Source organism: Magnolia sinica, chromosome 14, assembly GCF_029962835.1.
Source record: "Magnolia sinica isolate HGM2019 chromosome 14, MsV1, whole genome shotgun sequence".
Classification (NCBI taxonomy): Eukaryota; Viridiplantae; Streptophyta; class Magnoliopsida; order Magnoliales; family Magnoliaceae; genus Magnolia; species Magnolia sinica.
In genome coordinates this window covers 13,224,214-13,295,440 of record NC_080586.1, presented here as the reverse complement: position 1 = coordinate 13,295,440, position 71,227 = coordinate 13,224,214, and the positions used below count along the sequence as shown (strand labels likewise).

Sequence of the window (71,227 nt, the reverse complement as noted above, 5' to 3'; positions counted from 1 at the left end):
ATCATCTCGTCCAAGGGAATCGAGGTAGATAAGGCAAAAATCGATCTTATCTCTAACCTACCTCCACCCAAGAACATCAGAGACGTGCGATCCTTCTTAGGACACGCAGGATTTTACAGGCGATTCATAAAGGACTTTAGTCTTCTCTCTCGTCCTTTATGTAATCTTCTTCAAAAGGATGCTCCGTACGAGTGGACTGAGCAATGCCAGGAAGCTTTCACCAAGCTTAAGGGCACGTTAACCACTGCACCTATCATGCAGCCACCCGACTGGAGCCTTCCTTTTGAGCTTATGTGCGACGCTTCTGATTATGCTCTTGGAGCGGTCCTAGGCCAGAGAAAAGATAAGCGGCCCTACGTCATTCATTACGCAAGTAGAACTTTAAATTCTGCCCAAGTGAACTACTCGACTACGGAAAAGGAACTCTTAGCTGTAGTGTTCGCCTTGGACAAATTTAGGTCCTACTTGATCGGATCCAAGATCATTATCTACACAGATCATGCGGCACTTAAGTATCTTCTTTCTAAGAATGATTCTAAGCCCCGTTTGATACGATGGATCCTTCTACTCCAAGAATTTGATTTGGAAATTAAAGATAAAAAGGGAGTAGAGAACGTAGTGGCCGATCACCTTTCTCGCCTTAATACCTCTGATTCCCTTGAGGCGACCCATATCAATGATATGTTCCCTGATGAACAACTGTTCAGAGTTTCCCATTCACCTTGGTTCGCTGATATTGCTAATTATCTTGCTACAGGTGCCATACCAACACAGTGGACTGCGCAAGATAAGAAGAAATTTTTCACCGAGGTGCGCAACTTTTTCTGGGATGATCCTTATTTATTTAAATATTGCCCAGACCAAATCCTAAGGAGATGTGTACCAGACGATGAGCATCAGAGCGTCATCTCCTTCTGTCACTCAGAGGCCTGTGGTGGTCACTTTTCTGCTAAAAAGACCACGGCCAAGATTCTACAGTGTGGCTTTTACTGGCCCACTATGTTTAGGGACACTCATGAGTTTTGCAAAGCTTGTGAGCGTTGTCAGAAATTGGGAGCATTGTCCCGACGAAATATGATGCCTTTGAATCCCGTCCTTATCATTGAAGCATTTGATTGCTGGGGCATCGATTTCATGGGACCATTCCCCCAATCGTTTGGAAATCTGTACATTTTGCTCGCCGTGGATTATGTCACTAAATGGGTCGAAGCGATTCCGTGTCGAAAGAATGACCATCGCACGGTCATTAAATTCCTAAAAGAAAACATCCTTTCTCGATTCGGAACACCTCGAGCCATCATTAGTGATGGGGGCTCACACTTCTGTAATAAACCATTTGAGAGTTTAATGAAGAAATACGGTATCTCTCATAAGGTGAGCACCCCATACCATCCTCAGACAAGTGGACAAGCTAAGATTTCCAATAGGGAGATCAAACACATTTTGGAGAAAATGGTTAACCCAGATCGTAAGGATTGGTCAATCCGATTGACCGATGCCTTATGGGCATACCGTACTGCATTAAAACTCCTATTGGAATGTCTCCCTTTAGACTTGTCTATGGGAAGGCTTGTCACTTGCCTGTGGAGCTGGAACATAAAGCGTACTGGGCGATCAAAAATCTTAATTTCAATCTGGACAACGCTGGCTCGCTACGCAAACTTCAATTGAATGAATTGGAGGAAATCCGGAATGATGCGTACGATAATTCGAGAATTTACAAGGACAAGATGAAAGCATTTCATGACCAACACATTTTGCGAAAATCATTCACGCCTGGTCAGAAGGTCCTTTTGTACAATTCTCGATTACATCTCTTTCCGGGTAAGCTTCGATCTCGTTGGACCGGCCCTTACATTGTTGTTACTGTTTTTCCTCATGGGGCCGTTGAGATAAGAGATCCCGACAATGGCAAGGAGTTTAAAGTCAATGGCCATCGATTAAAACCATTTGTCGAGAAATTTGATTCAGAGGACATGTCCATGCCTCTGACTGATCCTGTTTACCAGGATTGATCTCCTAGTCTGATGGAGGTATAGGTAGGTTTCCTGTTTTCTTAGGACTAGGGTAGTTGCTTTATTTGTCTGGCTGAAGACGGTAAACTTAGCGCTCCTGGGAGGCAACCCAGCTCTTCATTTCATTTCATTTTTATCATTAGTTAGTTCAATGTTTGTGGGTAACATTACTGCAAACCCTCACGAGACTACAACTCGTCCACTAGGGGTAACCTAGGGGTTTAAAGGCTTGTTGCATACGCTAAATGCAATCGAGAGCACCTGCGAAAGTGGTATAGGTAGGATTGTATTTTTGTTATTTTATTTGTTGGTTTCTCTCTTGTGCTGATCGCTCTTACGTAGAAATCTTTGAAAAGCCTCTTGATTCTTTCATTCAGGTACTATCTTTCCATCACTCCTATTTTTCCATTGTCTCATGTGCATTGCATGTCTATTTCTTTTTACATTGAGGACAATGTAGATTTTAGGTTGGGGGTGGGAGATTAGGTCACCTAATTAGCATTTTCTTGGTCTTGTACAAAAGTTGTGAAAATTTTAAAAATTTTCTGACATTTTGTTGAATTTGAAGTGATTTTGATAACCATCTTGGATTTAAAATTACAAGATAAGTGAAGTTGGTAATTTATGACTCTTAGATTCAGTTATCTATTATATTAGATTTCACAGTTAAGTTTGAAGTATTAATCTATAATTGGAAGTTTTAAACATTGATTGAGTTATAAGTTCACGTGTCACATCTCGCTTTCACATTAAGATTTTAGTTTGATATTAAAGGGTTAACTTGGTAATCACTAAGCATGTAAGGAACCAGCTTGGAAAATTGGCCCGTCATGAAAAAAAAAAAAAAAAGGAGAAAGAGATACCTTTGGAAAAGGTTAGGCGAATAATTTTCACCATAGGTTTGCTCCCTATAGGTGTGGATTCAATTCTCCTCTCCCCCGATATATATAAAAAAAAAAAAAGAACTGAAAGGCAAATTCTGGTTTAAGTTTTGAGTGTCCCAAATACTGTTTTGATTATCAATGTTATCATAAAAATTATCCATTGGATTTCTTAATGATGATAAGCCGAGATTTTATTATACACTCATGATACTCATTGTTTAGAATTGTTCTAATTAATGCATAAATACTTTAAAGTTGATTATGAAATTTATTGTGCACTTGATTCCAGGAGGAAGTAATATCCAACATTCATGCATCTTAGAATTTTTGAATCTAGACTGTTTTTTTTTTAAATAAAAAATAAAAAAATCACTTGAGTTCATAAAAATTGTCCTGTATTTCTCAACTTATTTTTCGCATACTTTGCTCGGGACTAGCAAAATGCTGGTTGGGGGTTGTGTTGAGGGTCGAATATTGCATATCAGACCCAGTTGTTACCTGGATTTACAAACATAGTATTATTTAAAGACCTGATCTAATCGTGTTTGTAATGCAGGGTGTGTTTAAGAGCCTGGACTGAAAAAGGGTGGTAAATGCATGGATTTGACGCTCCAGAAGCACCAAGGCAAGGAACGGACTCTAGGAGACCAAGAGCGACGGAATTATACACCAGGGGTCCGTGAAAATCGAGAAACTGAAGCTCAAGTGGCCTGAAAAGTGTCCAGAATGCAAGATCATAGGGTTCCCACCATCTGATCAGTTCAAGACTTCATACGTGGCCTGAGGACCATAAAGTAACCGTACACGTCAAATTTCAACCATTGGATCCCTCTGGAAGTGGCCCAACGCTTAGATCAGCCCATAAACCATTGATTTTGGGCCCACCTGAGATCTTGATATGCTTAAAATTTGGTCTCAACCCATTATTTGAGGAGACAAGACGGATGAACGGAGCGGATTTTCGGGATCCATTATCACGGACTCCTGACAAGGTGAACGTGCAATTAGTGCACTCGCACATGAGCCGCACCGGACCAGCCGGTCTGGTCAAACCCGCCGAAGACCGTCTCCCTCTCTCTTCTGCGCAAGAACGGACAGCGTCTTACGCTGTCCGTCCGTTTTTCGCTAATGGGCCCCGCTCGTTATATGGATCGATGATCCGAACCGTTCACCGGACTCAGGACACAGCCAAGACCGACTCCTAGCTGTCTGTCTGGTCCCATGCATAGACATATGCATAGATCTCTGTTGAAACGCAGGATGGACGGCTGGGTTACACTCTCATGAGATACCGCACTTTGGATCGAAAACCGAGCAATCCCAGACAGTTTTTCGTCCTGAAAACAATGGACGGAGTGGATTCGACATTGGAATTCTAGTGTGGCCACAGGCACCACCGACTAAACAACGTCCGCGGCTCTGTTTCTGTCTGCGTAACAGAGGCTGCGGATGATCGTAGTGGGCCATCATCACGGACCAAATCATCAATCCGAGCCATCCATCATGTAAAGGGACTCAATATTGTCAGAACCATGCTGACCGTTTTCAGCCATACACGCATACATGTCCGCTACAACGATCACAAAAGGACCATTCGAATACCGTTACAACAGGAATTCTTCCATGGGCAGCGTCAACGGAGGATCAAAACAGACTATGTTCTGTCGAAATTCTGAGGAGAAGCTGTTGGACGGCATGGATCTCTCAAATGATAGATAAAGTGGGCCCCACCAATCATTCTTACGCAGGAAGCCTCTTTGTTGCGTGATTCAGAGCCCGGTCCTGTTACAAACAGCCTGCGAAAGGCAGGACCGGTTCTAGATACAGGAGTCTCCAGCTTCCGCAGCCGAGTCCTGCCAGGACCCCACAGTAGGGAGGTGAGAAGAAAGATAAAAGGAGGAGTTTTGGAAGGAGGAAAGGGGGCTCGGTCTTGTTTTTTTAAACGAGGAGAGAAGTTGGCTGCTGGACCAGGGAGTTCTGTTTTGAGCGTGGCTGCTGATCATCTTTGGTTGGGAAAAGGGCTGAACGTGAGGATTGAAGGGGGCTTTCTGCTATCCACGGCTGGAGAGAGAGAGCACGGGAGCAGAGGCTTGAATGGGAGGAATTTTCAAGGGCAGCTACGGCTTGGACGGTTGAGTTCTTCCTTCTTCTCTTCTTCATTTTTTTTTTCTATTTGTTTTGGGTTTAGACCAATCATGTGTGGCTAAACCTCTTAGCTAGGGCTAAGAGGTGAAGCTTGTAGCCTGATGGGAGAGATGTTGCTTGTGCCTTTTGATTAGATTGAAGAGATTTTTGATTTAATTTTATGGGAATATTCTTAGTTTTTAATGGCATGTTGTGACTGAAATTACAATGGGCTTGCAATGGCTTTAAGTATTCCTCTTCTCTTATTTTGATTATAATGTCAGGAAGCCCTGATGTTCGCCATCGTCTCCTGGGCATGGTTGGATGTCGGTACCCTTCCTAACCTTCATAATCATCTGATTGGTTGGTGATTAGTTTAATTATGTTATTTGCTCTGTCTCCTGGGCATGGTTTGATGATGGAATCTATTCTGATTCAAATACCTTTCGTCCCTTTAAAGTTATATCAGAGGAAATTCAATTTAATTTTCATGATTCCTGATGCAGGCAAAAGATCTCCCTGATCCCTACAAGTGGATCCTCTGAATCCCTAGTTTCCCTTCTCTGAATTCCTTAAAGTTTTAGATAATTATTCCACAATTATTTCCTAAATTCTATTTGGTTTAGATCACATCTTAGTCTAGTTCTAGTTCTACCTAGTTTCAGGAAACGTACAAGTTTCAGTCCCTGTGGATTCGACCTCGGTCTTACCGAGTTTATTACTACATCACAACCCTATACTTGGGGAGTGAACAGACCTTGAAGGCTGGTGCTGATGCTGCTGATAAGGGCGTCTCGGTGGTGGGATCTGCTGTCGCTGTTGCTGCGGAGGCTGCTGCGGTGCTCTCAACTGCTGCTGGAGAGGCTGCTACAGTGCTCTCGGCTACTGCTGCTGAGGTCGGGAACACTCCCACCTACGGTGTCCTATCCCACTGCATCCATAACAGGTATCAGAAAGCTGCCTCCGAGGTGGTGCCGCTGAAGGTGCTGATGGTGCTGCTGGTGCTCTGGAGGATGGGTGACTCCTGTATCTCTACGATCGTCGATGCTTCTACTGTTGAGAACTACCGGATGAAGCCTGCCTCTTCCGGTTTCTCATCCGATCATGATCGGTCTGCGTGTCGGCACACTTGGTCTCATAAATCTGAGCCCTCCGTATTACCGCCTGAAAGGTCAGGAGCTCATGCCCAATAACACGACCTCGAAGACCGTAATGCAAGCCGTTATCGAAACGACGGGCCTTCCACCCCTCGTCATCGACCAAATACGGCGCAAACCTCGATAGCGCCACAAAACAGGCCGCATACTGCGCCACGGACATGTCTCCCTGCACCAAGGTCTCAAACTCTAACGCTCGCTGCCGACAAATGTGGTCAGAAAAGTACTGCTGCTCGAATCGATCTACAAAATCATCCCATGTCTAGACGAAGTCGGGCCCTACAACACGGGTAACAGAGGTCCACCAATGCTCGGCCTCACCTTGGAGAAGAAATACAGCAAATCGGACTCGCTGCTGGGTCGTATATGCCATAGTATCAAAAATCTTCTTCACATCGGTGCGCCATCTCTCGACTGCAGTTGGATCTGGCTCACCCTGGAAACACGGAGGATCTAGCTTCTGAACTCTCGAAGAAGGGCGCTTGCGCGTTCCTGCTCTGCCTGGGCTGGTGAAACAACAGGTCGCCTGCCCTGTCCCTAAAGAGCAGCTGTCACAGCCTGCAACATCTGCTGAAACTGAGAAGCACTCACAGGTATGATCGGATCTGCACCGATCTCGGGTGAAGGAACGACATCCTCAGGCTGGGGAGAAGGGATCTCTGGGGGTGGAGTGAGAGTCGTAAATAGTAAAGCAGGAGTTTAAGTGGTGGAGCGGGAGTCGCTCTCCTGGGCGGCATGTCTTATAAAAAAGAACAAAGGCGCCTATCAATCCTTGAAAACTCTCGAAGGCACATTAGGGGACTAAATCGGAAGCTTACACACTCGGAACCTGATTGATCTAAATTCATACTAAATATGTGATGTTGTTCTGGGTTGTTCCCAAGTTATGCTCTGATACAAACTTCTGTCACACCCCAAACTCAGAAACCGTACTCACAAAATTCTCGATTGCCGAATTTGGTGCCGACATCCTCTATAGTACCCCAAGGAATAAGTGCACAAGATTTAGGTGTGCGAGCACAATGGTTCGATTTTCAGATCCATTGCTCCAATAACAACCAGATATTAGATCCAATTAGAATTGGACAACAAAGAAGAAACAGGTCTGGACGGAAATGTATTTCAAGCTAGCCAATACTCTTGTTATGTTTTCAATTGATTTCATAAAATTACTATCATCCATATCAGGTTGGCACACACTTTACTATTGATGTAAGATTTTCTAGTTGTACGATTTTTTGGTTTAAAATTGTTCTAAAATAAGAAAAAATACTGTTCCCAGATACTAAAAATTGAAACTTTGGAAAGTTTTCAACCGTTCCTATATTATGTGAGAGGAAAATTTTCAATTTTGAAACGGTTTCCAACCGTTCCTAATTTTTAAGTTTAGGAACGGTTATCAACCGTTCCTAAAGTGGATTTTTCCCTAGCCCATGTTCTATGTTTGATCAGATCGTCATGCGATTTAGATCATGTTACTGGATCCCTATCTAGATTATGCCAATTTTTTTTCAAAATGATCAGAGCGAAGTCAGGTGGGCCATCCAGCCACTGGCTTCCTCAACGGAAGTTAATTGACAGCCGATTATCTGACTCCATGTAAAGGCCCACAGGGGTGCCCTAGCTAATGAGTGGTTCAGTCTATTAAGCACCGTGCCACAGACGCGGTTTGGCCAGTGACGCGGCCACCAGCCAGGTGGCTAGTGATCGGTGTTATGTGGACCCACCATGCTGTATGTGTTTTATCCACGCCGTCCATCCATTTTGAAAGCTAAGTTTAGGGCTTGATACCAAAAATGAGGTATATCTATATCTCAGGTGGACCACACAATGGGAAAACAGTAGTGATTGAATGTCCACCATTAAAAACGTCCTAGGCTCCACTAATGTTTAGTTGACATCTAACCTTAGGTCATAAAGACTTGGATGAAGGGAAAAATATATATATCAGCTTGATCCAAAACTTTTGTAGCCCCAAGAAGTTTTTAATGGTGAGCGTTCAATCAATACTGTGCGGTCCACCTGAGATTTGGATCAACCTCATTTTTGGGCTAATACCATAAAATGATCTGGAAGAATGGGTGGACGGCATGGATGAAACACATACATCATGGTGGGGCCCACTGAGCACCGACCACTAGCCATTGGCTAGTGGCTGGGTCAGTAGCCAATCCGTTTCCCAGTCCGACCTTCATGGTGGAGCCCACGTCTTGTACTAACACACGTATGACCCATTGGCGGGAAAGATGGGGCTGTAGGTCAGAAGAGAGCCTGCATGCGATCATTTCTCACCGTAGGATTGATATCTCAACAATCACTGCCCCACTCCTTGACCTGATAAAACTCGATTCCGTCTGCCACGTCATGTAGTTGAAGCCATGTCAACCATATGAAAGTTGTAAATCCCTTCTCTAAAAGACCGGAATCGGCCTGTGCAACACCTGCTGTAGGAAGGGTGGGCAACAGCCGAGCTCTTTGGGCCCACTATGATTTTTGCATTACATCCACTCCGTTCATCAGTTTCTGCACCTCTTGTTAGGACCTAAACCCAGTGATCAGCCTAATAAAATAAAATAAAAACTCAGGTGAGCCACACCAAAGGAAGCAGTTAGGATGAGGGAGCCCCACATAAAAACCATCCTGGGGACCTTGAGACTTTTTATATGCCATCCAACCCGTTCATCAGCTTAATCCCACAAGGATGAAGATACCAAGAATTAATTTGATTGAAAACTTATATTGGCCGCACCTCGTAAATTTGGACATTTAAGGTGTGATTTTACATTGGTACATCCCAAGGGAGTCGTAGATTGATCTGATTTTTGTTACATACAGTCAACATAAGATGGATCAACGAATTAATGGATTAGATGTTACATACATTTCACGGTGGGCCCCACAGAGCTCATGTGCTGTACGCACTTCCAACAACAGCTTCTTCTTCTTCTTCTTCTTCCTCTCTCTCTCTCTCTCTCTCTCTCTCTCTCTCTCTCTCTCTCTCTCTCGGATTCGGGCGTTCTACGTGCCACCCAAAAACCATTATATTCCATGTCATCGTGCAAACATATAAAAAATAATAATAAATAACTAAAAATGCTCAACAACTATCACTTATAAAAGCAATGGGCAGAGAGAGGAAGCACATTGCCCATTGAAATTGGTGTGGCCCATCACCCAAAAACGTACAAAATGGCCCACAACCAGGTCTTTTTGGTATGGTATCTCGTGTCCCTATCAATTGCATTGGGTGCTCATGCTAGCAGTATTCCTGCCTCTTACGGATATGGCCCAAAACCTGACCTTGGAAAGCCAGAGTCACAGCTAGAAGACCCCTCCGTCACAGCCATTAGCGTTCAAGGCCTTGTTTCATGTCGATCAGCCTCCAAACTCAGTCCTCTTCAAGGTATTTATTTCGATGGTATCATTTTTCTTTTTACCATGGAGAATGTATGGCCGCGATGGTGCCTGACTCGACATTTCATAGGCGGCGGATTAGGTGAGTCCCGGGTAACAATTGGGTACATCCCTAACTGTGGGCCCCACCTTGATGTATGTGTTTTATATCCACCCGTCCATCAGTTTTTTCAGATCATTTTATGGAATGGTTCTAAAAGTAAAGCAGATCTAAGTCTCAAGTGGACCACACCACGGGAAACAGTGGTCATTGACCATTAAAAACTCCATGGGGCTACAAAAGTTTTGGATAAAGCTGAGATTTGTGTTTTCCCTTCATCCATCCAGGTGTGGACTTATGAGCAGGTTGGATGGCAAATAAACATTGCAGTTGCCCTCGGAATTTTAATGGTGGGCATTCAATCATCACTGTTTCTTGTGGTGTGGTCTACATTAGATATGTTTCTGCTTCAATTTTGGGACCATGCCCTAAAATAAATGGGAAAGAACTGATGAACTGAATGTGTATACAACTGAGTATAAACTCTCTTCTTATCACAAATAGAATTTTATTATTTTCCTACATTTTCATTGGTTCACATCATTACTGACCGACCTTGTTAGCACTAAATACGGCCTCTGATGATGTGGCCAATCACATTGCTTCAAACAAGAAAATAATGTTTATCTCAAGCAAAAGATCCGGATTCACAACACATACATCAAGGTGGGCCCAACTGTCAGGGACTCACCCACTAAGCTGTTACCCTGGACTCACCTAATCCACGCCCCACATCATCACACAGATGTGCACGCAAGTTTGCACACGTGCCGATCGAGTAGGAATGAGAGTTTCCTATTTCCCCTTCTCATTTGCGGACCAATATCCACAACACCTGTTTTGTGCCACGTGCGCCAAAAAATCCAGCTCCGTGGGACCACGATGTTAAATATGTAAATCTACTCCGTTGATTCTATCCTCACTTCTAGGTCCTGAAGCTAAAAATCAGCCACATCCACGGTTCAGGTGGGCCATGCCACTAAGAACAATGGTATGGAATTCCAACCATAGGTCTTTGCGGGGCCACCACGATATGTATCTTTGTAACTCCATACAAAAATCAGCATGATCTAAAAAGGGAATTTTTTAATCAGTCAGATCTTTATTATTATTATTATTATTATTATTATTATTATTATTATTATTATTATTATTATTATTATTATTATGTAAGTATCAAATAGGGTTTCTCACCTCATGGAAGAAGTATATATTAGGGCTGACAGTTAGGGGGTTCAACCCAACCTACCTGACATTGAGTTGGGCTTCGGTAGAGTATATCGGTCCGGTCTCGGACTTGGGCTATACAAACACCAATCCAATAAGACTTGGGTTGGGCTTGAGGTTTCGGGTTGCCCAACCCAACAAGAACTCGATCGATATATAAGTTACTTATAAATTATAATTGAGTGCAGAATGTCTGTGTTGAAGGCACGAGAAATTCTAGGGTCGTTGGGTTTCGTTGGGTCACGTCATTTTCGATGACTCTAGATAACAAGATATGCTGGAGTTCTCTCTCCCAAATAGATTGCCTGCTACACAACATGACTTTTAAAGGATTAGTTGTTCTATATTTTAACTTGTTTGTTTAATTAGAAAATATGAAGTTCTTTACGATAAATTATTACATATATAATTAATAAAATAAGACATGTATTGAAAATATAATAGACTAATGTAATAACGAAAATATTAGTATGTATTCATCCGACCAACCAGATTGATACTGCTTGGGTTGAGAATTCCCAACCTGAGTTTGAGTTGGGTTGGGTTAGGGTTGATGTATGTGAACCTTGGGTTGAGCAAGGGTTGAGCAATAACCCGACCCTACTCGAAATATACATATACAAGATGGTGGGCCCCACAAAGCTTGGGTGTTTTATGGGGTGGATAGAGCAAAGGTTCCTCATTTGATCTACGTGCACAGCGGTACTAGTGAGAGTTTTGCAGTCTCTCACTGCCTGTGGAATGGCAGAACAAGATTCGTGTAGCCTACACCCGGCCGATTAGATGGGACAAGGATTAAACGGTGATGATTTGTTACATGTGCCTGCAGGAGCTGTAGTGAGACTAACATGCTTAGCGATTGATGGAGATGGCTACGAATCAGCACCGTTCTCCATCTTGACATGCCCCACCGATGAGAACGGCTACTTCTTCACAACATTGGAGCTTTCGGAGCTGGATGGAATGGGAAAGGTTTCAGAATGCAAAGCATTCCTCAACTCCTCTCCATCTCATACATGCAACATTCCAACCGACGTGAATGATGGCGTTACTGGTTCTCTTCTCGGGTCCTACCGTCTTCTCAATGACAAGAAGGTGAAACTTTACTCTGTCGGGCCTTTCGTTTACACGTCGGGTCCTACATCGATCGACGGTGGTTATTAGAGAGAGAGGGAGAGGAATTGGTAACGAGGTGGGCTGTGACGGTTGCACCGTTGGATTCTTGATTTTTCATTTGGTGGTTAGTGTTGTTATTTATGGAATTATAATAAATTTCTCTTATTTGTTGTTAAGTAATTATAAGTGATTAAACTTTTTAATTTGTTTATTTGTTTATTAAGGATTTTGGTTTTCCATGGAGCATGGATTTGTGTTGGACGTTTTCCTGACCTTATGTTTTTAGGGTTACACCCAATCCATGGTTTGGCTCAGTAGTCAAATGGTCTAGAATGAGCTGTACACTAGCCGAATTGAGTCGAGCTTGGCCCAGCTTGGGTTGGCTTGGCCAGCAGCCTACCCGCCTTGAACTTGACTCGGCTCAGTTCTACTGCCCAATTCAGCTGGGCTTGGTCAACAGCTCGTATCAGCTTGAGCTGAGCTTAAGTTCCATCTTTCGAGTCGAGTTCAAGTACTTTAAGCCTACGAGCTGAGTTCAAGTTTAGGTTTATATATATATATAATTTATTTAAATATTTAAATATTTACAAAATATTTATATTAAGCAAACATAATCGGAGTCAAGTCGAGCAAGTTAATGGAGCTCGGTTCATGTACAGCTCTATATCAGGATCTTGTACGTGTGTACCTCATGCAGCACATTGAACGCTAGATATCTAACTATGGTGAGATACTAATTCCTCTATTCTTCCCTCTTCGATGGGTGGTCAACAAAATCAGAGCCCAGCTTCAACCCAGATCAGGCCAATAGAAACAAGCCTAGCCCAGCCCATAATTAATTACACAAGGCCCGAGCCAGAGCTCAAGCCTAGCCACACAATCTTTTGCAAGATCTGGGCTGTTCATTGAATGTGGCCCACCATGCATGATATATGATGAAACTGCCTTTGAAACCGTTAACTGGGCTGATACTTCGTACCCAATATTCTTTTGCAAGATCCGGGCTGTTCATTGAATGTGGCCTACCAAGTCTTAACATTTCAGTCTAAGGCCGATACGAAGCTGGTCTTGCCTGAAAGGCCAATGGGCCAAAAGTCTCAGGTGGGCCAATAGCACGTGACTTTTTGCACGTGAGTTTTCATCAGTCACGTTACAAATGGGAGATCACAAGGGTTTAGGATTCCACGTGGAGAATTTTTCCTGCATTGGTCCATTTCTGTTGAGGCCCACCTTATCAACCGTTTGGATCACTTAACCATGGGCCGTACAAACTGGAAACCCATGCATAGTGTGAAAGCTATGGGAGGCATTATCACTTGATAATGCCATCCGCTCCGTTCGTTAGCAATATGATATTCTTGATATGGAAGGACTTCAAAGTCCCCATGGTGTTATTACGGGAACACCTCCATATGATTGTCTAAAGAGTACGGACTTGCCTGTGCGACACATGATGGTCGGAAGCTATGTGGGGCCCACATAAATGCTCCTGACAAATCCACTCCGTCCATCAATTTGCGTCCAAAAATCAGACAGATCCAAAACTCAGGTGGGCCACACCACATGAAACAGTTACTACGGAAACGTCTACTGTTGAAACCTTCATGGAGCCGAACATGATTTTTATATGCCATCCAAACTGTTCATGGAGTTACCACTGCTCAGATAAACTGTAGTTACAAATATCATCCTGTTATAGTACTTTTTGTGGCCTTCACAAAGTTTCCATTGATAGGCATTCAATCCCCACTGTTTCTTGAAGTGTGGCCCACCTGAGTTTTGGGTTCTTGTACTATTGTCGCCTTACGAAACTGATGGATAGAGTGGATTCTTCACCAGCATACATGTGGACCCCACATAGATTCCCCAGCAGTTCTCATTCAAATTCCATGTGTCTCCAATCATTTGAATTAGTGTTTTGAAAACTAAGGAAATCTGACCACATTTCCCACAAAATCGGACATGGGGCATCCATCTCGTGATCTGAAACCTCTATGCAGTGGGATCAATGGGATTTTGTACTTGTACAAAAAAAATATAAATAAATAAATAAATAAATACAAGATTAGTATATCACCGGATTTACCACAACTAAATCTAACGGTCAAGATGCCACCACATGTTAGAACCACCAAATGGAAAATGAGGAGAAGACACTCGATAAGCCAGCAGAAGGAGATCATGAGGATCAGGAGGCGGCATTATGTAGACCGAGAAACCATGAGTTCTACTAAGGTACATACAACAGAAATCCTAGAGATAGTCATTCTCCTAGTGACACGTGGCTTAAGAATGTAAGTTATGCATTGCTTTAGAAAAAAGAGTAATGAATATAATTCAAGAATATAAGTTATGAATATAACTTAAGAATATAAGTTATGAATATATGCATTGCTTCTAGAAAAAAGAGTAAACAAGTACTGACATATGGCTAGATATAATTAGTCATAGGCATCCGAAAAGAAAAAGGAAAGCAATCAAGAATTAAAATTATAGCAGGCCAATGCTACTAACTAATTGATCAATTAATTCAGTAAGTATAAGAGGGCAAGAATAAGCCACCAACTATCTAAATCTATAAAAATAGTAAAAAATGAAAAGCTCTAATTCCTCACCAATCTAAATATAGAGAACTTTTATTCAACATAATGCTGCCTACATTTTTCGTCCTACATCGATGCTTATCTTAGTCTAACTTAATTTAGTCTATATATTCTGTCTTGGCACAATGTAGCAGAAACTCCGAACTAATTAGCATAATTTTAGTTTAATTTTTATTCACTTTTGCCTAACGTATTGCTATAATTAGTTTGGATTAGTTTAGCTTTTTATTCATGACTTTGTTGTTGGATCTCGAAACCCTAAGTTCAGATTTAACTTATTCGTTAGGTCGAATTAGTTGCCAAACCACATCCGTCTCACAATTGTCTATCACCCCGCAACCGTTTTGCCCTCTCGGATTGTTGTTGGTAATGTCCTTTCTACTTTATTTATTTACTTACCGATTATACTATATTCCTTATCGATTCAATAAAATTGGCATTTAGCCATATTTCTTGCTTTTGAGTATTGTGTTGTTATTAAACGATACAAACTATCACCGTCATTAAAAAAAGTTCTTGCTTCTAAGGTAAAAAGAACTCATCTAATGTACTAACCATTCCTTTTGTAAATTGCCTGATTCATTATAATCACCAGTTGGGAAGACAAAAAATCTTCTTAAATATAATCTTAATATATTTATTTCGACACCTAAAGTCACAGTGGGTTCTGTTATGGGTAAAAATGGACCAACTAAGATGGCCGGAATAAGAAAGAATGGGAAGCACAAGTAAGAAAGGTTGGATAAGAGCTCGAACCCCGTTGCCCAAACGACCAGCATGATGAGGCATAATGCGCAAAATAGTTACTCCACTCCCTCTGTGAGAAGGAACACGAAGCATAAAAGGGATCGAATCAAACCAAGTTGCCAAGCATGATCTCCACAAATGACTCGGGTTTCGACCATATGCGGATAACCTTTTGAATACCGACTTGATCTCGACTGAAGATCCCAGCCACAGTCAACGATTCTACTTGGGCCACAGGGCCCCAATCGGCTAGACAATAAGGTCAGGCTCAAATGTAGGAGACCGACCATGGACCTCAACCACATTTCTTATAAGGTCGAACTCAGTCGTCAATCCCGATCCTCGAACTTCGAGCACTTGGAGTTGTTGTCATTAAGATGAGATTTTCCCAAGATCCTCGCTGAAGACCTCGGGAGGATAAGGACGACCAATCCAAAAGGAGATCACTTTTATAATATACACCTACCAAGTAGGGAAGTTATCACCTACGTAATTGACTAGCAAACAACTATAAATAGAGACCTACATTAAAATGTATGCACAAAAATCATAACTCGAGTAGACTCAGATCCCCGATTCTAACTTAGGCATTGAATGGTACCCTGCAGCAGTCAGGGTCTCCATTGCTTGTCTTTTGTAGGTATCTGTCAATTTAGCAAGGAAGATCCAGAAAACAACATCAACGGATTTAGCTCCATTGGAGTTGTATTTGGCTCTGACACGCAAGCATAATAGAATATCGACTCTGCAGTAAACATGTGGCGTGTGTCCCAATTGAAACCAACACTGACTTTTGATGTTCAACAACAAGTCCATTACATGATGTTTATGAATTCACTCAATGGCTCATTGTTGCTGACACCTAGTATACTAATGGTCCGAAGCTGAACACAAATCGAGCTAGCTCAGTTAACTCGTAAGGTTTGACTTGGATAAGCTCAACTCAGCTCAACTCGAAGTCAGATTTAAGTCTAGCCGAGTTGATTTATTTTATTTTTTTTAGCTTGAAAGGATTTTGAGCTGAGCTCAACCAGTTTGACTCGGCTTAAAGCTCAGCCTAAACTTGACTGGATTCGGCTCAACTCAAGTTATAACTTGATATTATATATATATATATATATATATATATATATATATATATATGGAAAAGGTACTATGCGCTCAACCTCACGTTAAGCTCCCGTGAGGTTGAGCTGTGTGGGCCCCACCGTGATGCGTGTCGACCATCAACACTGTGCATTTGATGGGTACCCTCTAAATTATGGGATATCTCAAAAATCAGCCATATACGGAACTCAGGTGGGTCATACCATCTAAAATCATGTGAAGACACCGTTAAAATATATAAAAGCACTTCGTGGGGCCCACCTGAGTTTTTAATGCTGCTGAAACTTGGTCTGAACCCTCCTCCAAGTGGGACACACATAATGGATGGGCTAGATTTGCAGACCACATCTCAATGGGCCAAAAAACTGATTATGAATGTTTTAATGGTGCACGGCCCCTCCCCACTTATGTATGTGGTGTGGCGCACAAAACTTATGGATTGACTTGATTTTTGAGACCTAGGCCCACGATGGAATGGTGCATCTGACTGATGGGGTAGATTTTCGAAACGCATCACGGTGGGGCCCACACAGCTGGACCTCATGGGACGGACTCGTGAGGTCGAGCGCGTAGTACCTTTTCCCATATATATATATATAAGTGCTTATATAAAAACTAGGAAGAAAATGCTTGGCTCGAATTGCTGACCAGCCGAGCTGGGTCGAACTGAAAGCTAGAATAGGCGGCTGGCCGAACCGAGCCGCTTTTAGTCTTATTGGTCCGTAACACCAAGTGACACACGTGTACATGGCAAGATAGGTAGTAAGGGTTTGGTGCAGCTCTCGTGGTTGTGAACGTGAGCTCCGCACGTGAAAATTACATTTCACGTGTATGCTTGGGCTTATAATCGAGGCCCGCCTACTCGTCACGTGTGCCACGTTTAATTGGATAGAGACCCTTTGCCGACTCTCTTGACTACCCCATTTTAGTCCTTTGTGCGTGTGAGGCATACGGGCTTGGTATTTTTAGCCATGGCACATGTAGTGTAGGGTCTGTTTGATGAAGGTTCGAGAACTCGCACGGGTATGCCAGGTGGCACGCATGTATTCTCTGTCAGATCGTGACTCAGTCCCGTTTACCAGCACTGTCGGATTTCCTGCCTCTTCAGGCACTCCATTTATCGTGCTTTCAAATCGTGTCCTACACACGTGGCTTTGTATGATGATCCAATCGAATCAGGCTCTCTGTGATCTCAGCCGTCAATTGAACCAACCAAAATTTCTTTTTGGCCGGACTATTAGCTTTTCAATAATACGAGATGAGAGAGTTAATTATCCTCACATTGTGATTTTTTGGACCATTGGAAGCATGTTTCAAATTAGTGGTCCGCATGCCAGCCAACCATTTGCGAGATCCAGCAACTCATGATCAGGTGGGGACCACCATGAAAGTGCCTTTGCCTAAAATCAGGCTGCTCCATTCATTGAAGGGTCCACTCATCTAGATTAATATACATTATCCTAATAATTCTCATAAGAGTGTGGCCCACCTGATGAGTGGACCGCCCTGAATTTTAGGCCAGGGCATGTCAACGGCAGACTGATAGTGGGTCTTACGTTAGGTGGCACACACACATGCGAAACATGATGGTGGGACCCTCCCATTCCTATAAATATAGGATACCTCTAAGGTGAAAGGTACGTAAAAAAAAAAAAAAAAAAAACTTTCCTAAAAACCTCCCATTACATCCATCACACTGACTTAAGCATTAGAGGTTTCCCAGGTCTAGCTAAGGTCTCATTTGTTTCCTACTTGTGCAGGTAAGAGGACGGAAGGAAACGCACCCAGTTTTTTGCATCAACAGATTGGCGCTGTCTGTGGGAAACGATACGAAAAGTCATTTTCCAGGCTCTATCGAAAAGTTTCAAACATGTTCCAATGGCGAGAACTAAAAGAACTGCTCAAAATGAGCCTACTGAGGTCGTTGTCATTGGACCACTGGCAATTGAATGTCCGCCGGGTGCGAATGGAGCTCAAGGGGCCCAGAATCAACCCAATAATCGACAAGGTTCTGCAGCCCATCCAACAACTTCCATTTCGATCAGGCACAATCAACAAAACCGAGGAAACGGTCGGTTAGATAAGGAAGTCCAAGAGCTCAGGACCGATCTGAACTATATGAAGCAGATGCTGGAGTAGATCCATCGCCAGGAAGTTCCGCCTCAACATGATAGTGGCCGGGTGAATGCTCCGCAACAATTTGCCGATCCTCAGCCTGTCGCTCCGCGGTCTATTCCTCAGCAGAATCAACACCAGGGTCCGCCAGAGCCTACACCCGCTCATTTCGTGACTGCCCCGCTGCCTGCCTCTGATCTACGACACGAAATAGATCGGAGAAGGCACAGTAGACATCCGGTTGAGGGTACGGCCGATAGTAACGAACCGTGGAAAGCTGACCTTCAAGATTTCGAGAAGGAAATGCAAGAAGAGATTGCCGATACGAGACAAAATCGGAATTTGAGCCTGGCAAAGCCCGAGGCAAAGGCATCTCCATTTACAGAGGAAGTCATGCGAGCTCGGTTGCCAGAGTGATTCCGTCTACCTCAGATTATGCCCTTCACTGGCAAAACCGACCCGACAGAGCATATCGAATCCTTTCGAACGTATATGGAACTGCACGATGCCTCGGACGTCGTTATGTGCCGAGCTTTCTCTCTCACTTTAGCCGACATAGCTCGACTTTGGTTCAAACAGTTGAAACCAAAGTCTATTAGCTCGTTCACAGAGCTTAGGGATGCCTTTCTCACCAATTTTATTGGAGGGAAGAAGAAACTAAAGTCGTCTGCACATCTGAACAATATAGTTCAAAAGGAAAGAGAGCTACTGAAAGATTATATCAAGCGCTTTAACTTTGAATCGCTCCAGGTCTGAAAGCACTTGGACGAAACAACGCTTAACTTAATTATGCAAGGCATAAGAGACAAGCCGTTTCTGGCCTCCTTGGACAAAAACCCGCCGACCACTTTGGCAGAGTTCATGGCTCAGTCGGATAAATATGCTGATGCCGAAGAAACTCGGATCTTGCGCGAGGCCGCTCAGAACACAAAAAACCCGACCAAAGAGTTAGCAAAAAAGGAAGTTGACTCGGCTGGTGGTAAGAAGCGAAAGGAGGATCGGTCCTGCGACGATCGCAAGATGAATAAGCGGCCTGATAACAAGTTTTCAACATATACTCAGCTCAATAAGTCATGAGAGCAAGTCCTTATGGAGATAAAAAATGAAAGGTTCATGAACTAGCCCAACAAGCTCCACAGCAATCCCAACCGACGGGACAAAGACAAGTACTGTCATTATCATCACGATCACGGGCACAATACGAGTGATTGCTACCATTTGAAGCAAGAAATAAAGAGGCTCATCTGAGAAGGCCATCTCAAAGAGCACGTTGAAAGAACCGGGACAACGAAAGAACATTCGAGCGACAACCGACCTGTGGAGAAAATTTAGACCATTGTCGGAGGTCTTCGTGGCGAAGGCGACTCAAATAATGCTCGAAAAAATCATGTTAGGAGCATCAGTCGACCCAAGTCTGAAATTCTGATACTAGCTCGGCCTTCGAAAGAAAAGAAAATGGAGAAATACTGCATATCGTTCACTAAGGAAGACGCTCGGGGCATTCATCACCCGCACGATGACGCATTGGTCGTCACCCTCATGATCACAAATCGCAGAGTATTTCGCATCCTCATTAACACTGGATCATCTGCAGATGTACTATTCACTCAAGCGTTCGACAAAATGGGGGCCGAACGATCGGCTTTACGGCCGGTTCACACCCCATTGATCGAATTCTCAGGAGGACAGATCCTCCCTGAAGGAGTCATTTCACTGCCCCTCACTACTGGCAACTCTCCGCACCAGGCAACAGTAATGGTCGACTTCCTGATAGTCAACCAACCATCAGTCTACAATGCTATACTCGGCCGACCCTCTCTGTGCCTTCTCCAAGCTGTGGTATCGATGTACCATCTCTCCATGAAATTTTCGACCGAGTCGGGAGTAGGAGTCGTAAAAGGTGACCAACAGGACTCACGGCGCTGCTATGCGACGGTCGTGAAGGCTCTAACCGAGGTAACCACGATTGAATCGTTGGACCCTCGGGCTAAGACACATGAGCGAGGACAACCAGTAGAAGACCTTACCCAGTGCCCTTGGACGAGACAGACGAGTTCAAAACATTACAGATTGGCTCGTCTCTACAATCGCCCCTGAAGGACAAGCTGATATCCCTACTCCGATGATATGCTGATGTATTTGTATGGAGCCATGAAGATATGCCCGGGATCAATCCATCGGTGATGATTTATTGCCTCAACATCGATCCGACCTATCGACCGATCCGACAGAAGCAACGACCGCTCGGCCCCGAAAGGTACACCATCATTAAAGAAGAGGTCAGTAAGCTCCTCAAGGCTAAATTCATCGAGGAGATATATTATCCGGAATGGGTAACTAATGTCATACTCGTTAAGAAAGCCAAGGGGAAGTGGCGAGTCAGTATTGACTATACCGACCTAAATAAAGCCTGCCCAAAAAACAACTTCCCTCTTCTAAGGATCGATCAGCTGATGGATAGCACGACAGGACACGAACTTCTTAGTTTTATGGATGCTTATTCTGGATACAATTAAATTATAATGCATCAATAAGATAAATCTAAGACTACCTTTGTCACTGACAAAGGGCTTTACTGTTATCGTGTGATGTCATTTGGTCTAAAAATGCAAGAGCGACCTACCAACGATTGGTAAACAAAATGTTTGTCCGGTAGATCAGCCGAACCATGAAAGTATACATTTATAACTTGCTCGTCAAAAGTATACACGCGGCCGATCGTATTGCTGACCTAGAAGAGATGTTCCTCATCCTTCGAAAATACCAGATGAAGTTGAACCCGAGCAACTGCACGTTCGTGGTAAGCTCGGGTAAGTTCCTTGAATTTCTGGTCAGTCAGCAAGGGATTGAAGAAAATCCGGAAAAAAATCAAAGTATTACTCGACATGGAATCTCCAAAAATGATCAAGGATATACAAAGGTTGACTAGACAAGTAGCCGCACTCAACCGCTTCCTCTCTCGAGCTACCGATAAATGCCTCCCGTTCTTCAAACAACTCAAGGGTCGGCAGACGGTAGAGTGGACGGAAGAGTGTGAAGCAGAGTTTCAGCAGTTGAAATCTTACCTTGAATCTCCACATGTCTTATCGAAACCTGAGCCTAGGGAAGATTTGCTGTTGTACCTAGCAGCTTCCGATGCAGTAGTAAGCTCGGCTCTGATACGCGAGTATGAAGGAAAACAATTACCGGTGTATTATGTCAGCAAAATGCTATTTCCGGCAGAAACAAGATATCCACCTTTGGAGAAGGTAGCCCTAGTCCTAGTTGTCTCCTCACGACGACTTCGGCCATACTTTCAAGCTCACACTATCGTTGTCATGACCGACCTTCCACTGCGTCAGATCCTTCAGAAACCCGAAGCTTCCGGCCGACTGACAAAGTGGGCAATAGAGCTCAGTGAATTCGACATTCAATACAAGCCGAGAGTGTCAATTAAAGGACAAGCTGTGGCCGACTTCATAGTCGAAGTTACACAGTAAATCGACTCGCCTACTGAGCTTACAGATGAGCTAACCAAACAGCTGACTGCTTCTCCTGAGTCATCACCCGACTCAATCTCCTGGAAGCTTTATGTCGATGGCTCATCCAACTCTAAGGCAAGCGGGGCAGGAGTCATCTTGGAAACTCCCGACCAAACCTATATGCAATATGCTTAAAACTTGGATTTCAAGCCTCGAACAACACAGCAGAATACGAAGCCTTATTGTTCGGTCTCTGACTCGCAGCCAGTCTGAGCATCACTCATCTCAACATATTCAGCGACCCACGGTTGGTCGTCAATCAGGTCACTAGCGTATATCAAACATGTAAAAAGTAACTGAAAGCGTACATGAAGAAAACCAATGAGTTGATCGATGGTTTTCAACTGTGTATGGTCACTCGGATCCCTCGAACAGAAAATGCTAAGGTCGACCTATTGGTAAAACTTGCATCTGCCAACGAAAAAGATATACCTAGGTCTGTTCCGATCGAGTATGTTGCTAAGCCAAGTATAGACGACCCGCTTAGCCCGACCTTACATCCAATCGACTCGGAACCTACTTGGCTCGACTCAATTGTCCAATATCTCGATAGTGAAAAGTTGCCTGAGGATCATGTCGAGGCCCGACGATTGAAGGTCCGAGCCTCCCGTTACACCCATAATCAACGGAGTATTGTATAAGAAAGGATTTTTCACTTCTCTCCTATGCTGCCTAAATCAACATGAAGCTGATTATGCTCTATGGGAGATCTACGAAGGGATTTGCGAGAATCACTCAGGAAGACGATCACTCGCACATAAGGTCTTACGACTAAGGTATTACTGGCCGACCATTCAGCATGATGCTCGCAAGCTCGTCCAAATTTGCGACAAATGCCAATGATTTACAACATTCCCTAGACAGCCACCCGAGGAGTTGACCCTTATGGCCGGTCTTTGGCCCTTTGCATAATGGGGAGTCGACATCATTGGACCACTCCCTTTAAGGAGGGGACAGACCAAGTTCACTGTTGTTGCTGTAGACTACTTCAAAAAGTGAGCCGAATCCGAGCCACTGGTTAGGATAACCGAACAAAAGATCACGGATTTTGTTTGGAAATCATCGTCTGCCGATTTGGGATACCTCAGACCATAGTTACCAATAAGAGGAAACAGTTCGACAACAAACAGTATCGGGAGATATGCGATAATCTCGGAATCAGAAATGTTTACTCATCCCCCCATCATCCTCAGATGAACAGATAGGTTGAGGCAGTTAACAAGATCATTAAACAGTACCTTCGAACCAAACTTGACCGAGCTAAAGGAGCATGAGCCAAAGAGCTTCTTAAAATACTATGGGCATACCGGACCACTGCTCGAACGGCTACGGGAGAAACTCCTTTCTCCCTTGCATATGGATCGGAAGCCATTACTCCAGTCGAGATCGGACTGCCTTCAGCTCGGGTCAGTTCGTTCAATGATCGAGACAATGAAGAACTCCTGGCTTTCGGACTCGACCTCTTGGAAGAATAAAGGGAAAAAGCTCGGTTGCGTATTATGGCTCGGCAACGACAGGTAGCTCAGTTCTATAATACTCGAGTCAAAGTTAGACGCTTCAAAGTGGGAGACATGGTCCTCCAAAAAATATTTCTAAACACAAAGGAGGTTGGCAAGGACACATTAGGTCCTAATTGGGAAGGACCCTATATAGTCTCGAGCACCATCCGACCCGGAACGTATCGGTTGGAAGATCTAACCAGGCAATTGCTCCCCCATCCTTGGAATGTCGAGCATCTAAAAATCTATTATCCCTAGGTCGGCCATTGAGCAATTGGAAAGATTCGATCAAGCAAAGAATGAAAAATATGTAAACTGAGTCAAATGAATAAGAAAACCAAGTATATTCATTCATCAGTATGCGTTTTACATCAGAGTACATTGTTTCTACTTTGAAATTACATTGATGGAATAACAAAGATAAAGGCATAAAAGTCAGCCGCGATATGCTATGTCCCCTCTCGGTTGCAGATGCTCTCGAGCCCGTCTTGAAGCCTGGTGCGGTTGAAGTGCCTGAAGCTTGGTGTGCTTAAAGTGCTTGACATCTTCAAACCAGCTCCAAGGTTCATCAGGAGCTAACATAGGAGGTAGCTCGGACTCAACTACTGTCGCCACTTGTAGTAACCTCTGGCGCTGCCTCTGGAGCAGCATCAGAAGCGACCTCAAGATCAGCCGCGACATCGGTAGGCCTAGCTACCTCAGCCTCTGGACCTTCAGACCTAGAGGCACCTTCATCAAATCCCGAGAGATCGAGGTTGGGGAAGGATTCATTCATCAGTTCGACACACTTGGTGTACCCGTCCTGATACAAGCGATCCCGCTCCTCTAGATACTCTCGGGACCCAAGAAAGTCCTTTAAGGCTTGGGCCTTGGCCTGCTCAATGGCAGTCTTAGTCTCGGTCCTAAGCCAAGACAACTTCTCCTCGGAAGCATTTAGAGCATGGCGACTCAGCCAACTCTCCTCCCAGGCCTCTTGCAATTACGAGGCTAAATGAGCACCCTCAGCTTTGGAGTCGTCGATGGCTTTCTTGGCAAGCCTTAAGTCACCGACCATTATGTTGAGCTGAGTAACTGCAGCTTCGAGCTGTGTTTCCGCCTCCGCTGCCCGTTTTCGAGCTGTTTCCGCCTCCGCTGCCTGACTCTGAGTTTCGGTCAGATCCACGTTAGTCCTGAGCAAACAAGGAGCAAACTGCAAAAGAAAAATGCAAAGTCAGATTAAGCTCGAAGGAATCGGCAAGATAAATGAGAAGTTCAAGTCTTACCTCGAGGAGAATCTTTGTCGCATGAGAGAGAGTCCACCTCTGGGGAGCTTTGAAGAGGGCAGTGAACACTTTCTCACTCCCGTGAGAAATCGCCCAGGGGACCATGTCCGACACGGCCCGCTGGAAGAACGACGTCTTCTGTTGAGTTGTCTCCCCTCTTAAAGGCTCCCCTCTCCTCTCCTCCCCCGTTTGCTTCGAAACCTGCTTAGCGACAGGTCCTAACTCAGGAGCCATCTGAAGCTCGGGAGCTACCTGAGCCTCGGAAGCCACCGCGTCCACCACTTCCGCTCCCTCCAAGTCGGGGATTATCCCGGTCGGGACGGCCGGGGCAGTTTGCCCCTTAGCCTTCGAGACCGTCTTCGGCTTCTTTGGAGGTGAAGGCCGAGCCTCTGACCTTGGAGGGGCCTTCATTTTGGAAGGCGAACAAAGAATGGGCCTTGCCTCAACCATCTCTGTATCAAAAAATACAAGACGAGTTAAACCAAATTTTAAGGGAATGCAATGAGATAACTAGAAAGTACCTATTAAGGCTGAGTCCAAACCCGACTCAAGCAGACTCTCCAGCTGGAAAAGTCTCTTCCAAGACTACTGCTCCGGACTTAGCTCCTTCAGATCCTTAATCCGAGCTAAAGCATCTGATCTGAGCTTCGGCCTTCGCTCGGGGATATCTATCAAACGCATTCGGTCGTACTCAAAGACACTGGTACGAGAAAATAAAGCAAAAAAGTGTGTCCCGAGTCACCTGCTTCAGAGAACACTCGAGGAACACGAGATTCGATGGGCCCTAGCTCGGTAGTCTCCCAGCAGCCGCATGCCCAGAACCATCTGTCTCTCCAATGCTTGTTGGAGGTAGGTGGGTCGGTTATCAAAGGTCCGCCCTTGTTCCGCCTAGCACACAAAAAGTACCAGCCGGGCTGCTGCGCATTCGACCGTACTTGAAACAGATGGAGAAACTCATCGATAGTCAGTGGAGGCAGCTCTGTCTAAGCCCACAACACCAAGCATCTGAATAAGTTCCTACACCCGTTCGGGACTATCTGCCCAAGCGGTATCTGAAGTCGGAAAAACAGATCCTGAGTTATCCCTTCGAGGGGCAGACGCAAGCCGCACTGAAAAGTGACTTGGAAAATGGTGACCATCCCAGCAGGAGGACGGTCGGGTAATTCACTCGACAGAGGGAGACAGATAATGACCGAGTCCGGGACATGATACCCGGCCCTAATTCTGTCCAGATTCGCCTCAGTTAAAACTGAGGGAACCGGACCCTTCTTCTCATCTCCAGCCTCCCCTCCATCGGCTGCCGATTCAACAGCTTTCACCGATCTTCAGGTAGAGACCGACTCACTGGCTCCTTCGGCCTCCTCATCCTCTTCCTCTGATTCCTCCTCAAGAGGATTAGGTCTGCCTGGGGCAGTCGCCAGAGACGCCCTTCCGTGGGAGGGACCAGCAAAAATAGGACGCTCTGCTGAGGATCCAGCTACCCTTTCAGAGTGTTAGAAAGCCTCATTAGCACCTACGGCCATTTCCACCAGCAATGAAGGTGATTCCGAGATGTCCCAGAGACGCCTTGCTTCACCCTCTTCACCGGAAATCCCTCCCGGGGGCTTGAGGAACCGTGCATTGCCATTAAAACCAAAAATGAAAGGGAGGGAGAGAGTGTGAAACTCACCAGAGATAGCGAGGAGGGTTGAAAAGGAAGCGAACGTGGAAGTGAAAGTCGAAAACAAAGGGGGAAAACAGTAAAAAATGGTGGAAAACGGGGGAGCAGTGAAAATCAGAGGGAAAGGAAGACGTGCAAAAATGAGAAATGCGCGTCCTTCTCCTCCTTTTATAGTCATGCCACGTGTCTAGGGCATTTAAGGAGGAGTCAAATCGACGGTCATTTCAACTCCCTCGCCTGACACGTAGCGCATTTCGAATGACGCAACAACTACCATCGCCACGCGTCCAGCACCTATAAGCGGGAAGAAGCGTTCCAACAGCTGCCCGCTCGTGCGACCTCGATCGACGAACCGTCGCGTGCTCTGGACGACGTAAGACTCCTGCAAGCATTAAATAGTCCATCATAGATTCGGTCTCAGCTCAAGCCGACTCAACAATTACTCTACTCCATAGCGTCAACAACGTTAATGCAAGGAGTAGGGGGGCTTACTATTGGAGGAAAAATAGTACAAGTCCGAAGGCTTGGGTATGGAATGGACCAACTCTACTAACACCGCCTGGTGATCCGAGGCAATAAGCCCGACCAAGGCAGGTAAGCAAAGAGCCTAAAGGAGAGACTTAGTTCGGGTTCCGGGGAATAAATCCCGACCGAAACTTACAAGTCATGAGCTACAAGGCTAAGTATATAAGATGCATAAAGTTGACTCGGCAAACGAGGAAGCAACATCTAAAGAGGTCGATCAAGGCTCAAAGCTTAGAAGCCACCCGATCGACTATAAAACCGACCCATGTTTGGGTCAGTTACAGAGTCGGCTATCGGATTAAGAAAGGATATCGATTACGGATCTGTTCCATTTCATCCGACAGATGGCAAATAGTTTTACCCTTGTAGCCAGCCGAGGCCCACTTGTCACCAAAGTTGGTTAAGGACCGAGTCAAGAAAGGAAAAGACGGTGTAAATGGAAATACCGTCCCGAAAATCCAGTAAGAGGATTTTCGATCCCGAAGATCTCGGGATCGGATGGAGTTCAAAAACAAATCAAAATCAAATCTCTGAGAAATTAGGAGAAGAATCCCTGCATGTCGGGACCCTCTCATTCCTATAAATATAGGAGACCTCCAAGGTAAAAGGTACACAAAAAACTCCCCTAAAAACCTCCTATTATATTCATCACACTGACTTAAGCATCGGAGGTTCCCCGACTCTAGCTAGGGTCTCCTTTGTTTCCTCCTTGTGCAGGTGAGAGGATGGAAGGAGACGCACCCAGTTTTTTGCATCAACAAGTTGCATATATATAAAGGTAATCAAAATCAGTTGTGAATTGAGTCTGTTAATAATAATTTCATGGTCTACCGAATATAAGTTCCATTTAATATAGTTTCAACCAATTTTTTTTCCTTTTTTGATCCAAACTAGCAATTAGACAATCAAAATATTATGATATTTCCAAACATATAATTACACTACAAGAAAATAGGCCTTTAGCCACAATTTTTTAGCCTCAATTGAAAAAATGGAGGCAAAATGTGTCTTTTAGCCTCGATTGCTAAGCAACTAAGGCTAATAGTTTATCTTTCGCCTCAGTTGCATAGGAACCGAGGCGAAAAGTCTACCTTTTAGCCTCAGTTGCATAGGAACTGATGCTAAAAATCTACCTTTTAGCCTCAGTTGCATACGAACCGAGGCGAAAAGTCTATTTTTTAGCCTCAATTGCATAGGAACCGAGGCAAAAAGTCTTCCTTTTAGCCTCAGTTGCCAGGAACCGAGGCGAAAAGTCTACCTTTTAGCCTCAATTGCTTAGGAACCGAGGCAAAAAGTCTACCTTTTAGCCTCAGTTGCATAGGAGCCGAGGCAAAAAGTCTACCTTTTAGCCTCAGTTACATATGAACCGAGGTGAAAAGTCTACCTGTTAGCCTCAATTGAACAGGAATCGAGGCAAAAAGTCTACCTTTTAGCTTCACTTGCACAAGAACCGAGGCGAAAAGTCTACCTTTTAGCCTCAGTTGCCAGGAACCGAGGCGAAAAGTCTACCTTTTAGCCTCAGTTGCACAGGAACCGAGGTGAAAAGTCTACCTTTTAGCCTCAGTTGCACAAGAACCAAGGCGAAAAGTCTACCTTTTAGCCTCTCTTGCATAGGAATTGAGGTGAAAAGTCAACTTTTTAGCCTCGCTTGCATAGGAACCGAGGTGAAAAGTCAACTTTTTAGTCTCAATTACATAAACGAGGCTAAAAGTCTACCATCTAAACCATAGTTATCAACCACACCATCTTAGTACACACGTCATACGTGTGTGATATCCAAACCGTTCATCTGTCTAGATTTATCATGGATGGGCCCATTAACGAACTTAATTTAGTGAGGTTGATCCCAACCACCAATTAGAATATTTGGCCATCACCCTCCCCAATGTCCATTATAGTTCCCTTTGATGTGGTCCACCTGAATTATGCATCACTCATTCGGACCAATTAGATTTGATGAATTCACTCCTCATTTGGACCATACATCTCAATAATCACTCCTGTCCACAGCTCAGGTGGACCATATTATAGCTTGAGGTTACAGTAATTACCATACATTGGGTCATGGTCTAAAATCATCTTGGAGATCGTATCCGTACACTAGGGATAGCCTGACGAGCGACTTTGATCTTACACACGTGTGCCTTGATTCCACCTGTAAGGCCAGTCGAAGGAATACACAAGCATTTCTCAGTTAATAAGCTGACCATAGCAACCATACGTCACTTCCTCTTCTCTGCTTAGAACCACGCTCTCTCTCTCTCTCTGTCTCTCTCTCTCTCTCTCTCTCTCTCTATTGGAAGAAGGAGAGCTGCTAGAAGACCAGATCTAGATCCAGATCTAAATCAGTTCAAGGTAAGCTCAGTTCTTTTCATTTCGCTCCTTCCTCTCCTTTTCTCTCGATCTCAGTTTCTCGAAAAAGAGCTGAAACCCTAGTCTCCGCCCCTTTTCTCTCGATCTCTCCTTCCATTTTTCTAGCGATTTCTGATCTTTAATCGAGAGATTCATACCCGGAAAGCTCGTAGATGCGAAAATACGTGTCTTATGAACTCAGAATCTTCGATCGGTTGAAATAGAAACAGATTCAGTTGCGGAAGCTCTTAGTTGTGAAGATTTTTGATTTTCGCAGCCTAGATCTTTGATCGATGATATATATAGAAACTGTGTTTACCTTATCGGAAGGGATATCAATTGATCTGTGCTTCTTTTTTTCCTGATCGAGACATTTTGATTTTAGAAGATCTGCGATTTCTGAGGTTCTGATCGTCGATTTTTTAAGTGGGAGAGATCTCCTACTTTTTACTGTGTTCTTTCAGATCTAGGGATTTTACTGGAAAGAAAGCTTTTGCACGCATCAGCATCTCAGATATCCTCTTTCGAAGTTTAGATCTTTGATCTGATGCTATTGGAGTGATTGCAACTTCTGCCTTGAGTAATTTACATTCTCATCCTGCATTTGGAGGTAATTTGAAGGAATTGTTTGCTTCTGAGTCCTTGCTATCTGCAATAATCTAGAAATATTTAAATTTTTGTGTTATTTTATTCTGCATGTTTACAATAAATGGTTGAGTTGTACTAGTTTTTTGTGAATGGGTTTTCTTTTGTTATTTCCTCCTATAATTGTGCCTTTTCATTTCACAAAATGCTGCATCTAGCATTAAATCATGGTAAGTGAATGCAGCTCATCCGAGTTCTTCATCATCTCATGATTAGAGAAAATTGATATTAGTTGTCATGTAATCCATAAACCTTTAAAATGTAATGATGGCTTTAACTTATTTGCTACTTAACATGAGAGTATACACCGATTTCCATGCAGGCCAGGTAGGTCACAATCTGCTTCCCACACTAGATAAACAAGGGGCATATACACCGATTTCCGTGTAGGCCAGGTAGGTCACAATTTGCTTCCCACGCTAGATGAATCTCAGCCTTTTGTTATCTTTTCTTACTGAGATTTGAGCTTCCCTATCTCTAGATTAGGTTTTCTCTGCTATTTTTGGGAGATTTTGCTAAATCTGATAGATCGAAACGATCTAGGGTTAGGTTTTGGTGCTTGTAGTGGTTTGATTTTATGGTAGATATGTTCGTATATTTCATGTTTAGATTATGGATATCAATTTTGTTCTATTGTCTTTTTACTGAAATGGATTAGAAGAGATGTATTGTTTGGTTAGTATGTAAGGCGATCTAGCATATCAGTAGCTTTTCTGATGATGCAATGGAAAATTATAGATCTATTTTCCTTTCAGATCTCATTGTTTGGAGTTTTGATTTTATTTATTTATTTTCTTTCTTTTTCATTTCAACTATCTCCACTGTATTGAAAGGCAAAGGAAAGGCCCTATTGAGGCACTTTGGCTTGATAAAGTTGTTGAAAACATCTTTTTCTTAATGTCTTTAATCTTTTTCATGTCTCTTTAAATCCTTTGAATAGAAATAATATTAGTTGATAGTTGTTGGTATAGGCAGCTAACATTAATTGGTACTCATACCAGCAGCAAAAGGGTATAAAAACCAAGAAGAAGGTTATTACAAGGATGGTTTTATATAGCATACTTTACCCAGCCAAGGGTTTGTGACAACAAGCAACTCTAATAAGATTTTTGGGCACCTTCAAAGTCCAAATTAAGGCCTTTTAGTGATTTCTACTCTTCAGATTTGCTAGAGAATATAAACTCTAATAAAAATTTTGGGCACCTTCAAAGTCCAAATTAAGGCTTTTCAGTGATTTCTACTCTCCAGATTTGCTAGAGAATATAAACTCTAATAAGATTTTTGGGCACCTTCAAAGTCTAATAAGACTTGGAGCTTGGTCTTGAGTTGAACTAGAATAGTTGGGGGTGTCTGGGTTGAGTCAGATCGAGTTGCCTCCTATTACTAGTTGTAGCTCACCATGATTTCTGTGTGACATCCACTCAGTCCATCTGTTGCAAGAGGTCATGTTAGAATGTGAGCTAAAAAAGTAGGTATATTTAAAACTCAAGTGGGCCACACCACAAGAAGAATTGGGGATTGATCGCCTACCATTGACACCACCTTGGGGTCACTGAAGTTTTAGATTTTACACGTTGGGTCACTTTGTGTTTGGATTAGGCTGATGTTTTTGTTTTCCCTTCATCCTGGTGGGAATCACTTATATGATTGGGTTGGATGGGATATAAACATCACGGTGGGGGCCATCCCTTCCTGTGGTGGGGTTTCCATCCCTTCCTGTGGTGTGGCTCACTTGAGTTTTGCATCTGCCACTTTTTTGAGTTTATTTCCTAATTTGATCCTGCCAACCTGATGGATGGAGTAGATGTCACGCAGACATTGTGGCCTTAAAGGACTTCCTGTGACAAGGATGTGAGTAGGAGGGGTTTTTCTTATTGTTATTTTATCAAATAAATTGGGCCATTTCTCGCAGGTCAGGAAATGCTATCTGTGGGCCCATCCCGACCAGACAAGTTGCAAATCTTGGCTGTATCGACCGAGACGACATGACTTGAATGAGTCAGGATGGGTCGCCTTGAGTCCACCCCTCTTGTTGTCCAACAACAGTAATGAATTAGATGGGAGCCAATCAAGTTCGAGTTGACTCGGATGAGTCACACCTGACTCTTAAAACCATAAGTGCAAATGGGTCAGGTCGACCCATAGGTCATTGGACCTGACCCAACAATGGGTCTGGCTCTAAATTAACTCCAAAATTTAGAGCCATACGTGAATATGGGTTCAACAGTCTGACATAAATTAGTAAATCGGTTAGGTTTAGGTCCTCTCAGAGTCAATACTAACCCTGCCAGGCTTGGACTGGTTTTCTTTTCTTTTTTAGATGAACTGAGTCACAACAATGATTTACTGCCTTTCTCAGACGGTGGTACTAGTCCACTATTTGTGACAGATTGTGCAAATCGCAGCACATTATTGATAGAAAATATACTAAAAATCGTACTAATTGAAGTATTTTTTTTATTTGAATTTACCCATTGAATTTGAATAAATAGTTATTTTATTCTTTACAATCAAAATTGATAAACATCACCAATTAAATGATTTTGAACAGTATTTGCGTGAAAACTTGCTTTTAATTTCTATACCCATTCCAAACTCAACTAAAACCCTTGTAATAGATGATTCAGGTCCAGGTTTTCCAATATCCAGACTTGACCTATTCAATAAATCAGTTAGCTATTTTTGACATGAACTTTCCTGAATTTTAATGAATTGGGTTTGAGTTTAAAATTTTAACTTGATTCTTAAATGGGTTGGGTTTGGCCTACCTGAATTCGACTGAACTCATTTGCACCCCAAATGAATAGCTACTAATACCACTGTTGGGATCCCTCCTCGTGTGGAGATGGGACCCACATGTGTAGGCTTAAGTAGCCTCTTATTGCCACATGTTTAGGCTTTAGTAGCCTCTATCCCCAATTCAGGAGAAGTTCCGGTGTCTTCCACCCTACCAAATTCTTTATTTCTGTTCAGATCTTTAGGAAAACCTTTGGCTTGCTGAAGATTGTACTTGGACTCCTGTCTTCCACCCTACCACTTCCATTGGTTGTACCTGCTTGGGAGTCTCCTCGACTCTCCCATTGCACAACACCAGGCTCTCCCAATCCCAAAGTGAGGGAGTCTTCGGGTTCCACTCCATCACAGAAAAATCCCTCACGAAAAGAATTCAGATTGTTTTCTTCTCCATGGAAGTAGATATACCAGTCTTTGCTATATGGTGCCTGACTTGCATAAACTGAACTGAAAAAGGATGGGACAATAATCACAATCTTGCGGAGAATCAGGGAGAAGGCGTGCAGGCATAAGGCGGGACAGATTAGAGTTAGGGCTTTTATAATTGGCAGGATCTTCTTGTAAGCTCTACCACAGAACCATCAAAAGAAAATGAGAAACAGGCAGGACAAAAGTCTTCGAAAATTCAAAAGACAAGAAACCACAAAATCAATCGCCTACACAGCAGGTAAACCACAGAAAGAAGGAGACCCTGACACTGATATGATCAACGACTAAGCTTACCGCCAAAACCTGGCTTCTTCTTGTTCAGCAGCAGCACAGCACAGTTGGTAGGGGTAGAAGATCCCTTTGGCATTCCTTCCACGGAGCAGGACAGATCCCCTGTTCCCCTAACTCACCACGGTTAACTAAGTAAATAATCATCCAAGTAGAGAAGAGCTGGCCCTAGAAAACATCGATTTCAATCCATCTTCCCTCTTCCGTCTGTTAAAGCCATACATTACGTCTAAAACACACCTGAGCAGAAAGCAACATCCAAACCCCAAAACACCCAATCAAGCCTTTCCTCCCTTCCATTAAACACTAAGCCTGCGAATCCGAAACGCCTGCGCCTCACCCATCATCAAGGGGTTGCAATTTCCACCCATGGCATTCTCCATCCATGTACATGAGATATTGGCCCAAAAAGCTCATTGGTACCAGAAACGACAGTGCTCAGAAGCAGCAGCGAAAAAGCTTAAGCTCTCCCACAGATCATATCTTTCCAACTTTTACTGAAAGACCATCGCTGACCTTACCCATCTGAATTCACCTCTCTTGTCTGATTTCACCTTTAATCCACTGTCTTGAATTATTAGACAGTGAAACTGAACTTATGAAACCCATCAATTCGTCAAATGAGATGTTAGACAAGTCTTTGGACTACTCAATTGCAACTACAACATGATCAACCTTAGGAGTTAAACTCCTCAAATTTTTTGCAACAACAGTTTGATCAGTTATTTGGTCTCCATATGATCTCATTTGACTGATTATTGCCATTGCTCTCGACAAAAAATCTTGCACCGATTCATTGCTTTTCATGATTAAAGTGATGGATTGTTGACATGATGATATGCCTCCACGTGATGACATGCATGGATTGTTGCATGATGTGTTTGGAATATCAGGTGTGGATGACATGCCAACTGAGTTGCCATCACAGGAGCCAATACAAGAGGAACCGAATCCTGAAGCTGAAAGATTCTTCGGGTTGTTGCAAGACGCCGAACAAGCCTTGTACCCGGGATGTAAGAAGTTCATGAAACTCTCTTTTGTTGTTCGAATGTATCAACTTAAGTACTTAAATGGATGGAGCAACAAGTCATTCACCATGTTGCTTGAATTGTTGAAAGAAGCACTCCCCGAGGGTGAGACGTTACCGAGTTCCTTTTATGAGACCAAGAAGATTATTAAAGAACTGGGCCTCAGTTATAACAAGATCGATGCATGCCCCAATGATTGCCAGTTGTATTGGAAGACTAATGTGAACGATGAGTCATGTGCTATGTGCGGTATATCCAGATGGAAAACAATGGAACATAATTCTAATGACGATGAGGCAACAACTATTCCCTCCAAAGTTAAGAAGATTCCAGCAAAGACATTGTGGCATTTTCCATTAATACCAAGGTTACAAAGGTTATTTATGGAAGCACAAACAGCTAAAAACATGAAATGGCATGACAAGGGACGAACCAAGGATGAGTGCATGAGACATCCTGCTGATTCTCCTGTATGGAAATCTTTTGACGAGCAACACCTAAATTTTTCATATGATAGTCGTGATGTCAGGCTTGGGTTAGCAACTGATGGATTCAATCCCTTCGGGACGATGAGTATTGCTCATAGCACATGGCCTGTTGTTTTGATGCCGTACAATTTACCACCGTGGATGTGCATGAAGCATCCTTACATCATGATGTCTCTACTTATACCAGGCCCGCATGGTGTTGGTAATAATATCGACGTGTATCTACAACCGTTGATAGAAGAATTGCTTAAATTGTGGGAGGTCGGTGTCGACACTTACGATGCATTATCGAAGTTGAATTTTCGAATGCGTGCTGCTTTGTTATGGACTATTAGTGACTTTCCTTGATATGCAATGTTGTCAGGATGGAGCACAAAAGGTAAGCTCGCTTGTCCGAACTGCAATAAGGACACAGAGTCCCAATGGTTGACACATAGCCATAAGTTTTGTTACATGGGTCATCGTCGATTCTTGGATAGAGATCATAGGTATAGACATGATAAAAGGAACTTTAATGGAAAGCTGGAGTTGAGAGAGGTGCCGAAACAACTATCTGGAAATGAAGTGTTAGCTGAAGTGAGCAAAATTAACATAATATTTGGAAAGAAGTTTGATACCAAAGTTGGAAAGAAGAGAAATCGAGACAATAATAAGGAAAAGGGAAAGGCATCTTGTTGGAAGAAGAGAAGTATTTTCTTCGATTTACCATACTGGGCAGGTAATATGTTGCGTCACAGCCTTGATGTGATGCACATCGAGAAGAATGTATACAACAATGTTCTTGGGACGTTGTTGAACATCGACGGGAAGACAAAGGACAATGTGAAGTCTCATCTGGACCTCCAAGAAATAAAGATAAGACGAACACTTCACCCAAAGCAGAGACCATCAGACAAAACATATTTGCCCCCTGCATGCTTTACAATGGCGAATAAGGAGAAGAATGATTTCTGCAGAGTCATAAAGAACATGAAGGTACCAGATGGCTATGCAAGTAATATCTCACGATGTACCAATCTTAAAATGAAGAAGATTTTAGGACTCAAGAGCCATGACACTCATGTTTTGATGCAACAAATACTTTCGATCGTCGTGCGAAGGACATTACCTCCAAACGTGAGCTCAATCTTAATTGAATTAAGCGAATTCTTTAGAGATTTGTGTTCCAAGGTTGGCCGGATGCAGGATTTCAAGTTTCTTGAATCTCAGATTGCTTTAACACTTTGCCATTTAGAGAGGATCTTTCCACCGTCATTCTTTGATATCATGGTTCATTTGCCTATACATTTAGCCAGCGAGGCAATGTTAGCCGGGCCAGTACAGTACCGCTGGATGTACCCAATCGAAAGGTGTGTTTTAAGGTCTCAATATGACCTTTCATTTATCTTGTTGTAATAGATAAAATCATGTATACTTATATGTCTATTATGTGACTATAGGTACCTACAGAGACTAAAGTCCTACGTTCTAAACAGAAGTCGGCCAGAGGGTTCGATTGCAGAGGGGTACCTAGCTAAAGAATGCCTAACATTCTGCTCTCGGTACTTACATGGTGTTGAGACAAGATTCAACAGACCGGTTCGAAATGAGGACTTTAGGGATGCGACAGTAGGTCGTCCATTGGGAAAGATTGACGTGTTTATTATCGAATATGTTAATAGGACACAGGCACATAGATATGTGTTGTTCAACACCAATGCGGTCGCACCATTCATTGAGTAAGAATAGTTTTATTTGTAGCGTTAATTCATAAGAATCTCACTTGTTTACAACTTATTCATCGAATTGAATAAAATGCAGTGAACACAGGAAAGTGATTAAGAAGGAGATGCCCCGAAGAGCACCGAGGCTCCTAGAACGCATCCACAATGAAAAGTTTCCAAATTGGCTTGGGAAGCATGTCGACCATGTTGGGAATGATCAAGTTCTGAAAGAAGTTAGAAGCCTGGCTCGGGGCCCTAACACTGTTGCAAGAAGATTTAAAGGATACATCATTAATGGTTTCAGGTTTCGTACAAGAGACCGTGAGAGAGACTTGAAAATACAGAATAATGGAGTTGTAGTGACGGCAAAGACATCAAGCTTCGCAAGTACAAGTGATAGAAACCCTGTTATAGGGGATGTGGATTACTATGGTGTTTTAACAGACATTATCGAGTTGGATTATTGTGGGTCCAAGAAAGTTGTATTATTTAGGTGTGATTGGGTGGATGTAAGAACTCAGGGCAGGGGAATCAAGAAGGATGAATTTGGGTTCACGCTCGTGAATTTCAAACAATTATGGCATACTGATCGGAACCTGTATGATGAACCATATGTCTTAGCAACCCAAGTACAACATGTATTCTATGTCCCTGATCCTATTGATCGTGATTGGCATGTTGTTATCAGGTCAAAGCCAAGGGATTTGTTCGAAATGGGCATGAATGATTCGTTTGTTGATAATGATACATACCTTCAGAGCTTGCCTTGCATTAATCATACATTGGAAGCGACTATGCTTGCCAATGATGATAATGTGAGTTGGGATAGGACGGATGTGGAGGGAAACGAAGTTAACACTCCACAAAACTTATCTAATTTGATTAAAGAGGACCACGATTCTAGGTCGGAATCTGATGACTAGGTATTGATGCCTAACACAAATGTGATGCATGCTTCTTCTTTTTTTTTATGCTCACAATTATTTGGTTAACTCCAATCTCATTACATATATTATTTTCATATTGTGAAGGAAATGAAGATGTCGACCTCCGACCATCATCATTCGAGCTTTATTGACCCGGTCCCGACCACCAACCAGGTTGGACAGAGTTCAGATAGTTCAGCATTGACTCTGGGTATGTAAATATATAATTTAAGTGAAGTGAAGTTAAGCTTGTAACTTTTATAGTTTTGTTCTGTTCTTGATTTAATTAAATGTAGATATTATATTTCAAATATTTAGAATGCTCATATCTATTCTTTTGTTTCATAAAGAGGGTGGTATTCATAATAGACGATTTCGAGGCCCTACAGTCATCAGCGAGGTGGCGAACTTACCACCCAATAAGCAACTGAATATCAGTTGGAATAAGTATGGGCAGCCCATTGGACATAAGTACAATGAATTTACAAGGTGGCTGGGCATTTTATCTAGAAATGGGCGCTTAGCACCTCTTGATCACGATAGTTGGCATCATGTGCCACTATCTCACAAGAATGAGATTTGGAATGAAGTGAAGGTAATATGAAATCAAAAATTCAATTACTCTTTTTGTATTTTTGTATACTAAGTATAATTGATGATTGATGTATTGCAGATCAAGTGGAATATCGACGAGGAGCGTCGAAATTAGGTAATGAAGTCCATCGGAGCTTCATGGAAGGAGTGGAAGAAGAGGTTAAAAAAAGAACACTACAAGCGATATTTGACTAATGAGGAACGACTAGCTCACTGTCCTGATCGAGTGGAGTCGACACACTGGAAGTGGCTCGTCACCTATTGGTCAACTGATGAAGGACAGGTAAAAATTAAACATAAAGAAAAATTATATCCATGTTGGTGTATATTGTTATTTATATTAAAATTTAGTTATTTTACTATGTCACATTGTAGGCCCACACTCAAAGGAATAAAATCAACCGCAGCAAGCATCGTATGGCCCACACTGCCGGCTCAAGGAGCTTTGCTCAAGTGCGTGAAGAAGAGGTAAATTCTTCTTTGATTTCTAAACTTTAAATGCCATCATTCTGTTTTAATATGATTGTTATCAACTCTTTTGTTTTTATATGGAAAAAGTGGGCAAAGAATCTTGGTGGAGAGTCTCCTGATCGGGCAACGTTGTTCATAACGACCCATCAGAAGAAAGATGGGAGTGTTGTGAACGAGGAGTCGGCTCATGTTATTGTATGTAGAAATTTATCAATCATTGACATCTCAGCTAATATTTTTCATTAAGTCATGATATTGAACAACTTATTTAATGTTTTTCTACACTACAGGAAATGATCGAGGAGTTATGGGCAACTCAGACTGCTGAGTCCTCTCAGAGTAGCACTGCCTGAGACGATCTCTTATCCCAGATATTAGGACCAAAGCATCCGGGCCGGGTCCGCATGATGGGGTTAGGTCCCACAACTTCCACGTTATGGGGCACAAGAAATACCATTGCAGAACTCAGGAGGGAGACTGATGAGTTGCGACGACACATGAATGAGCGGGTAGAGCAACTAGTGGAGGAGCGGATGAAAGAACAGATGGCTAAGCATCTAAAGCAAATGGAGCAACGGATGACAGAGCGAATAACGGAGCAAATGGAGCAACGGATGACAGAGCGAATAACAGAGCAGATGATGGCACGAATGTGAGATACTATAAACTCATTGGCTGCAACAAACCAAACTTCGAGCAATGTACTAAATGTAGAGGCTGACTCAGTATCCACTCCAAGGGATAGACCTGAGGCTGAGGGACCTCAGTCGAAGGTTCCGAAGAATCAGTAGGTAGTTTTTTGCTGAGATTCATTTATGTGTTATCTTTTACATATATATTTATGTTTTATTACATTTTATGAGTTTGTAGTTCACCATCATTGAATAGTTGGTCCTTTCTTTTTCAGGTCAAGTCGTATTTATGTGTATTTATGTGTTTGACATGCAAAAGAATCCAAGGGCTGTCTTAAAATGAGGGTTGCAGATTGGAAAAAGGTGGGCCATACTTTTTTGCTTCATGCTTTGTTTGCTAATGAACTTGGAGATCTAGGAATGTCTGATGGTTTGAACTATGAGAACCAAATTATTGTTGGATTCTTGTAAGTAAATCACTGCCTTTCTATCTTTTGTAGTTATTTAGGAAAAATGTTTAGGCATTCCCATGTGTGATGCACATGCAATTTACTTGTGTGTGCATGCTCACACACACAGTACAATTCCACACACATGGGAAACAAAGCACAATTCCTGATTCTTTTCAACTTCTTATTTTTCATGAGTCTCAAATATATTATTAAATGTTTTGAAAGAATGTTTAGATCCTAAAGCATATTCTTGGATTCAAACTGCCTTTGCATTTGGCAATATCTTCATGCAGTTTAGTGTTTTTCTGAAAGTTTGGTACTCCTGTATTTATATTTTTTACTCTCTTTTTTTTTCTGAAAGTTTGGGGTATTTATAGATTTTTTTTAATGCAGGATTGTGCAATCTCCTATCTCTGAACTTTGTTTTGATCAAAACAGCAGTACTGAACAATCTGCTATTTGTGCAAGACTTTGTTCTTTTTCGATATGGTAGCTATAGTTGGTGCAATAAATGACCTGATGAGATACTTGCGCAAAAGCTTCCTGTGCTCCATTGAATTACCAAAATTGGGAGATGCCATAAATGAGCAAAGGGTTGCTCTGCATTCTTCTCTAGAGAAGTGCCTTGTACAGCTAGCAAATAAGGTGTGTTAATCCTCTCTACTCTCCATATAGAGATGCTACCTCATTCAAGTCTTCGCTTCTATAAAGTTGGTCATTTAATTTCTGTATCTAGAGAAGTACCTATCACCACATGCATCAACTGTGAACTACCGCCATTAGCAAAAAAATGAAACAAAGCACAGTAATTGCCGGTTTTTTGCTGATCTTATAAACCATGGCCCCTTTCGAGATCTCTCTTCAACTCTTTTGTTTGGAAATTAGGGTTTTGGCCTTTTTTTAAGCAATGCTGCATCTGGTGAATTTTCAAAGAAGTGGAAATTCAACAAGCATTTTGTCTAATAAATCAGATGCTTTGATGTTCTTTTCTGAGATTTTGTCTAATACACCTGATTTGGAAGTATATGATCAGGACTTCCAACCATATTCAACCCGTTCGATAGATTGGCCCCACAGTTGACCTTCCGATTGCATCATGTATCTCTGCTTAAACTTATGAAATTCCAAAATCAGATTTGGGCTAATGTGAACTATAAGTGACACATTGTGCAAATGGACTAGAGTGAGATTCCCGCCCCTTGATTGTGATGGTGTTGCTTCCTTGATAAGGGATCGACCTAAGTTTTAAACAGGTAATTTCAATGACTTTACTAAAATAATATAAGTAACAGTATTAAATCAATTTAGTTGCTCTTTCTTCGTCTTATTCTTACCCGTTGTCCTATCTTTCCTATTATTTTATGATGTGAGTAAGATTCACAACACAATTATGAAGAGATCTTCTGCAAGGTCTCTTCTTATTCTGAAGATAGTAGCCCTGAAGCCTTGGCAACCAATTTATACTAGAATATAAGATAGTAGCAAGACCAGTGTTGAGTAGAGTAATAATTACAGTGGATTGGCATGAATTTTTAGCATGAAGCTTTTTTGCTTCATGCTTTGTTTGCTAATGAACTCTATTAGCTAGTGGCTTGTAGCTGGTTATTATGTTGACTTCTGATATCAGCAAACTTCCAACAACTAGTCCAAGTTTTTAAAATGCTCTAACTATATTTGAAATATCTGTTATAGATTAGATTATATTAGATTTTAGGTTACCTTTAGTATATAAACATGTCATTGCTAATGGAATAATTCACCTAAGATCTTCACAATGTAGTTGCTAGATTGTAAGAACTCAGTGATTTGGTCCTTAGCACAAGCTAAATGTATGTCATCTCATCTAGTGAGGTTGTCACATTTTAGGAACTTGTGGTGAAGCTAAGGGAAGGCACCAGGGCAAATGCTAATACTGGTGTTGTCACTGGAGTTCTTGCAACTGTTGGGGAGCTTGATAGGGTGGTGGGTTTACTTCCCTATTTTTTGGGTTATATTTTGAATCACGCAGTGTGCTATGGTACAAGTTCTAATTTCATCAAGTCTGATACTTTAAATTAGCTTGCCTTTTATGTGGGCGGTATGAAAAGGAATGATGAAATTAAAGGTTCTATTTTGATGCTAAAATGTCGAAGCATTGCTCTAGGAGGTTTTGATTTGTAACAAGTAGTAATCATGTTGTCATTTTGGTATCTACCTCCTTTCATAGAGGCTAGCATACTTGCTTGCTGCATTACACTTTGGGGACCACATGATGTGAATTATTGTTCCTGAAGTTTTTCAGCTTAGTTTGGAAGAAAACCTTCAAGGTACATTGTTCAACTCTATTGAATAAATTTCAGGTAGATTGGATTTAATCTTCCAGTTGCTGATCTTTTCCATCATTTGTGTTTTTAGGGAAAAAAGATCATGTTGTCCTCAGTTGGAATCAGAGATATAAGATTGCTATCAATGTAGCTGAGGCACTTGATTATCTACATAGCCGCAGTGCTTAGTCCATTATCCATAGGAATGTGAAATCATCGAACATCCTTCTAGCCGATGATTTTGAGCCACAGGTCTTACATTTTTCTTTTATGTAGCTGAACTGATATGTTTGTTATGTAGCATCATCATTGTCTTTAGCCATTCAAACCTGAGGACACTGACTATATCACCATCATTTGACTTGTAGAATACAAATGACCATATCGCTTGGGACTGGGAGTGATGAAGTGCAAGTGCAAAATGCATTACCCCTGTATGTTCTGTTGGCAAAACCTGTTTCTGATATTACAGTTTCAGAGGTATGCCATATCAAATGTATATGCTTCCATAGGTCATTTAATTTCCTGTGGCATGCTGCCTATCTGTCTCTTTCTGGATAAGCTCTGATGTGGTTGTACAACAGCATTCTGTAGTTTATCAGCTCAGGAGGACATGCATTCTGAAGGCTTTCTCTAAGTTTGGGAGTGGAGATAAAAAAGAAGCCACCTTTGTTATTCCTGAGCTTAGGAAGTTGTCAGCTGATGGCAAAGCTGGCAATCTCACCATCTTACTTTTTCTTCAGGGGAAACCGCAATTACTTCCAGTGAAAGTGATCTACTCAAAGACCAATTCGATCTGGCATCTTTTCCATGTAATTTTCATTTCTATTTTCTTTCCTTTTTCTCTGATGAACTGACTTGTTATGTTGGTTGGTAGACTTATACTTTATGCATGCAATGCAGAGAACTACATTGTTATCATTGTTCATAGGCTTCTTTTTCATGTATCATATTCGTTAGACACAGAACTAATCTGGAATGTTGGTTGGTTATAATATGTCATATGGGGGATGCAAAGAACCACATGTTTTACCTACATTTTACATTGTTGTCATGGTTCATGCTCTGGAGTGATTAGAAAAAAAATAATCTAAAAAGTTGGCAAAAATCTCGCTACAGTTCAATAACTATTTTGATACATTGCTACAATTGGATTATCCATATAACATGCTTTTGTGCATATGCGTCGTGGGTGCCTGCATGTATATGTTTCTGGTTGAGTGCTATAATATGCCTGCTTGCATACGTTTCTGTTTCCGGTGCATTGCATTCTTTATTTTTACCAATGAGATTAATCGCCCTCAATCCTTTAAAAAAAAAAAAAAAAAACATGTTCCGTTTGGAACTCTTTATTTTAAAAAATGCTTAGTTCTATTACCAAACACCTATATAGGAATTAATCTCACTCTAGATAGCAGTAATTATATATTAGATATTTTGATCTCCAATGCATAAAATCAATCATTACATTGAACAATTAGATCAACTCACTTTTTTGGGTGACTACCAGACAGGGCCTTGAGTATAAAATAAACATGCAAGTCTAATTGTTATGAATCACTCCTCTGACATGGTGGTGTATTGGTTTCTCTGTTGCAGGTGATGTAACATCGATGGATGCCTACTTGATAAAGTTCTTCCCAGTCGTCTATCGAAAGACCAAAGATCCTGGTTTGGACAGCCATTACTGCAAATACGACAACCACGGCCTTCAGCTATTGATCACATCATCGTTGTATCTGGCTGGCTTGATTTCGTCCTTCTTCGCATCCTACACCATAAGAAACCTCGGTCGGAGGCTGACCATGCTCATTGCAGGGATTTTCTTCATCATTGGCGTGGTGCTAAATGCAGCTGCCCAGAACCTTGCCATGCTCATTATAGGAAGGATCTTCCTGGGGTGTGGAGTCGGCTTCGCTAATCAGGTCTTTTTCTAGTTTCACTTCCGATTCCTCAGGCATGACCATTTTTATCCCCTTTTGTAACCATGACATATGTAGATTCCCATTAAAATGGCATTCACCTTATTTTGCTAGCAGTGTCATTACTAAGATCAAGATTCACGGAATTTTGGTGCAACATAATATCTATAAGTCTGATAATTAATTGTTGAATACATGTCGATATTTCATTGGCAGTTTCAAGTTATTTTTTAAAAATCTTTTTCTTTTCTTTTGTTTTTGTTGATTGGCAGGTAAGCAAGGTTCAAATCTGAGACCTCAATGTTGAAATGCACCCTGTCTACCATTGATCTACTAGCTCAAATTCTTGCGGTTTTGCTACCATCTATTTTTTATTTTCTTGCTTGTAAGATCTTTTTTCTGATTGTTGTGGATGCTTATATTCCTTCTTGTGGCAGGTTCAGCTGCACAGTATCGTTCCTTGGTAGTTAGCTAATTTGAATCTACAACAACAAGTTGCTGGAAATAGCAGCTATGTTGATGTTGAATTCATCGATCCTGTTATTATGGTCGTTGGCAGAGGAAAGCTTCCACTGCCGATGACGCACCAGATCTCTCCCAACTACAACTCCATCATGTTGGCTGATTTCTCGGAGATGGATCAGAGGCTTCAGTTGTTGCAGTCAAGATCTAGCAATCTGAATTAGAATCCAGTGATGACGGTTGATCAAAGCTTCAGTTGTTGAATTCTTTTTTTTTTTTCCCAGATTTCTATTCCAAATAGAAACTAAAATTTCAATTTGAAAAGTCGGTGTGATTCTCATGTTTTTCTCCATGAATTGTTACCTTATGAGAACAAAAATGCAAGCTATTTGATCAATGGCCACTAAATATGCATAGGTTTATGAATGGGTTAAAATAAATGATTTAGGCTCGATTATTGATAAATGATGTTAGAAATTGATTTTAGCCTCAATTTGATGTCAACAAAGGCTAAATCTATCTTTAGTCTCAGTTTTGCCTTAGTTACCTAAACTGAGACTACAACTCCCGTGGCTAAAGGCTTTAGCCTCGGTTGTTGAGAACCAAGCTTAAAAATGATTTAGCTTCGGTTGGAAGCAATGGAGGTTAAAATTTGGATTTAGTCTCAGTTGAAAATAATGGAGGCTAAAATTTTGATTTGGCCTCATTTCGAGAAAATTGAAGCTAAAAAGGTTTTTAGCCTCACTTGAAGAACCGAGGCCATAAAAGTCAATCTAGCCTCGGTTGCTAAAATTGAGGCTAAAGCCTTTAACCACCGAGGTTTCAACCCCGGTTTGGATAACCGAGGCAAAACTGAGGCTAAAGGCTTTAGCTTCAGTTTTTAACCAATTTAGCCACAGTTTTGAACCAAGGCTAAAGCCCCTTTTTCTTGTAGTGTTATTACGCAATAATAATGTTAATTCTATCTAATGTAATTCCATACCATATAAGTATGCACGCTTAACGGGGTGCGTAGATTGTAGGGGTGTCATTAATGCGCTGGGTTTGAGCCTGAAAATCAGAATTTTGAATAAGGCCAGCTCAATGGCCTGGCCCTAAACAATTCAAAGTCCGGACTAAGACCTATCCCGAGCCCGGCCTGTTGACAGCCCTAGTCAACAGGCACATGCTATCTCCTTTTTATTCCTACTCTCCACGACAACCAGAAGCAACAAGGAAGAAGGTTAGCTTGACTTTAAGTTTGTAATATAGCTGGTGGATCTGGGGCCATGATCATTGATCCAAACCGTTTAAAAGATGGGCTTCACTGACGATGGAGGATATTAATAACAAAACTCTCCAACTAGAATAGTTTACCACTTTAATAATTCAACATTTTCCATTGAATATGGACCACCTTTTTAACCGTTGCTTCGCAAGCCATTGATTCAGAAGTTTATGATCTTCAATTATGATGATTTTTTTAGGAAGCCCAATGCATCATTTTATTTCTTCAGATTAAAATTTTAGATCACTGAATTTGACCCTCATATCCAACGGCTACAGTCTCTGCGTGTCCTCATACAGTGTGTCAGTATGTATAGAAGCAAACCACCGTTTGACTTTCATTATTATGAAAATGGAGAGCAATTTGAACTCTGGTAGAGTGACATGGTTGATACGCGAGCACTCAGAAATTGTATGAGTGGCATAGATTAATTCAAATTAAATAGCCCCAGTTAGACCCAGATCCATAGCTCAACTGGCAGACTGAGTGGAGATACCTCGTTTCAACACTTGAGGTCTTGGTACCCCCCCCCCCCCAACACAAAAAAAAACAAATTGCAGGATTAGAATGATAGTCCATCATCTAAAAGTCAAACACTTCATATTAGTGAAAATTCAGCCGTTGGCTATTTCTCATTTAGTACGTTTATCAAATATCCACCTATGAGCCAAATAGAATATCAAACATGGGTAAGTTGTGATTAACGAGCCATCTAAATTAGTAAGATGATTTGGACGTTTATAATTACCGATTGCCTGTGCATCCACTATCACATTCTTACAGAGTATCGAAGATTTCTTCATACAAGATTTACGAATAAAAAAAGGGGACTTATTCCAACGGCTCAGATTGAGTGGCCAAACAGAGCTGAAAAAGTAAAACCAAAAGCCCAGGAAAGAATCTTCCGTTACCCAAAATCTCTCCCAGTACTGTTCCTTAACGGAGATGGAAGATATGGTAGAGCTGGTAGAATTGGAATAGGGTAGAGAGATATCTCGACCGTCTATGTGGCAGAGGGACATATCAATCTGAACCGTCCATCCAGTTTTCCGTACTGTGGATGGAAAATTCATTTAAAAAAACATTCATCAGATGATCTTATCCATCTGATCACTGCCCTTTAAATAGACAGTAGAAGACAAGATTAGCCATTGGTTTGGTTGAAAAAGGTAAGAAAAGTGATGGATAGTATAGTCTAATTATGTATTATTTTTTAAACATAGGTTATCCATGATATGTACCACTAGATGGATGGTGCAGATTAATGCATCAACCTGCCATGTGTAACGTGGACAGATTGATCTAGCCTCTTTTAGTTCTTCAGAGCTACGTACTGTATCTCTAATAAGATAGGACACCATCTAACGGTTCCCACAAAGACTTCCGGATTTAACACCAATCAGATTCTCTTCAGACCCAAAAACCCATTTCAATCTCTACTTCAAAAGCCATCCAAACATCTCCCAAAAGCTCAAAGACAGGAAAATGGCTGAAGTGCAAAGAAAGAAGCAAGGAAAGAAGACAGAACTGAATATAAACGCTGTGATTGGAGGATTTCTTGTATTGGGTGGAGCTTTAGCTGCTGCTGCTGTGATAGCTGTTTTCAAAAACAAAAGTAAAAGGAAACCTAACAACAGATCTAAGAAAGACCCACCTGCAAATCCATTAGAAGAAGTGAATTGCACCAAGAATAAAGAAGATATTCAAGGACTTCGATCTCTCCTTCAAATTCCATCGCTGTCTGATGAAAAAGATCAACGGTAATTCTTTAAGAATTGATCGATTATATAGATGTATATGTGTGTATATATGGTTCTACTGATGATTAAATTTTTGCCACAGAAAGAAAGAAGCGTTGAGGATTTGTTCGACGCAGGTCGGTTCTCGTGGACCGGTGACGATTGAGAATCTGATCTGGGTATGTATCTTGCGAGCCTGACTTACCTGGCTAGCAGTCTTAGCCCATAAGTATTATGTGGTTTGATTGTAGTTGCTGAGTTCTCTATGTTTTGAAGCTATTTATTACTGGTTTTTGTAGGAAAAGGAATTTGGTTTGAAAAGCAATGGGGAAGAACAGACACCCACCTTTGAAGATCATGGGCCTGTGTTGGATAATTTGAAAAAGAGTCCTCCAGAAGCTGATGATTATGATAGTAATAAGAATGGAATTCCCATTGATGTTGAAGGTGTGAATTTGGGTGTGCTTGAAAATGGAAGCATGAAAATTGTTGACAGTAAGGAAGATCCTATCTACCTGCCGTTAGTAGAAACAGAAGTTGTAATTGAAGAGAGTGTGGAGATTCCAGAAGAAACTAGGATTGTCCATGTAGAAGAGAGGGTAGTAAAAGAGGATGTATCAGTGCAGGAAGAAGAAGACGATGATGATGACGAAGAAGACGATGACGATGATGAAGAAGACGACGACGACGAAGAAGACGAAGAAGAATCGGTTGAGGAGAAAGAAGGAGAAGGTTCAGATGGAACAGGAGATTCTTCAATGGATTCGAATGCTGAAGCAATCTGGCCAGCTGAATCATTGGAGATAAGGGAGATGAAAACAACCCGTGTGGAGATTTCTGGAAAGAAGGGTGAAAAAGAAGCTCAGAAGGCCAACAATGGTGAGGTTGTAAAAGGAACAAATCAAGAACATGAAGAAAATGGTAAGCTCGAAAATGCAAGGGAGACTAAGGAAATCATGGGGAAAGAGAAGGGAATGGGCACTCCAATAATGGAAATGGAGATGTCCGCCCGTTCATCTTTGATTTCAAGGCTTTTGCTGCTGTCGATGATAATGGGGCTAGCAGTTCTTTTCCTCAGCCATATTTTGTCATGCAATCTCTATGATTTTTCAAATACTCTTCCAAAGTTTTTCTAACTTCCCCTGTTCAGAATCACAAATGGGTTCTTCAAAACAAAACAAAAAAAAAAAAAAAAAGCTTCCAGTATGATTGTGGTGCAATGTTTTTCCACTCTGTTCCTGCTGGAACTTGGATTTGCCTGTTTAGAACATAAAATGTCTGGATATCAAAGCATGGGAAATGATCCAATGTTGGGAGCCAGTAGCCGATATCTGGTGGATTTTGTTTTAAAGGGGGTTTTGTTAGACTTTGAGCAGCTTATAACACCATTAATTGACATATGTACATATTTATCCAGTGCATTATATTGAGATTTTTCAATGTTTGTGTTCATATACATGGATGTGATTATAATTTACATGTATAGATATCAATCAGATTAGCCATCATATCGACCGAGATATGACCAACATTTGCCCATTAAAGGCTTAGTTTGCTTCTTGCATGGGGTAGACTATTATAATAGTATGCACAACAGGAGTGATGCATGGGGTAGACTATTATAATGGTATGCACAACAGGAGTGATGCAACATACCTCCACCCTAATTTATTAGATAATGAAAATGAAATCTTACAAAGATTGGCGCAAAAGGCTGTGCCTAGTCAAATTGTATAAGCAATTTCATTTGATGATTGCATAGGACGCTTGATTATTCACGATGTGTGAATTGTGTCATACTTCTTGTTGCAAGATCAGTTGTCTACAAGTGACAAATCAATTCTAATTAAGCTGTTGTGCGAGTAAGTTAGTCCCATAGGTAACTCTTATTTATTATTGTCCACCGTGTGTCACGTTGATGTGATATTACTTTGGCGTGCTTTCTCAAATTCGTGTGCACAAATTCAACTAGGCTAGAATCACAATGGGAAAGTAGCCGAACCAATATTGGGTCATGCAAATGGGTCAGAAGAAGATCGTACATCACAATTGTAGTATTGGGGTTTGTGTGCGCGCACATGTGAAATCAAATATAGCTGATTGACTGTGATCAGATCAACACTCTTAAATAATAAAAGAATGAGATCAATCATTTTTTGTCTACTTGTAGATTTGTTCTGATATCATTCCCTAAGAAGAATTACATTATTAAAAGGCTTACACTGGAACTACTTGACTGAAGGGTGTAGATTTGACATATTTATTAAGAGGAAGTGTGGTAATTCAATATACTTCATTACCAGTATAACATTGTAGATATTAAAATTAAGATATTTCAAAGATGGAAGTCTAAAAATATAGGTGTAGGGTTTTGGTTTGAGTTTGCGTTCCCATTTTAAGCATTGGCTTTAGAAAAATCATTCCCTGGCAAAAACTTAAGTCCACTTCCTTCTTGTGGATAGGAATCGACATCTTTGTTGCCATTTTCTTCATTTAAAGATAATCATAGCTACGCATTCAAGATGATATCATTCTTGGGAAATTTTAAATTGAAAGGTTTTGCGGTGTTTCAACTTTCATTTTTGCATATTTCCACATCAATGATAGGGCATTTGCAAATATTCAGATAAAACCATATAGTTTACAAATAACTACATTATTAATTTCCGCTAGTTTTTCATAACTTTCTTGAAGTCAGTAAGCCATTAGAAATTCATTTTTGCATATTTCCACGACAATGACAGGGCATTTGCAAATATTGGCATGAAACCATATGGTTTACAAATAACTACATTGTTAATTTCCGCTAGTTTTTCATAAGTTCCGTAAAGTCGGTAGCCATTAGAAAATGATGAAAATACCCATATGAGATATACCACAAAATTTTCGCCGCATGCAGAACATAAACCCTTGAATTTGTGGCTCTCAACCGTTAAAAGAGAATTGTAGCATCGGATCTCTTAGAAAAATCAAAACATGGATGGTTAAGATTTTTCAATCTTGGAGTTTGTCATTCATGGTTCATCCTCCGTGAGGCCCAACAAATTGACGGCTTGGATCAATAAATCATTAACCGTTGAAATGATGATTCCAACTTGGATGTGTTTAATACCCGAGTTTTTAAATAATGATTCTATCAAATTAGTGGTGAGGATCACATGGATGGGCCAGAAATAATTCCCCCAAATCTGGAGGAAGAGAAAAAGAACGGCAAAGGAAATCAATTTCTCTAAAAAAAACTTCTCCTGCCTCTCTCTCTCTCTCTCTCTCTCTCTCTCTGTAAGCAAAAGAAAGAGCTGGAAGGAGGGAGAGGAAAGAAGAAAGAGGAGATGGAGCACGGAGATTAATAGAGACACGGGAAGGGCCGATGGGACTTAGGGTTTCTGAAGTTTTCTTTTAGTTATAGAGAGGTTTTAAGGTGGGGGTTTCATCATTTTCTCAAAATGTGCCAAAAAAGTTTTTAATTTCTACAAAACACTAACCAAAAATGGGTATTAGCAATAACAGCGTCCAATTACACAGGTATTTGCAAATACCCTATTATTTAGGTAGGTTTTTGCTCTCTTCTTCTTCTTCTCTTTTAGAAATGTGGGAGCACACCACCTATAAATTTATTAGATAATTTTTGTCATTTTAATTATTTCAGGCGAATAACCCATTCTCTTTTTTGCATGTAGCCAACACTGAGACGAAGCATCGGTGAGCTCCTACACCAAAGGTTTTGTGGGGGCCACCATTATCGCTATGTGACATCCACTGCGCACGTCTTCTACACTCAATCATATTGGGAAATCATTAAAAAAATTAAAATAAAATAAAAAAAGCGGATCTAAAACTCATATGGGCCACAATACTATATATATATATATATATATATATATATATGGGAACAGGTACTATGCGCTCGACCTCACGATAAGCTCCCATGAGGTCGAGCTGTGTGGGCCCCACCGTGATGCGTGTCGACCATCAACACCGTGCATTTGATGGGTCCCCTCTAAATTATGGGATATCCCAAAAATCAGCCGTATATGGAACTCAGGTGGGCCATACCATCTAAAATCATGTGAAGACACCGTTAAAACATATAAAACATGAAGGCACCGTTAAAACATATAAAAGCACTTGGTGGGGCCCACCTGAGTTTTGAATGTTGCTGAAACTTGGTCTGAACCCTCATCCAAGTGGGACACACATAATGGATGGGATGGATTTGCAAACCACATCTTGGTGGGCCCAAAAAATGATTATGAATGTTTTAATGGTGCACGGCCCCTCCCCACTTCTGTATGTGGTGTAGCCCACACAAGTCACGGATTGACTTGATTTTTGAGACCTAGGCCCACGATGGAATGGTGCATCTGACTGATGGGGTAGATGTTCGAAACGCATCACGGTGGGGCCCACACAGCTCGACCTCATGGGACGGGCTCGTGAGGTCGAGCGCATAGTACCTTTTCCCTATATATATATATATATATATTAGTGGAGATGGGTCACCCACCTTTGGACTCTTTTTTTCCTATTCACAGATGCTTGAAACAGATGGGCAGCTTAGAAATGTTCGGAATGTTTTAAAGGTTACACATAGGGTTGTACCCTCCACTGAGCCATGCATGCTGAATTTGGACTATTTGGGACCTTTTTCAACCACCCATTTTTCTTTTACAACCTTCCTGAGATCAATGCTAAAGTTCCTCTAGGGCATCTTTAGACTTTCTTTCTTCTTTTCTTTTTTCTTTTCTTTTTTTTTTGGTTATATATATATATATATATATATATATATATATATATATATATATATATATAGGTAATATGGGCTTGAACCCATGACCTCAGTGTTGAAACAGGCTTTGTCTACTACTGAGGCATGGGTGCATGTTCACACTCCATTGTACACTATATATTTGGATTCCCAGAGCCAAGAATAAGACCGAAAACACTGTGAAAGAGAATCAGATGCATACATTGCATAAAGCAAGAACTAGATAACCAAGCAAACAGTACAGTAACCACATTCATAGAGATTTTGCAAATTAGAAAACCATTCTTACGCTACCATGAGCTCAACCCTAGTCCAGGCCCATGAAACTTGCACTTCAACCCAATACAACAATAGCACGCAAGCGGTGTATTAGGAATCAGGTACAGGTGGGCTTTATGCAGGGGCAAATGGGGGAGAAAGGGTGATGGGCTACTAGCATGCAAAAGAAATGGTAGGAATGCCCCTGAACACTTAAAATCAGCACCCATCATTGATGCAGAGTGGATAAAATCCAGACCCTCCATTGATAAGCATGCACACTTTGAAAATTCTCTATACACCTCTAAACAACATTGGAGATCCCTTCTAATGTCCTATCAAATCCCTACGCACAGGGCCCTGTTTGGTAGACCCCTAAAATTGAGTTCATCTCATTTTCATTCACAGTAATTATGTATTAGAGATATTGATCTCTAGTACACAATCACAATTAATATGAACTCATTATGTATTAGCGATCTTGATCTCTAAAACATAATTACAGCAAACTAAAATGAGATGAACTCATTGCAACTACCAAACGGGGCTTCAAGACTCTCCTAGAACCAATTGCTAGTTGTGTACAATGGAGATAGAGTGATAATTCACCCACTTCATATGACATAAAGAAGAGGTTGGGGTCGAAGGGCATCATTACCCCTGCTGACCACGAGGACATGAAGAGATGGTGGGTTGGGAGAATGTTGGGTCATGGAAGATGCAGAAGCAAAATGACTGAGAGATCATGGTGTTGGTGTTGTTAACAAGGAGATGAAGATGGCAGAGCTGACAATGCTAGAACTTGATGGGTGTTGTTAACAAGGAGATGATGATGGCAGAGACGACAATGCTAAAACTTGGTGGGTATGCCAGCCAAGGCTTCAGAAAACTTGATCCCGACAGATGAGGGGCAGGAGTGCCCCTGGCAAGCCCAATGTCATGACAACAATTCCACTTGTGATACTTATGTTATGAAAGAACTGCTTCTGTCATTTGGGGTTTTAGAGTTTTTCAGAGTTGCATTAGAAATTTATTTGTCTATGTAGCTATCGAAGATGTTGGCTGTAATATGTGTATCATATAATTGGAGATAATCTATATAGTATTTACATACAAAATTTCAAACCACCAAAACTCAGCTCTTAAACTTCATTCCACGTTCAAGAATTAGTAGTTTCATGGATTTCACTTAAATACTTTTTCATTAGTAAATAATAATTAAGGAGAACATTGCAGAAAGCCAAATTCAGGAAAGGTCTTAAATTCCCTCATTACATAGCAATGCAATTTCCAGAGAAATACAAAGAGAGCAAGTGGCTTAGTTCTACCCTGTGGTTGGCAAGGTGATCTGCCAAGACCATCTGGTTGTTAGACGCATTAAAGTACAATATAGCATCTCAAAGAATATGTAGTAATAGAAGGCAGTTCTTGGCTCGACAAGCTTATTGTTTAAGAGCATTAAATGACAAGGAAGAAAGAAGGCAGACAGGCTATGTCTACTCATGGTAAAGTTCATCAAAGTCTAGGAGTGAGAAGTAAATCTCTATCAACCTTTCTCAATATTATGTCTAAATATCAAATCGACAGTTTCCTACAGCATTCTTTCCAAATAGAACATCACAAGAACAAAGAATGGCGAACTTATAAACTGAAATTGAATTATACACGTGTCAAAAAGAACAATCGAATGTGCAATCACCAACAGAACCGACAAAGCCAACAATACAAGTTGAATACAACATTCATGACATTACAAGTAAAATCTTTCCTTGAAGGCAAAAGGGTCCCATGCATAACCCATGTCTGAGCAATAAAATGGTTATTTCCCACACATACAAGCTATAGGAAAAGGGAAACAAGATGCATTTCATATGCACCACATGCCTAAAGAAAAGACAAAAGAATTATTACTGAAAGAAATAACACCAAAAAAATCTAGTCCGCCATCTTAGCCAACCGATGGATGGTGCTTTTTGCAAGCCTGTTACTTGGATCAATCTTCAGAACTGCCCTCAGATCCTCCGCCCCAAGTTTGTATTTCTCAGAACTTTCATACAAAAGCGCACGCTGAAGTAGCACCGACACATTTGCGCTATCATTTTCAAGTATCTGTAAAAACAATATCCAACATTAATTCTTTTCCAAGATAAGCAGCATGCCTAGATATTCCTTTTGGCGAATAAGCGTACAGCTAAAGAAACTAAAATAACCTCCATAACAAAGAACCATACCAAGCCTTCCCCACCCTAGCCCCACATTGCAATGTGGCATGAGCATGCAAGATCAAGGCCATTAATCAGGTGGATCTCACCATGTGTTCTACAGCCCCAAAAATCAAGCTAGCCTAGTCAATCCATGGGCCACATATGTATGCCAAATGTGGCCGTGGACAGCTGGTCAATCCTAATGCAGAACCAGATCTAGATACTAGAAGGGAAATAGGGTTTCAGACAAGGGCTGCCTGCGTGGCAGCCCTCTTCTCATTTCTTTTTATTTTTCTTCAATTTTTTTTTCTAAATTCTCTTTTAATTTTTCTAGCATTCAGAGATGAAGAGACAATTCAGTTGCTGCACAATGTCTATGTTGGTGATCCAGTGGGGGCATTTTAGGATAGGTCACCAAAGATGTGTGGGGCCCACCGTCCACTATGCTACTCCGTCCATCAGGTGATCCTTCTCCTACATCATATATCTCAAACATCAATCAGATCAAAACTCATGTGGGCCACACCACAGCAACAAGGTAAAGTGACAACCAAAATCTCTAACTTCACATTGTGTGGCCCATTTGAGACTTAGATTGGGGTGATTTTTTATAGTTTCATCTTGATGAGAGGCTCACTTGAAGAATGAATTGGATGGAACATGAACAACATGGTGGGCACCATACACAAACCCTTGGCTGGCGTCCATGCCTATGTCCCCATGTTGTTGTTGTTGTTGTTTTTTTTTTTTTTTTTTCCCCCAGTTTTTCCCTCTTTCCTCCAGCATATAGATAACACTAAGGATACAAACCTTCCTAATTTTAGGCATCACCCCTACCACTCACCATGTGCCACATGGGGAGAACATGCACAAGATTCATTCCTTCCATTAAATTTGCCGCCTCATGTTCACTCTGGAATTCAAAATTCAGGTGAATGAAAAATTCAGGCAGGCCATACCATAAGGAACAGCCGAGATGGGGAAGCCCATCATTAATTGTGTTTGGACCCAATGTGGTTTTGATATACCATCCAATCCATTCATCTGACATCCATCACCCAGATAGGGCGGGCAACAAATAAGCTATTCCAAAATTTCAGGTGCACCAAAACATGAATTTAGAGGTTTTAGGAATGATTTCACACTATTTTCTAGGTGTACCCAACCTGAATTTGGGAGCAGGATCAAATCCAAACACGGGATGGTGCACCTGATCGATGGGATGGATCTCATGCACATGAAATCATTTCACGAACATTAGCACCAACTACGCAAACCCTATGTACCTACTCAGGTTACATAAGCATTTAGCTTTTAGGGGGTCCTTGGCATCTCCACATATCTCTCTCTACCTCCCACGCCTCTTTTTTATTCATGGTTGGTTAAAAAACTTCCCCTAAAAAATAGTGTAGTTTCGAAAACTATAAGATCTCTTTAAAAAAATTTTAAAAAAAATTAAAAAAAATAAAATTCTAACCACCCTACCCACCATCCATAGTAATCATTCCTCCCTCCACTTTGCAATTCTATTTTAACACCATTGCTTTTTTGCATTTTACCTCTCTCCCTCTCTAATTCATAATCTCTCTCTCTCTCTCTCTCTCTCTCTCTCTCTCTCTCTCTCTCTCTCTCTCTCTCTTTTTTCTTTTTGTAATGACCCGGAAAATGTCGTGCAAAGACCCGAGTACTACCTCAAATTCTTTAGAAGATAAATGTGGGTTAATTAACGTTAAACTCGATTGCTTGTGAAATTAGCACCAATCACTTTAAATTTGATCTGCAAGACCCAAAACCTGTAGAATCGTTAGCGCTATGTTACCCTGAAATCTAGGATTCAACGCTAAATCCAGTTGCTCTCGGGACCTGGACCGCGCGTCGACAGTCCGATAGCGATAATCTTAGACCATTATGATCACCTTGTTGGGCTTGATAATCACCTCAAAAATCAAGTCCAGATGATGTCCTGAGATGATTTGCTTGAGTCCGGAATAAAGAGTGTGAGAAAAGTGAGAAATTAATTATGAATTTATGAAGTCTGAGTCGTGTCGCTTGCACGCCGATTTTAAGCATTCTGACCGTTGGAATCTGACCCAAATTCACCCTCGGATCAGGAAGGATGGCCCACACATGTCAAAGTGCCGGTGGACCTGATCGAGTTTTGGTGACCGTTGAATTGAAACTGGTCCGCCACAGCTGATCTGAAAATCCAATTGGTCCAAAAACTCAGCCTGACCTAGATCCATGGTCAGTGAGCTTAAGTCCAACCGCATGTGGAAAAGGGACCACCAGAAGTGCTCCGTTGGATCGAAATAGACCTGAATTGGTTATAACCTAAGTACACCTTGGACCTAGGGCTATTTCCATCAAGTTTAGGCCTATATAAAGACCTTAAAACCCTCACTCTCATCTCCATACGAATTTTCTAAACCCTAGCTGAGAGAGAGAGAGGAAAAGAGAGAGAAAGTGAGAGAGAAGTTGGTGAATCATCTTGAGACTCTTCCCTGTTACTCTGCGTACCTAAACCATCACATCTGAATCGTTATTCCGGCGATTCTAAGTTCATTCTTGGGTAAGTCAATCAAACCTTAGCCTGTTTTAGAGCTTAGAATAGTCTAAGTGTTCATGTAGCTCATTTTATTCATGCCTTAGGTTATCTAGTCGCCGTTGACGAAGACTTATCGTCTGAATCAGATCTGTTGCGCACTTTCTAGTTTAAGGTGCGGACTAATCTTTTGAGACAAACACTTGTATTTATGACCTGGTAGAGCATACATATCACAGGGACTTACACATATACACATGTATTTCTTTAGTCTTCTACTTGCGTCTTTCACCTATCCCTGGATTATGTTTGCAGTTTTGGCTTAATCTACTTCATGAGTTATGCACTAATATAGACAACATACATTCATCATTACAAATATTGCATGAGTGATGTTTTAAAACTCGGGAGCTGAGTTGTGCTCGACCCCCGAATTTCAGGGCATTACGCTTTTTCTTTTTTTCTTTTTTAAAAATTCATTTTACTGATGGTGCTAATCTTCCACAAGAGGAACACTACAAATTGGATGGTCTAAACTTACTCTTTACAATTACGAATGATTTTCTCTACCTCATCCTATCGCTGATTTTTCTGCACGGTCCCAGCCATGATGGGGCCACATCAATGCATGAAGATAATCTAGAATGTCCATCAATTGTACAAGATATGAGCATCAATCAAACAAGCCCTGAACCAAAAATAAGCCAGTGAGGTTTAAATTTCAGCTTTCCTTTTCTTTTTCTTTTCGTCCCTTGTATCCCTGGGTGGCTCATAAAAGGACCCAAATGTGGTTCCACCATTGCCAGATCGAAGATTAGGCCAATCTGAGTCCCTATTGAAGATCTAAACCAAATCGAGGATCCCGATTGAAGATATGGGCCAAATCAAGGGTCCACTGCATCATCATCATCATCTAAGGCTTTGTTTGGCAGACACCTAAAAATGAGTTCATCTCAATTCAAGATCTAGGCCAAATCAAGGGTCTCAATCTAAACCTTATTCATGTATCTTAAATATTCATAGTTTTCAATCCTTTTGTTACTAAAATTGCACTCTATGTATTGTACTTAAGTCTGACCAATTTTAAATCATTTAGATTCTGAAGCACCCCTCCATAAATCTAGCTTTGTGTTTTACATCCTCCCTCATATTTCAAATTCAATCAAAACCTTTACAAACAACATAAACCGTGGGATCTCTTCTCTTGCAAATGCCTCTTATGTTGGGGCATCTTGATGTGACTCCAAGGATGCACCATATCTCCATACTGGGGTGGGGTGGACCACGAGGTGGGTCTGTGAGATGCAGAATGGCCACAGGTAGGACTCATTGTGGGACTGCAATTCAGGAACTTGTGCAATTTGGGGGTAACCCACGAAGAGGTCTCGCCTAAGTTTTCCTGGGAGGACCTACATATAGGGAAAAATCGATCCTTCCCCATCACCTTTGGAGCTTTTGGTGCGTTGGTCAGTTGTTCGCTATCAAAATGGTATCAAAGCGGGAGCTTAGTGTTCGAGTCTTCTCACCGGGGTGGGTGCATGATGTGGGGGCATCTTGGTGTGATTCCAAGGACGCACCGTATCTCCACGCTAGGGTGCGTTAATTCATCTATAACCAATGCAAAAAGGTACAAGATCAATGCCAACTCTTGGTGCAAGCCTGCAATAATTGTGAACTCAATTGTCTCCACTAGTGATCCTCACATTTGTTATCCTTCCTCATGCATATTCTTAATCATGTCAATGTATCCTCTTGAAATTCCTTTCCTTCCCAACACCCACCAGAGTAACTAGGGACACTATCATATGAATTCTCTAAGTTAATAAAGATCATGTAGAGATCCTTCCTCCTCTCCCTATATTTCTCTATCAATTGTCTTAGGAAAATATCCTTAGTGATAGACCTCCCTCGCATGAAACCAAACTGATTTTCTAATACGTTTGTCTCATGCCTCATTAGTCTTTGCTGAATCACTCTGTCCCAATATTCCATAGTATGGCTCATAAGTTTGATCCCGTGATAGTTAGTACAGCTCTCTCTCTCTCTCATTTATTCTTATAAATATGTATCACAGTGCTTTTCCTCCATTTTTCTAGATTTTTTTTTTCAATCTTACACTCTTGGCGAACAACTTTATCAACCAAAATAACCTAGTATATCCCATACATTTTCAAACCTCTATTGTTATGCCAATTGGTCCAAGGGCTTTCCAGTTTTCATCTTTCTCAAAGTTTCTTGCGCTTCAAATATACTAATCCTATGATAACATCTACAGTCTCAAACATCATTTGAGTTTATGGTTCCTTCTATTCATATGCTCTCAGAGTGGTTGTCATTTAACAAGTTCAGAAAATAGCTTTTCCACCTTTCATCGGTGTCAATATCCTTGACTAGTACTCTTTATTTATCACTTCTAATACATCTTTATTTCGGCTTTCGCATTTATATATATATATAGGTACTACGAGGTCTCCCATGAGGTCGAACTCTACCCAGTGATATGTGATGCATATCACAGTGAGCCCACAGAGCATGACCTAATAGTACCACTTCCCACACGCGCGCGCACACACAGCCATGCATGGAGACCTAAGAATAAATGTATGAGTTGTTAAATGGCATGAAAGCCATCTTTATCGTCTCTTGACATGGGAAAGAAACCCTAGAAGAGTGATTCTTCTAGAAAGCATGGTATGAGACTCCTCTAGTACTTTCTATTCATGGGGGGACCTCCACAAGACTTCTATTTTCTCAATCCCTTGCTTTTATATTGCTTTTGGTGTGTAAATTCATTGAAATTGGAGGCATCAAAAGATATACAATTTGTCCAAATTATTAGAAGCTGGAAACCTGTGAAGAGTTGTGTTGACTTCAGATTTGTGATCTTCTTTGGCTGGAAATGGAGTTTTTTTTTTTTTTTCTTTTGACCCCAACAAATAATTTTTAACCATATCAAATTTCAAAAAAATAAAAAAAAATCATTTTAATCGTCCATTTCATTCATAAACATGTGACCCACTTGATGATAGGCCACAACATATATACTTTGTGGTCTACCTGATGTAAAACTTTGATCTAGCACAAAAATGCAACTTCTTTTGTGAAGATTGAAATAAAATTGATTGAAAAGTAGAGAAAAACAAGTGCCACATTGATGCAAACCCGAGAGGGAAAGCAAATAAATCAATAAGAAAAGAAAGTGATTGTGGGAAAGATCCAACAATCCTCTAGCCGAATGTTAGAGATCACAAATGCAAGACTGTGAGCAAGCTCAGCAGTCCTCTAGTCTAGAACTAGTGATCACTTCCCCCCCCTCAACAGTTATCGTAGAGAATAAGAAAATTTCATAAAGAGAATATTAATCAGGTTGTCTTATTCCATTGGCCATAGGTACTATTTATAATCAACCTTACAATCTGTAATAAAAGATATGAAATCTAAAAATCTATAAAATAGGAAAGCACCCAAGGAACAAAACATTCTATAATTAAGAAAATGCCTAAAATAAGAAGATACTTAGATAAGAAAATATTTAAAATTATTCCCTGCCTAAAAATAAAGATATAAAAAGAGCAAATTTCCTAATCTAGAAATTTGAAAGAAATGGGAAGTGGTGATGGGCTAAAAAAGGAAGGTGGTCCTTTTCTTGTACGCACGTGCGAAGCGTGCTGGCATGAGATGCGGGCATTTTCTTCAAATCTTGATCAATCGGTACGTGTGGCCATTTAGCTGCATCAATTCCACCCGGCTTCAAAAACAACTCGTCCTGGAGTTTAAATTGGTAGTCATAATCTCCTGCGAAAATCCTCGTTTGTAGCGCATCTTCTTCCGCTTCGATGGTAGTTGATGGTGGAGACATACACACCTAACGGGTAACTGGTGCATAATATGGTGTTGAAACACGAACCATCTTTTCTTTTGTTTCTTGTTGGTCCTCCACGTTCTAGACGTCGATTGTGACCCGTTCATCATAGTCCGCTTTCAATTTGCATACCTTGATTGATATTGAGATGGTACTATCGTGTTGACCTCTATGGATTTTGCTGCTATGATTGTAGCACTATCTATCTCTTTGACCATCGAATCGTCCATATATGTCAAACCTTCAATCTCCTTAATTGGATCATCCATCAACTGATCTTTTGGTTTTACTTGAATTTTCTCCGATATGACCATAGATCCATCAACCAATCCAAAGAAAGATTCCTTTTGAGTTGCCACACTATCCATAACCACGTCATTCCTTAGAATGCTAGATAAAACATATTGAAGCCCATAAAGCTTTTCCTGTTCAATCAAGGGCTCAAAGTAAGCTCTCACGAACTCCTTGAGTTAATTGAATTCATTTGCAATATCTTCCTTCGATGCTTTAAGCTCCTTCTTGACCTCCTGCAAGTTCTCTTTATGCATCTTTTCAATATTCGTAGGCGTCACTGACATTTCTGTGCGATAGGATGCTTTTGGATAACCAGCATATGGGGAGGGGTGTTGAAAGGAATCACCACAAGGCACATATGAAAATGGGTATGACTCAAGACAATATGAATGCCAATCTTGATCATCGAAGTAATTCGGATAAGAATAGCGCAATGAATATGGAAAGGCATTGGAGTCCGAATAGTGATAATTGCACGACACATGAGAACATCTTCATATCCATGACATCCTTCTACTTTTTTTCCAGTTTCCCAAGAGTAGAACTTGCTCTGATTCCAATTTGATGCAAACCCAAAAGGGAAAGCAAATAAATCAATAAGAAATAAAAGAGATTGTGGGAAAGATCCTGCTAGAGATCACAGATGCAAGACTGTGAGAAAGCTCAATAGTCCTCCAGTCTAGAACTAAATATCACTTTCCCCCCCTTCAACAGCTACCGTAGAGAATAAGAAAATTTCGTAAAGGGAATATTAATCAGCTTGTCTAGGTGCTATTTATAATCAACCTTACAATCTATAATAAAAGATATGAAATCTAAAAATCTATGAAATAAGAAAGCACCTAAGTAACAAAACATTCTATAATTAAGAAAATGCCTAAAATAAGAAGATACTTAGATAAGAAAATATTTAAAATTCTTACCTACCTAAAAATAAATATATAAAAGAAAGAGCAAATTTCATAATCTAGAAATTTGAAAGAAATGGGAAGTCGTGATGGGCTAAAAAAGGAAGGTGGTCCTTTTCTTGTACACACGTGCGAAGCATGAGATGCGGGCCTTTTCTGCAAATCTTGATCAATTGGCATGTGTGGCCATTTGTTTGCATCACGCATTGACAAATGTGAGGTAAATTGCCACTGCATTTCTCAAAAAATAATAATAAATGAATATAAAATGAGGGCTATTGATTAAAAGAGCTCAAATAAATCAAAAAGAAGATGAAATGAGTGTTACCTTTGAACAGTCACTGACTGCCTTCTTATATTCCCCAACTTCCTTATAACATGAAGCCCTGCAGGACAAAACCTCTACAGCTGCAGACTCATCACCAGCTTTCTCAAGAAGCGCTATCGCCCAAGACAACCATTTTATAGCATCAGCATACTGCCCCTGCTTGTGATTATCCAATCCCTTATTTTTAGCGATTGAAGCCGTCACCCCAGCAGGTGGGGGTGGAAGCCCTTCAAGCTCAATTGTACCGCCCGCATCATTACCACCAAACTCCGAATCCAGACCCCAATCATCGACCTCAGAAAATGGCTGATTTCCAGACCCTTCAGCTGCAGCTGTGGAAGCAGAAGCAGATGCCGATGATGAAAATAACATGTCGAGGGGATCAATGCCCTTCGATTGGGGAGCAACAGGCTGCTTATCTTGGGTCTTCGGCATACCAAAATCATCCATTTTTGGAAAAGAACCAGAGTTTGATACGTTGGTATTGTTCATGGGAGGAGTTGGAATTGAATTTGTTGTTTTCGGGGCATTTTGAAATGCACTGAAATATTCATCGCCACTGCTATTCCTACTGAGTGAAGAATTTCCCATCATGGGCTGTGACTTTTTCGATCCGAGATCTGCCAAAGACTCAAACGGGTCCTTGCTCGAATTTGTTGATCCACCGGATTTCATAGCAGGACCGGCAAAATTCCCGCTCCTCTTATCATTACTCACAGAACTATAGTTGCCCAGATTCTCGGAGGATCCCCAACCGCTATTTTTATTTGGATCATTCGATTTCGGCAGCGTATCTGCCAGATTCCCCATTGAATATGAATTCCTGGGAGGGCCGGCATCTTTCAGTGGGGCATTCACGGCTGCCTTACCTTGCCCAAGGGCTGTACCAACAAGATCGCCAAACAGATTTGGGTTCTTCGCGGGAATTCCGAGATGGGTCACAGAGCCAGACGGGCCGGTGGAAGCCCAGCTCTTGCCGAAGATGTCACCGACCATGGAAGTCGGGTTCGAGAGGGTGGGTTTCGGTTGGTGAGCCGGAGATGGTTGGTGTGTCCATGCGGGTTTGTTTGGGGCCCACGACGACGAGGAGGAGGAGGAGGAGACCGGTCTAGATGATGATGATGATGTGGAGAAGGAATGGGGCGTGTTAAGGGGTGGATTCTTTTGATCTTTGAGAGGTCGGACGGTGGAGGATGAGCGGTTTGAGGTGAGGCCGAAATCGAATTGGTAGTTGTTGAAGGAGGATGGGGTTTGGGAAGAGTTGGGTCTGGAATTCATGGTTTTTTGGATTTCGATATGGACGGATCTGATGATATTGATTGAATCAGAGAAGGAGAAATTAAAAGTACATGATTTAGAGAGGCGTACCTGGAGATCGAGATCGGATCGAGAAAGAGAGATGGTGTAGGATAATAACCTGCGCCTCCTCTGCAGAGAGAGAGAGAGAGAGAGAGAGAGAGAGAGAGGGGAGGAGTGTAGGATAATAAACTGCGCCTCCTCCGCAGAGAGGGAGAGAGAGAGAGAGAGAGAGAGAGAGAGGTTGGTTGTGCCTGTTTGACGGCAACTCTAGCGGCTTCCTTTCTTTGAGTTGAGAAATGGACGAAGCTAGTCGATCGAGTAGGATTAGAAGGATCTAGGGGTGGGCACACGCACCAGAATTAGTACACGTATTGGAGATCTTGACCGTTCATCAGACAAGCCACTCAATCTGGGTAGTTTAATAGAAGGGCCTAGATCCGTTCATCAAATGGGCCACACGTATAAACTAAGTGTGGGAACGGTTGGCCAACTACTTTTCGCGGTCCCCATCCCATCTTCCTATACGGTCCACCTAAATTGAAGCTGGGACCCATTTTGTGGGCCCCCGGGACATGAATGGCATGGTCTACCTACCTAGGCCCCTGCTCCTTTTGTATGTGAGCAAGATTCTTAAGTTTCTTACTCGTGCGAGTAGACGCGCATGGCTTTCGGGGAGCGAATTTCGTCGTGTGCCTGACGCGGGTTGACGTCACTAAGGGCCTGTTTGGGCGGTGGGATTAGAAGGGATTAGGTGGGACGGGATTCACCTGGTTCTGTGCCAATTCCACTCATGTTTGGAAAGAATGGGAAGGCTTGGAATTATATTAAATGGAATTGCATTGGTCCGTACCAATTTCACTCAATGTTAACAAGTTGTGTAGGTCCCACCATGATGTGTGGGCTATATCCACACCGTCCACCCATTTATCAGGATTATTTTAGAGCATGGGCCAACAAACAGGTAAATTTAAAGCTCAAGTGGACCCCACTATAGAAAGTAATAGGGATTGAATACTTATAGTTGAAAACTTCTTTGGGTCTACATAAGTTTTGGATCTACCTCATTTTTAGGCCCATGCCATAAAATGAGGTTACGAAACAAATGAGCAGCTTACATATAACACATGTGTGTTATTCTCAATAATTTCAAATGATGGTGGGTATTTCCATTCAATGTACCAGCGTATTACCAACAAAACATGGCATTAATCTTATCAAATGGCAATAGGGAACAATCCCTGTCATCCGTAATAATTATGTTTTTTGAATCTCATCCCATCTAATCCCTTCTAATCCCACCGCCCAAACAGGCCCTAAGTTCTGTGGGCCAAATATGATTTACGTCTTATATTCACACCTTTCATTTATTCAGACAAATAATTTCAGCCCATGGGATTAAAAATGAGGTAGATCCGAAGCTTAAGTGAAGCAGTGCACAATTGAAACCTTCTTAATACGCACCGTGATATTTATTTTCTATCAAACCAATTAATAATGTTAATAATGTCACACGGACTTAGATGAATGGAAAATAAGAAAAAAAAATCAGATTCATCCAAAACTTATGTGGCCGTGGGAAGTTTTCAATGGTAGATGTTCAATCCTTACTTCTTTCTGTGGTGCATTCCACTTGAGTTTTGAATTTCTCATTTTATAGCTCAAGCACTAAAACTATCTCACCAAATGGATGGACGGTTTTGATATAACACATGCATCATAGTGGGGTCCACAGAACTTGGTGACGTAAACACACCACCGAGGTAAGTAGTGTTTGCTACACCACGCAATCCGCTAGAAAAAACTCTCTTATGTAGGAGAACGGATCACCGGCAGACAACTGTACCACATCTTGTGGTACCGTACCATCCTTCCCGCGTTTCAATGAATAAGGTAGGCCCCACCATGATGTCCATGCTTCTCTAAAATAAAGCCGGTCCAATCATTACATGAGCCAGTCCTGTATTTTGACCTGGACCGTAGGTTTTCCATCAATTCTAGAAGTGTGGCCCATCTGCTTAATGGATCCGCATGATTTTTGTACCAGATGATATCCACAGTGGAGGACACCGTTTTCATGGTACGGATTTTTCAAAAATACGATAAGTTGGCTGAAAAGATGGTACGGCACCACAAGTTGTGGTGCACTTGCCTACGGGAGATTAGTGGTGAATTGGGTTTTTGCATATGCACTACAGCTTGGATACACGTGAGGCACCCCTGACGTACACGTGGTATGAACTTTAGATCCGAACCACCCAAATAGTAGGAGCTGGTGTAGATGGGTTATAATGCTCTAGAAACTCATACAAAGTCTGATCCGAACCGTTCGATTAGTGTACATCTAATGAACTGCAAAACTGAAAGTAGTAAACTCTCCAAAATAGGGATCACTATTTTCTAGACAAATGATTTTATAAATAGTTGATCAATCTCCAGTGGAACCCACTATTTGGACGGTTCGGATTTGACGTAAATGCGACGATACTGGGAGCCTTTTCTATATCCAATAACGAGCACTGTATCACGGAAAACGCTTGCGTACCTCGCACTAACGTGATAAAACGACTTAACACGCATAAAATCCAACCGTCCATCTTATTCCTTTTTTAACGTTGATCCTGAAAATCAGGTTAATTCAATACTCACTTAGCAGATCCATAAAATTATACTTTAAAACCTATAGATTCACGTGTTATGACCCACATGAATTTTGGAATACTGTGATTTTCAGGAAAACCTTTCATCATGTTGATTCACATCAGATAAATGGATTGGATTTCATAAAAACACCACGGTGGCCCCTACAAAAAAAAAAACCAATGATAGACATCACTTCCCAACCATTTTCTTTAATGTGGCTTAAATTAATTTTTAGTGGTCTTGATTTTTTTTGTTCTTAACTTGAAAATGAAGTATCGTACCTGATGAACGGGATGGATCTCATGAATTTCCACCCACGTGGCTGTCGGTGCGCGAGGTACCTAGAGCGAGGTACACGAGCGCAGCGCGCGTATCATCCCGGATTTGTAAAGAGATGACAAGAGCTTTTAGAGGCGAGTGCGAAGGCTTTTGATCTTTCTCTCGTCCGTTGGCATTAAGTTGATAATGAGCTTTCCTAATTCCACACGCGTGTAGAGCCATACATATTGAACGCAGACACACTTGCAACTATAAAACACGTGTGTTAGATCTGAGCCTTTCATTCGGTTGGAAATAATGCCTAGATCTTCTATTCAAAAATTCAGACAATTTCACTCTTGAGACAGCTACAACGTACAATCTTAATTAATGATTCAATTCTTTATTATTCCTTAGCCATTCCGTGGCCCACCTGAGATCTAAACAGTCTAACTCACCTTATGCAAAGGTCAGATCTCAATCACGTGCCACCATATGACACATGCTCCAAGCGTGTACATTTGTACGGCTCATGCACGCGCGTGGAGACATCAGTTGACACGCAAAATTCATTCTGGTAAATGCAGATCATTCAAATTGAGACCATCGATTTGTCAATCAATGATAGGATGATTCTACTATTGTAACCTTTGGGCCCCACCCCATCTATGGTTGATCCATGATCTGGAGTAACGTGGACGGTCGATCTATGCATATGTGATATGTACGAGCCACCGCACCACATCCTTCATTTTAAAATTTCTTTAGGTGAATCTCCCACGCCAACGCCGTCCACGATTTTTCCTGTCTGGCGTTACAGTTGGCATGTTCTCAAATCCCACCAACCGTTTTTCTTTTTTCTTTTTTAATCATTAAAAAGCTCAAGAGTTATTTAGTACTCTGGTTGCCCATGACGATTGATATGCAGCCACTTAGAAATTGCAAGTGGCGTACATTAACTCAAAGTAAACCGACTAAACTATTGAACCGACTGTCATCCCAACATTAGATACGTCGGACCTTATAAATGAAAATAAGTCCCCCAGATATTTTTATTTTAAACTGTCCAATAAAATCTGAAGTTGGCTTTTGTGAAGTGTCTCAAATCCAAACTGTTGGACCATAAGTGGTGGTCCATGCACTCGGAGAATAACTTCCAAACTATATATATATATATATATATGTGTGTGTGTGTGTGTGTTTTCGGCTTGTTAGTACACCCACTGTCAGTTCACACTACACTGTTAGCCACACCATTGGGGAATCGAAACCAAGACCTCAGTTTTGAAATGAGGTATCTTTCACTCGGTCTATCAACTGAGCCATGGATTTGGGTGTAACTTCCAAACTATTAAGCACATGTGACATATGAACTTTCCAATAGGTTGGTTACACCATAAGGCTAACCTGTTAAAACACCAACCTTATCTGTTCACCAGGTGGGTAACAATTGATAAACAATCACTCACTCTAAAAGCTCAAGACGTGATGCACCGCCTTGGATGCATTGGGATCATCCTAAATTTGTCTTGGTCAGTGGACTGCCTTGGATGATTGACACCTGATTGGTTAGGTTGATACCGTGATATATGGAAAACAATGCATGCATTAAAGCCCGTATATTATGATTCTTTCCATTTCATCTCAACTTTATATATAAGCATTTTCAGTAGTTGGTTAGATATGATCCTAGGAGGAGTCGTCCTCACTCCAACTCGGACAATTTTATAGGTACAGAGCATGTAGTTTGAGCAAAGCTGAATAACATTGATAGTTTTCATTTATGTTTAAATTGAATTAGTTTGATTATAAATTTATTTGTTTATTAGATTAGTTTACCATTGAACTCCAATGTAATAAAATGAGAGTAGTGAGAATTGAGGATTGAATAGCTGAAATCATTTTAATGAGAATTATTTTTATCGCCCTTCAGTTGGCTCTAAATGGAAATCATGTGGATCAAAATATAATTTGTTTGAAATTCAGATTCGAGCTTGGCTAACTCAGGTACCGAATTTCGGAGTATAACATACGAGGTTCCTTATACAATAATTTAGATATACTCTTGTAATTATATGTTACAATATACAGCTTGGATTGATTTTTCTATCGCTTCCTTTATCATTTCCCTAGTTATAAATCTTGCATGCATTGCGTGCTTGAAATCGTATTGATATATTTTGTGTGTATGTGTGTCTTTATATATATATATATATATATATATATATATATATATATATATATATATATATATATGTTTGAAATAATGATTTTAGTCTTATGGATGAAGTTAATTTTATGTGTATGGCATGGTGGACCCCATTGTGTTGCACGAACTCTTCTTCATGCATACTACCTATGGATAAGAGAAGTCATTGCATGTTATCGGTACTATAAGAAGTAAAGGAATAAGGTGAATATTAACTATTAAGTGGCATTTATGGGGGGAAATTAACCACATTGTTATGCACACACATTTTTAAATTTTCAAAATACTCATGACTTTATTTAAATACTTTTTCATGTCTCTTAAACATTTTAAAAAAAATAAAATTAGAAGCCTTTGAAAACTCATTAATTTGGGAGGCAAAAATGCCTCCTCTATTTACGTTATAATATAGATAATTAAATATCGAGTCAAGTCTTCAATTCAATTTATGAGTATTGAGTTCTAGTATTTTTGAACTATGGTGTGAGGGGCAAGACTAAGCTGGAGAGGTGTCACGCCCTGAAATTCGGTACCTGAGTTGACCAGACCCAGGTCCGAATCCCAGGTCATGATTTAATATTAAACATTCACAACTACACTTAATCAATTTCATTACAATAATAACGTTCATCAAATACAACCTTTAACTATTATAGCCTAAACTCACTTCTAAATTCTTATTATACATTTTTTTTTCATCGGTACAAATAAAAGATAAGTAAATTGATGATTGGATCTTCACTCCACTTTGCCCTTGACTAAACTCTGATGCCCTGAAACACTGTTATTTTGTGTATGAGCACAACCGCTCGTGGGATCTTATCCAACCAAATCTGAAATTTCTAGATTTATATTAAACAAATAAATAATAAAATTACTTTCTTGAAATTCAAACCATGAATCAAAATATTGAATATTAAATATGACATGAATGCGATGCTGGAATCATAAAGACGTACTGAATGCTACACTATCATGAATTCAATAAAATTAAGTAATCATCACATTTTACAACACCGTACTTAGGTGTATGGTTACGTTGCATTAACGCCCACACACTGGTACCTCGTGGTGAGGAACCCATTTATACGTTAGCTGGTCAGACTACTGCTCCAGTTGTACCTCTGACGTATGTCCGCGCACACAATTGTACTCATACGCCGTACACAAAGGAGACTCCGAAGGATCCAACGGGTTCTAGGGTCTTTCACCCAAGGGACACGATTGCCCTACTTGCTAGCTTTAGGGTCTCTCACCCAAGGGATACGATTGCCCTACTTGCTGGCTTTAGGATCTTTCACCCAAGGGATACGATTGCCCTACTTGCTAATACCACAATCATTTTCTTATTTTTTTTCCTTTTTCTATAATTCCGTAATCAGTAGAGATGAATGCATATCATGAATTATTCCAAAATCAGTAACGAAATAATTTAATTATTTAAATCCCGATACAACAATGCAAGTTCTATACAAATGTGTAAAAATTCGATGCCGTAAAAATTCAATTCCTGAAATTTACTGAAACATCAAGCTATTTTCTTTGCCCTTTTTTTTTAAGAAAAAGAAAACCAAAATTTAGAATCAAATTATTAATATTATTTTAAACCAATTAATTTAAATCAATTACTTTAACACAGATTTAAGGTCTAAATCTTAACACCAAATTTCAGAAATAAAAGTTAAATTAAAATTTAACTCTACAAGTTAATGAGATTCAGTAAATGCTAAAATTTAAAAAAGTAGATATTATGTATAAAGGAATTTGACAATATTAATTTGAAGTCATTATGTCAAATAAATAAATAAATAAATAAATTTTCTAAAATACATAAAATCAGAAAGTTCATAAATGGAGGAGAATCACCCACCTGATATTTGGACCGTCGATTTCTGGACTAAACCATACGATCACGACCTACTTAGCGTCGCATGCTAGATCTGACCCACGCTTACGCTCTCAACGAGTTTCTCCCACTGACGCAACACATAGCATTAACTTGCTGTCTACACTCGCTGGATGCGTGAGAAGTTGAGTTTCAGGACACCATCTACCAAAAGAAAATAACACCTAAGTGGTCTATTTAATGAATGGTTTGAATTTCAGGTTAGTCTATTTAACCATGGCTGTTTTCAATCAAGGTTTTCTAC

General features: G+C 41.1%; 6 protein-coding genes and 1 long non-coding RNA gene across 11 annotated transcripts; 5 read left to right on the top strand and 2 right to left on the bottom strand.

Annotated features, from left to right (window-relative positions):
* The first annotated feature begins 20,004 nt into the window (after positions 1-20,004).
* Positions 20,005-20,646, top strand: LOC131224885 (uncharacterized). Its single transcript, XM_058220332.1, has one exon. The coding sequence runs from the start codon at positions 20,005-20,007 to the stop codon at positions 20,644-20,646; it is 642 nt and encodes a 213-aa protein (XP_058076315.1).
* Positions 20,647-35,492: 14,846 nt separating this feature from the next.
* LOC131224884 (uncharacterized) lies at positions 35,493-37,665 on the top strand. The gene is made up of 3 exons (XM_058220331.1): positions 35,493-36,388; positions 36,479-36,580; positions 36,840-37,665. Exons 1-3 carry the CDS (start codon positions 35,493-35,495, stop codon positions 37,663-37,665), a joined length of 1,824 nt encoding a protein of 607 aa, XP_058076314.1.
* Positions 37,359-38,525, top strand: LOC131225612 (uncharacterized). The gene is made up of 4 exons (XM_058221167.1): positions 37,359-37,665; positions 37,774-37,879; positions 38,019-38,263; positions 38,342-38,525. Exons 2-4 carry the CDS (start codon positions 37,777-37,779, stop codon positions 38,375-38,377), a joined length of 384 nt encoding a protein of 127 aa, XP_058077150.1. The 5' UTR covers positions 37,359-37,665; positions 37,774-37,776; the 3' UTR covers positions 38,378-38,525.
* Positions 38,526-38,622: 97 nt separating this feature from the next.
* LOC131225611 (polycomb group protein EMF2B-like) lies at positions 38,623-44,375 on the top strand. Of its 5 annotated transcripts, XM_058221164.1 has the most exons (7): positions 38,623-38,730; positions 38,821-38,928; positions 39,024-39,524; positions 39,641-39,832; positions 42,489-42,600; positions 42,705-42,932; positions 43,720-44,375. In XM_058221164.1, the coding sequence occupies exons 4-7, from the start codon at positions 39,705-39,707 to the stop codon at positions 43,726-43,728; spliced, it is 477 nt and encodes a 158-aa protein (XP_058077147.1). In that variant the 5' UTR covers positions 38,623-38,730; positions 38,821-38,928; positions 39,024-39,524; positions 39,641-39,704; the 3' UTR covers positions 43,729-44,375. The 5 variants fall into 5 exon arrangements, 2 of the variants coding, with proteins under 2 accessions (XP_058077147.1, XP_058077148.1); XR_009161410.1 differs by lacking the exon at positions 42,489-42,600 and having other exon boundaries at positions 42,715-42,932; XR_009161408.1 differs by lacking the exon at positions 42,489-42,600.
* A 2,771-nt stretch (positions 44,376-47,146) lies between these two features.
* Positions 47,147-48,962, top strand: LOC131225581 (uncharacterized). Its single transcript, XM_058221131.1, has 3 exons — positions 47,147-47,531; positions 47,614-47,689; positions 47,810-48,962. The coding sequence occupies exons 1-3, from the start codon at positions 47,257-47,259 to the stop codon at positions 48,644-48,646; spliced, it is 1,188 nt and encodes a 395-aa protein (XP_058077114.1). The 5' UTR covers positions 47,147-47,256; the 3' UTR covers positions 48,647-48,962.
* A 5,209-nt stretch (positions 48,963-54,171) lies between these two features.
* LOC131226301 (uncharacterized) lies at positions 54,172-64,145 on the bottom strand. Its single transcript, XM_058222108.1, has 2 exons — positions 62,672-64,145; positions 54,172-54,642 (listed from the first exon to the last, which is right to left on the bottom strand). The coding sequence occupies exons 1-2, from the start codon at positions 63,947-63,949 to the stop codon at positions 54,469-54,471; spliced, it is 1,452 nt and encodes a 483-aa protein (XP_058078091.1). The 5' UTR covers positions 63,950-64,145; the 3' UTR covers positions 54,172-54,468.
* Positions 55,017-62,057, bottom strand: LOC131226302 (uncharacterized). The gene is made up of 2 exons (XR_009161711.1): positions 57,728-62,057; positions 55,017-56,330 (listed from the first exon to the last, which is right to left on the bottom strand). It is a non-coding gene; the product is annotated as an uncharacterized LOC131226302 (long non-coding RNA).
* Positions 64,146-71,227: the final 7,082 nt, after the last annotated feature.

Bases quoted from the DNA above. Each gene is read 5' to 3' on its own strand.
- LOC131224884 (XM_058220331.1), top strand. From the start codon at position 35,493: ATGGGTCATCGTCGATTCTTGGATAGAGATCATAGGTATAGACATGAT. The intron at 36,389-36,478 runs GTGTGTTTTAAG...ATGTGACTATAG, and splicing joins TGGATGTACCCAATCGAAAG to GTACCTACAGAGACTAAAGT. The intron at 36,581-36,839 runs GTACTTACATGG...AATAAAATGCAG, and splicing joins TGCCTAACATTCTGCTCTCG to TGAACACAGGAAAGTGATTA.
- LOC131226301 (XM_058222108.1), bottom strand. From the start codon at position 63,949: ATGAATTCCAGACCCAACTCTTCCCAAACCCCATCCTCCTTCAACAAC. The intron at 54,643-62,671 runs GTAACACTCATT...TTGTTTTTACAG, and splicing joins CAGTCAGTGACTGTTCAAAG to ATACTTGAAAATGATAGCGC.
- LOC131225611 (XM_058221164.1), top strand. From the start codon at position 39,705: ATGAGGGTTGCAGATTGGAAAAAGGTGGGCCATACTTTTTTGCTTCAT. The intron at 39,833-42,488 runs GTAAGTAAATCA...TTTGACTTGTAG, and splicing joins CAAATTATTGTTGGATTCTT to AATACAAATGACCATATCGC. The intron at 42,601-42,704 runs GTATGCCATATC...GTTGTACAACAG, and splicing joins CTGATATTACAGTTTCAGAG to CATTCTGTAGTTTATCAGCT.
- LOC131225612 (XM_058221167.1), top strand. From the start codon at position 37,777: ATGAAGATGTCGACCTCCGACCATCATCATTCGAGCTTTATTGACCCG. The intron at 37,880-38,018 runs GTATGTAAATAT...TGTTTCATAAAG, and splicing joins TAGTTCAGCATTGACTCTGG to AGGGTGGTATTCATAATAGA. The intron at 38,264-38,341 runs GTAATATGAAAT...GATGTATTGCAG, and splicing joins AGATTTGGAATGAAGTGAAG to ATCAAGTGGAATATCGACGA.
- LOC131225581 (XM_058221131.1), top strand. From the start codon at position 47,257: ATGGCTGAAGTGCAAAGAAAGAAGCAAGGAAAGAAGACAGAACTGAAT. The intron at 47,532-47,613 runs GTAATTCTTTAA...TTTTTGCCACAG, and splicing joins TCTGATGAAAAAGATCAACG to AAAGAAAGAAGCGTTGAGGA. The intron at 47,690-47,809 runs GTATGTATCTTG...TGGTTTTTGTAG, and splicing joins CGATTGAGAATCTGATCTGG to GAAAAGGAATTTGGTTTGAA.
- LOC131224885 (XM_058220332.1), top strand. From the start codon at position 20,005: ATGGAGAAATACTGCATATCGTTCACTAAGGAAGACGCTCGGGGCATT.